The 72,089-nt window shown below is 34.7% G+C and overlaps 2 protein-coding genes across 2 annotated transcripts; both read left to right on the top strand.

The window, feature by feature from the left end:
* Positions 1-18,923: 18,923 nt before the first annotated feature.
* Positions 18,924-20,239, top strand: LOC129230438 (uncharacterized). Its single transcript, XM_054864837.1, has 3 exons — positions 18,924-19,076; positions 19,804-20,178; positions 20,228-20,239. The coding sequence occupies exons 1-3, from the start codon at positions 18,924-18,926 to the stop codon at positions 20,237-20,239; spliced, it is 540 nt and encodes a 179-aa protein (XP_054720812.1).
* A 605-nt stretch (positions 20,240-20,844) lies between these two features.
* LOC129230437 (uncharacterized) lies at positions 20,845-58,207 on the top strand. The gene is made up of 2 exons (XM_054864835.1): positions 20,845-22,311; positions 58,190-58,207. The coding sequence occupies exons 1-2, from the start codon at positions 20,845-20,847 to the stop codon at positions 58,205-58,207; spliced, it is 1,485 nt and encodes a 494-aa protein (XP_054720810.1).
* Positions 58,208-72,089: the final 13,882 nt, after the last annotated feature.

Here is a 72,089-nt window from a genome sequence, read left to right as displayed (position 1 = left end):
TGAAACGGGGGAATCAGAAGTTCGTATCCTTCGTGTGGACAGGTTTTGGTTGAATTGTACCACGGAGAAGAAATATTAAAATCCTGTTTTTTGTTGCAAAACAGATTGTACGAGAACCATCATAACCAACATACCTGTACCAACATTAAAAGGTACATAATCCGTTGGAAGATTCAAGATATATTTTGTATTTACTCAAATTTATGATATTTTGTAGTTTAGATGTTTAGTGAGGCTTGATTATTATAGATAACCTCGAGTTCTAAAATCTTCGAGTTTCATTCCCTCTTACAGTAAAGGCAGATTCAAGAAGAATTGTATGATAGTTAGGAAAGAAGAAACAATATACAGTATAAATTCGATTTAACGACACCCGATTTAACGATTTCCTCAATTTAATGATGCATTTCACTGGTCCGGATTAAACTGCATTGAATGTACATGCTTATCGATTTAACGATATCTTTGATTTAACGATAACTTTTTCTAGTCCCTTGACAATCGTTAAGTCGAGGTTATACTGTACTTCTGAAAGGAGTTCGTGCGTTTGCTAAACCGAGGCAGTTTCTAAACTTAACTAGCGGTTACTTCTAACAACTGTTAAACAGTTAGAGTTCAATATATATATATATATACATATATATATATATATATATATATATATATATATATATATATATATATATATATATATATATATATATATATATATATATATATATATATATATATATATGCGCAGATTTTTAGTTACCAGAACACGGGGATGGGTAATTGTAGTATGCTATAAGACTCTGTAAAGCTCGTATCTGCTATAATGTTTCAAAGACAGGAGTTTTAGGAATTAAAAAACTCACACAGCGGAAAAGGTGCAAGAAGAAAAATATGCTCAAAATGCGTGAAGTCAAAATAATGACGAACACCATAATTCTTTCAAGCGTCAACTACGAAAGCGACCAATCCGCATGCCCAAGAAAATGTTCATAAGATGAAAAATCATTTCAATTAATGAAAACAATTGCGTCCCGCGTTACCCACAAGTTTCTTATTTACTTATAAAAAATATTACGAATTTTTCTTCTCATGGCAGTTGTTCCAAACTTGGAAATTATTTTGCTCATTCGTTCATCAACTTACTGCTGCTTTAATTTAAATGTTAATTACTCTTGAGCTTCAAAATTTCTTACTCTCGTGTAGGATTTTTCAGAATCGGAATGTTGACAAGCTGCTTAACTGTTCAAGGAGAAACAACTTTTAACTTGGGTGTTACAAATTAACATCGATTTTGAAAAAGCTCAAATTTGCATAAAATTGCAGACTTGTGTTTCGGGTATTGCTCGCTTTCAATGCAAAAATATGTAAGCTTATGGATGTAAAGATTCGCCAAAGAGGCTCCTGTAATTTTTCTGCAAGTGTCTGTAATTTTTTTTTTTGCAAATTTGCGTTTTTTAACCTTGTTGTTTGCATTTCTTTCATTTTAGCACTAAAATTTTATGTATTTCTGATGCTATATAACTGTATATCCGGTTCATTTTGAATTTTGGATGTGGAGGATGGCTATAAATATTGCGGGAATGGAATTCATATTTTTTAAACCTTTCAAATTATGTCGATGAAATGCCATAAAAATACTTACATAACGGATTCCATTACCATCAATAAAACTGAAGGGAAAAGAATTAGTTCAATTGAATCTTTCCACATTTATTTAAATGTATGAAACTAAAAATTTCATGTTAAACTTAAAAAGTTTGGGATACATGAAATTTTTCCATGTTAATGAATAGTTAATGTCAATACCAAGAGGCAAGGACATCAAATTTGTAAAAAAGAAAAAAAGGATAAACTCATTAGACTATTCATTATTTTTCATAAAAATATATTCAACCAATACTCATGTTTTCTAAACGAAATTTAGTGCATTTTAAAAAGCAAATAATCTTATCGGTGAAAGCAAGGGCAAATGATTTCATGAAGCTGTGACCTAATTATTCTAATAAAATAAAAATTTAAGACCTGTTTTAAAATCATTCTAGATATGGCTACAATCTATGATTGACTACTTCTTGATAGTAGAAAAGATAGAGTTGCAATATTATATAACTAGATCCAGTCCAGCAAATGCATATATATTCTAAAAAAATATTTTTTATACAATTAAAATACTTCTTGTACTTGAATAACTTTCAACTTCTAAAATAATCGTGTTTTAAACTTCAAAGTTATTTTACAACCAGAGAATAAAGAGTGTTACTCATAATTCTATACAAACTAAAAAAAGAAGGTTATGCAAATAAATAAGGAATTATCAAAAAATAATGAGCATATAATAACCTTATAAGTAGTTCAGAAAAATATTATAAAACTTACTAAAAAAATCCGAAATAACTACATTGGAATAAGTGTGTCAATGATGGTAAGGCTCTAGAGACAAACTCGACTTCAAAAAGCAAAAATGCTTTTTTAGCCTTTTCATTAAACTTAACCTTTGCTTTAAAAAAAAAAAAATTTAAAGCAACTATTTTCGCTTTTCAGGAAGCGCTAATGAAGACCCTTAATTATCCCTTTTATTTCTTTCAATGTACTCTTTAGTCGATAATTTTGTTCGACCAAGCGTAAAGATTAAAAAAAAAAGAATTTTTCCGTGGATAAAATTTTTAGTACCTAAAAAAAAAAGGTTGGAATTGAAAAATAAATCACATTTTCTCTGAAACTGAAGGAGAAAAAAATGCTACTTTGGAATAAGCAGTTCGCTTAAAGTAAGAAATTGAATCTAAAATGGAATTCGGTGGAATAAAAGGCTGAAAAAATATTTCGCTTTGAACCCTTTTCGAGCAAATGAATTTCGCTTCCCATTAGGAAACAAAAGTGAAATTTTACAATATAAACTCTTACGAATTAACTTTCATTGCGTTTTAATTTAAATTAAAAGAAAATTTTTGCCTATCTGAATAAATATTATGGTAGTTTTTTTTTTGTAAATCTGTTTAAAAGCAACCCTTTGAAAGTTTAGAATAATTTAGTGTTAACTATTGGAAGGCTTTCAGCTAACTCTTATGACGAAGTTTGCAATTCAGTGCCTAATTTATGTATTAAAAAAAGGGGGGGGGTGTTAATTTTTTTTCGTATATTTTATTTGACTTCAATTTTATGTGTTGAATATTCAATATGTGTTGAATATTCCGTTTCTCAATACGTACCGTAGAATCTCAATACATACCGTAGAATCTCAATACATACAGTAGAATCTCAATACATACTGTATTGCTATTCTTTCTCAAAAATTTAATGAATCCATTTTAAAAATTTTCCCAAAATAACCTTTTGTCAGGGCTGCGGAGTCAAAGTAAGAGTCGTGAAGATCGAGTTTGACTGATTTTGGAGTAAATAATGTGATTATTTTTCAACTGTGCTAGGTCTACGGAGCCGTAGAGTCGAAGTCGTCTTGATTTTGGAATAAAAGAGTCAGAGTCGATCATTTATCATTCGACTCCACAGCCCTGCTTTTTATAAATTTCAGGGTTATCTACATTCTTTAAATGCATTAATAAATCAAGCTCGTTTAAAGCAAGTTGAAATTTCGTATGAAAATGGATTCAATGAAAGGAAAATTAGAAAAAGAGTGTGTTTCAAAAACAATGGCCTCATTTCAAACTTAAGTAACTGTTCAGATTTTCATCTATTTATGTACCGGTAAAAATAGAAAAATCAGCAGAGGTTTATGTAAATGAAGTCAAGTAGCACTGACGCTTTCTTTACACCCTAATCTTCTCTTTTTGTGAAGCTTGTTACAGAATAAAATTCGTTTAGTGTTCAACACTTTGCGAAGTGTGAATCAGTAATAATTAGGGATTGCAATACCGGTATTCGGTATACCGAATACCGGTATTTCGAGCTATTTTGCAATTTCATAATACCGGTATTTTCTGAGGAAATTACCGGTATTTTCGGTATTAGCTTAAAATAATGAATAGTTTTAATTCAAGAATTTTCTCAATTTAACTCATTAAATATCCACTTATATTTTAAATGTAGGGGAGACTGGGAATACTGCCGCCTGCCTTGTCTAGTGTAAAGCCCAGGGTGGTCATTCCAAACTACTTACGTTTCGACTTCGAGATTTCCCGTCACGTGATCGATGTTGTCGAAAAAATCTCGCAATGTTGAATTCTGAACAGCTCGCAGCTGTCTCTCGAAGAGGCGTCGATTTTTTCGATTAGTTTGGTCGGCGAGGAGGTACACGTGACTTCTTCCAACCAATGTCCTTTCAGTGCAGCTAGTTTTGTTTTGTTTAATTCTTGCACGGAAAAGCGCGAACTTTGACGACTGGCACGCTAATGGCTATTCTTCAAAGAATACGTTTTACGTTACAAAGAATCACACCAAAATAATTTTAGATTTTCTTGAAGCAAATCCAGATGTTCTTAAAAATTAATTCTCCGAGAATTTTAAAAAATAGTACACAAAGGAAAAATGGCAGAGGGCTCCGGTGCAAAAAGCTTAGTCGAATGGCAAAAAGTAAGTCGTATTTTTTGCATATTTCAATATTACAGTGTCTAAAACAAAAATCGAAGAGGTTAAAACAGCCAGTACATAAATTTGATAAAAATTATCCGTAAATTTTGTTGATTTACTATATAACACCATCTATATTAGTAAGAATGTCTTATATGAAATATATTTTTCCCAAGAAACTATAATCGAAATAATAATAATAACTTAAAAAAAATAATGATACTAAAAAAAAATCTTAACCGTCATAAATGCAGATGAAAAAATATAAATAGTTCGTAATCGTGGATTGAATATTATGTTGTTGCCGTGTCTAATGAAGTGCAGAGTGCGAAAGGCTTAGAGGCATCCAAAAGTCTTGATGAAAAAATCTGCTAATTGAATAAAAAAACACTAAAATGTAGGGGGGGGGGGGGTTAGGGAATGGCGCTGACTGCGCCATTGAAATTTTTAAAGGGGCTTGAGGGGTATTTTTTATTTGGGGGGCTCTTGCTTTTGGAGGGGGAGTCTTCCGGATATTCGGGGGGGGGAGGGGCACCCCTACAAAATGTAAAAGGTTTGTTGTGCTAATTGAGCTTTTGGGGATGGGGGCAGACATAACAGAATATATAATCCTTATATATTATTTCTGTAGCCTGTTTTTGGTTTCTACGCCAGATTTTCCTCAATTCTTGATCGATTTCTTTGATTTACACCTTATTTTAAAGCTTATGGTGCTGGCTACTGACGAAAAATAGACCCACGGTCTAAAAATTGTTTTTGAGCCGAAAAACCTGTTTTAAAGAACCAGAATGAGACTTTCGGTTAAACTTATAATATAACTTGCACTATGACCGACAGAGCTGAATAGCTTGATCGGCAGAGCGTTCTCCTCGTAACCAGGAGAATGCGTGTTCGGGCCCACGTCCGGACAAACTGCATCAAAAAATTAGAGAAATATCGTGCATTGCATGAATACTTAATTAAGTGAGTAACAATTATGAGGGAATAGAATGAATGAGCAGGAAACGCGCTTTGCTGGTATGAAAACTTGATGTGGTTTCGTGCTGAAGTACTTCTGAATTGTACGTTTTTTTTTTTTTTTTTAAATTTTTTTACGTTTTGGCTCTGGTAAGAAAATTAAAGCATAATGTACGTGAAAATATAAGTAACAGGTTTAAGATTTCAGACTACAATAGAATTGTTTTTTGTTCAGAAAAAAAATAATAAATTGTATATTGAAATATATATTCTTCTAATGAGTTTTTGACTCTCTGTACAAATAAAAAAATTACTACCTCAATTTGATGGGTAAAATACATATTTTTTCTTTTTTTTTTTTTGCAAAAAAAAATAGCTTATCACATTTTTACTACATTCGAAAAGCTACTCTTAAAAAAGAGCATAGTTCAATTAATTTTGTATTTTAACCGTGCAGTTGAATGGTGAACACGTGCTGCCATCTAAGTCATAACGGTTCAAGCAGCCTGCGGTAACAAATTGTAAAAATTTTCAAAAATAAAATCATTTCTCTTCAATATCTTGCCTTATACATTGTTCCCCTCTCATTTTAAAATTTATCAGGCTGGCTAACGACGAAAAATAGACTTACGGTCGAAAAATCAAGTTTTCGAAAACACCCCTTACTGTTTCAAAACCTTGATGCAGCCTGTAGTTCTTATGCATTTTTTTTTTTTTTTAAAGCGAAGTTCTAATGCAGTTTTCCAATTTTTTACGTCGCTTTCGGCAAAAAAAAAAAAAAAAGCCTGTGTGTGTGTGTGTGTGTTTATATATTAATAAAGTTTAAAATCACTGGACTTGGTTGTTCGGTTAAATTGATAAGTTTTTTTCGGTAGAGCGTTCGGCTATAAACTATCTGAACTTCGGGCAAGCTTGGGCTGTCCGACATAATATCAAGTTTATATTAGTATTACGCATTACATGTACTCATAACATACACACGTAATAAAATAAATGCAGTGGGAATGCTACTTGGTGTTTCGATTCCTTTATGCAGGCTACAGTTATCATTCGGACAAATTGACTGTTAATCAAAGGGTGTTCTTCCTTTTTTAAGCTTTGACTCCGTCCGGACCACTAAACATAATGTAAGCATGAAAAAGTATTAGATTTACCTCAAGGGAATCCTTTTTGTGCAGAAAAACATTTTCTTTGTACGCAGAAATGTAGATTTTTCTAATAGCAGTGTTCGACCTTTTATACAAATGAAAAAAGTTCTACGCCAAATTAAAACTCCGAGTTTCACCCCAAAAAATACATTTTGTCTACGTTCGAAAAATTACACTTAAAAAACGGACTCAGTTCAACTGGTTTTGGTTTTGAATTTTAAGTGTTCGATTAAAAGAGACACATGTGCGTACATTTAAGCCGTAACGGTTAAATCAACCTTCTATGTGAAATAGCTTAATATTCAAAGATAAAAACACTTATTTTCAATCTAATTCATTACTTCTCTAGAATGTTTATTTCTATCGCTACGTGAGATATTCGTCATTCTTTAATCAAATTCCATGCTTAACGAATAATTTTAAATCGTATCATGCTGGTCAATGACAAAATATAGAAGCATGATCTTCTTCTTCTTCTTCTTCTTCTTCTTATTATTATTATTATTATTATTATTTTTTTTTTGGCAAAAAGCTTTTTTGCTGTTTCTTACTACGCATTCCTTCAATGAATAGCTTTCGAAAAGGAAGGTGCAATTGCTAGGTTTGTTGTGGTGTCGGGCTGTTAATCAGAATGGCGCCAATTCGAATCCTTGACAATAAATATCTCTCTATTTTTTTTTTTTCCTGTCAGATGCTAACATGGGCAGGACTGTATTTGTCACAACCTGTTTTTTTTCACATGCACAATTATTGCTTTTTCACGAGTCATTACTCAGCCACTTTCAGTGATATTTATGTTTGCATTGAAAATATGTACGACCAAAAGGTTAGCGATGATCAAATTATCACAACGTTGTATTTAACGAGGTTTTGTTACTGATGTCTTTAAATTACATGCCTTCTCTTCTGCGCTTACTTTTTTTCGGTTCTTCTTCATAATGTTCTTTCTTTGAAATTTTTAAAGAGCGAAATGCCTTATGAAACGATTCGAAGCTCAGTGCGGAGTTCCGCACGGGTCGACTAGTCTTCCATATTAGGATTAGTAATGTGAAAACCAACTCTCCCTCCGCTCCAGTTGCAATTATAACAACAATTTCAGTTTCAAAGACATGTTCCAGATTTTTTTTTTCTCTTCTCCTTTAAAATTATAATTAAATAAGCATATGCTAAATAAAAAGTATTACTTCTTCAATATTCCGGTTTTCAAATTCCATTTTTTCTAGGTATTGTTTTCCAAGACCCAATCTTAAGATATCCTCAAAACAGTACTTTTCTAGATTTTTTTTTTCAAAACAAGCAACTTGTACCTATGATTACACAATTCCATCATTATTTTCAAGATTAAAAAGTCAAAACAGCAATCTTGGTTACAAGAGCAGTTTAAAATAAATAAATACTCTGCTTCTGTAAATGTATATTGAAAAATATTCGTAAAAGGAATAAATTTTTCAATCATTATTTCTCTTCAGCTGATAAAGAACTTTAAAGTTCAACCCAAAGGAAAGATCCTAAATTGAAGAAGAAAAGAAAAAAGGAGCATTTTGAAGCATTCTCTTTTCCTTGAAATGCATCATATTATATAGCAGCCAATTTACAAATGCTTACAGTATAATCGAATACAGTATTTATATAATATTGCTAATTTTGATGTTGGCGAAATGGAAAATCAAATTTTAGAAACAACTCCCCAGAAATTACCAGCCTTTCTACTGTTTTGTAATTAGTTAATCAATATCAAATTTCAATAAAGGAAAATAAATTTTCTTACAAATTGAATTCAATTGAAATTGAATATTGACAGTAGGTAATAAATAAAGAATTTAGGAAAAAAGGGGGGAGGTGGATTTTATAGCAAAAGAAGACAAAAAGAAAAAAAAAAGGAAAAAAAATTACCTACGTCAGTGGCGTACCTAGCATGGGTGACACCCGGGGCGGTAATTTGTGATGTCACCCCCCCCCCCCCCGCTAAAACGCAAAAAAAAAAAAAAAAAAAGGGATTGTATATTCTGTGTAAATTTGTAATTCATACAATTTTCAGAAACAACTAGTACTTTTGTGAAAAAACTAAATTTTAAGTGGGATAATGTACAAAAGAAAAATAAAATTTATAAACGCTTTTTACATAAAATTTGCCCTAGACGCATTTGTGCAGGCCGTCGAACGGTCAAAAAAATAAGAGGGAGTAGGAAATTCCTAGCCCCTTAATTATTTCAAATGCATTATATCTTGAAAATTTGGAGTGCCCCCGATTCCCCCCCCCCCCACACTTACCTTAATTCCTAAATGATGGGTTTGGTTACAAGAAAGTGGAATCAATGGAAGTTATCAACCGTAGCCGAATGCATTTTCATTCACAAACTAACATTTTTTACATTGAAAAAGAAGCTCTTAACACGTGTCTGCAATTTAATTCGGATGTTTGTGCATTATAATGTTGTTATTAGTTAAATTAAGCATTTTAAGCTTTGAAAACTTGTTGTAAAGCGAAAAATGTTGCATATATACCTATTTTATGTTTTCAGTTATAACCCCCCCCCCGCCCCCTGCACCATTTTTGGGGTTGGCCACATCCTAATTCGTTTTCCTCGTGCCAATACCTATCAGAAAAACCAACTACTGCCGTAATTTTATCACAAAAATTCCACGGACAACCACTCCCCCCCCCCCCCTTTCACTATGTTCAAGGTTCCTAACATTCTAATTTGTTTTCTGCTTGCCAATACTTTTCAGAAAAACTAACTCCCGTTTTTGTGTCACAAAATTTAACGGAAAACCACTTGCCCCCAGCGCAGTTTTAACCCTCCTCCCTCCCCTTCACAATGTTCAAGGTTTGTAACATTCTAATTTGTTTTCTGCTTGCCAATACCTTTCTGAAAAACTAACTCCCGTTTTTGTGTCACAAAAATTTAACGAAAAACCACTTGCCCCCCAGCGAAGTTTTAACAATCCTCCCTCCTCTTCACTATGTTCAAGGTTCGTAACATTCTAATTTGTTTTCTGCTTGCCAATACCTTTCAAAAAAACTAACTCCCATTTTTGTGTCACAAAAATTTAAAGGAAAACCACTTGCCCCCCCCCCCCCAGCGCAGTTTTAACCCCCCTCCCTCTCCTTCACTATGTTTAAGGTTCGTAACATTGTAATTTGTTTTCTGCTTGCCAATACCTTTCAGAAAAACTAACTCCCATTTTTGTATCACAAAAATTTAACGGAAAACCACTTGCCCCCCCCCCCCCCACTGCAGTTTTAATCCCCCCCTTGCCCCCTGCACCATCTCCAAGTTTGGCAACATCCAAATTCGTTTTCCTCGAGCCAATACCTTTCAGAAAGACTAACTCCCAAATTGTATCACAAAAATCGCACAATCTCACCTACTTTAGGTAGAGTCCCTATATGAAAACGTAGTTTTCAGAGTTGCGACAACGCGGTATCCTATTGGTCGAAGACCGCCTGAGGCAAGGTTTCTTCTTCTCCCGTAGGATTAACATGGAGCGTATGACAGTGCTGTAAAAAAACCCAGAATCTGAAAAATTAAAGGTGAGTCCAGGATTTTAATGCTCATATTACTGTTCTACAATGTTCAAATTATACGTGTGTAGCTTTACTTGAGCTAGTCCATTCCTATTTCTTTAACTATCACGTAATTATATCAAGAACATGTGTTCCGGTGTGCTAAAATTCCATCCTGACACTTTATTTGGGTCTTTTATAGTTATTTTTTCTGTTAAATCGATGATTCCAATCACAACGTTATTGAAAAACAACACTTTAAGACAAGGCAAAAGTTTAAATTGTGTGAATAAAATTTTTTTAGCGATAGATCTCTGTATTCGGTTTGGCGCGATCCATTTCGTGCTTGGCGACGAGTGGAAGTAAACAAAACATACATTTGTGATGTGAAGAGATCTTAACTTGTGGTTTGTATTATAAATGCTTTATGCTGCGGAAATTTTTATTTTAAATGAATGTGACTTGATATTAAAACCCATTTTAACTTATGTTTTAATGTTAAGAGGTTTATTTTTCCTGATCATTTCTTAGACAAAAATTGACTAATGTATCGTTTTTCATGTTCCTTCAAGCAATCTTCACTTTATGCAACGTAAGTATTTAGCGTCAAATTTTTGTTTTTTGAAAGGAGATGCAGAGGAAATAAAATGCTTATAAATTATAGGACTTTCAGTGCTTGCTGGCAGTATCTTTTAATAACATTTTGATTTATGGAAACGTTTTGTTATGATATTCTGCTAAATGTTGGTTAGTTAAAATTTGGTTAGTTGTAGTTCTTAAAGTTCAGCTCAACCCATTTGGATGTGTGCATTTTAACACATTCATTCTCATTTACTACACTTTTGTCAATTTTTCAGGAAAAATAGTGACTAAGCACGCTACCTTTTCGCTTTAGGAAACTTATTTCAAACTCTTGAATTCCAACTTAGCATTATATCCGCTATTGGGTCAACATAATGGGCAACTAACTTTTCTGATGTAAATCTAGCGATGGTAAAATATTTTTTTTTCATTCAAACAAGGATTTGACATCTATTTCAACTTGTTCAAGCACATTTGGCTGATCAAAATATAACTCATCAGTAGAGTTAGTTTATGTTTAGATGTTTGCGGTGTTATGTGGATTACAAGTGCGAACTGATATTTTTATTGTTTAGCATATTTACTGCAGTGATTATAGAAATCTATCAATCATGCTATGATAAATTTATTATGTTAATAGGGTTTCAATGTTTAAAGTTAATGTAAACTAAATAAACAACAGTTATATTGTTTTCAATGTGTTTATATTGTCATATGGATACTTAATTCCTGATCTCATGTATCCCTCTAAACGAAGGGATCAAGTATCCCTAGTATGCGATTTTTACAAACTTACTTGTTCTATTTTTAACATTCAATAGCAATTTACTAAAAATATGTCTCAACTATTAAAGGCTGTCTATACTTTAACATTACACTTCAGGTTTTTTTTTTTTTTTAAGTTGTATGTATTGGATAATGTAAACTTCAGAATGCTTTCCTAAAAAAAGCTTTCCTTGATACATTCAGACAATCATTTCTTGAGCTAAAACAAAATGGCTGAAAAAAAAAACAAAGTGCTGCCAGATTTTATGTACAAGTATACCTTTAACATAATACTCAGGTTTCAAATCTCTATTTAATGATTTTGGTACATTTTTGGCTATGGCATCATGTATCCCCAGGGATCAAGTATCCCCAGTCTCCCCTACATTTATTTTCCCATGATACTGAACCGAAATCAATCTATTGATGTAAAAATTTAGATTCAAAAGCATGAAGTAATAGAATATCATTAAACAAAAATATTTTGTGCACCATGTATTTATTTTTTTCCATTTTCCTGATCGCTCATTTTCCCTTTTGGAAAAGTAAATTTCGAGTGTAATTTTGAATGCCCCCTCCCTTTGTCCGATGAACAATTTATTCAAACCATCAATTGCCGGAATGCTTTATGATTTTTTTTCTTAAATATTTGTCTCAACTGTATTAAATTTTGACCAAAACTGTTCCTTGTTAGCATTACAAATGGCAATGTGTTGGCACCAGCATTGGTTTGTTGTGACGTCTCGCTATTTGTCTTCATACTTGGCAAGATAATATTTCGAAATTATATATTGCCTTGAAAATTTGCATAAAGGAAGAGCATAAATATGTTCTACGAATTCAAAGATACTTGCAGATATTCAAGTAATTAAAATTGCAAAGAATTTCGAAAAGGAAGCTAAAACGAATAAGAGAAACCAATAAGATCAAATGTAATCAAGTTTATCGTAAATTTCAATCCAGAGGGCTAATAAAAAGCAAACACAAACCTCTCTTACTCAAGAGAAAATGATGTTAATATTGGAAAAGTACCGCCTTTTGAAAAGAAATTACAACTAGCTTAAACAATGTTGCTTTTCTCGAATGACTTAACATTCCAAAGCGCACACTTCTTTGTGTTGGAGAAAGGGTTCCTCGAAACCCCGAAAAAACCGTATAATTCAATGCGTATTTGGGCTGTATTTACCTTGATTGCTACTTATAATTTCGGAGTTTTTCCTCCGTTTTATACCGAAAAATACAGTAAAACTATTTAAGAATGAGTAGCCAGCTAAAAATAGAAAAATTGTGGCTCAAAGTTAATCTAAAGCACTGGTGTCCAACCTTACGGTCCATGAAGCTGATCCATGCGAAGCCGTTCTGTTAAATATTACGAATTTAATACTATGTTCTGAAAACTTCCAAAACAACCAATCCCCTTCTTTCGGCATTAAAATTGGTTGCTACAAATTTCGAGCCCGATGATAAAAAAATTTTTTTTTCTAAAAGACAGATGTTAATTTTTTATTGATAAAAATAAGAACACAGTAATGATGGCAACAATTCTTAGTTTGTAATTTTACTTCTTTTGTAATCCTCTCCCATGTTATTTGGGGAGAAAAATCAAATACTTTTTTTTTTTTTTTTTTGCGTTCTGCCCTAGAGGGTCTTCTTAATATAAGGTGCGGCCCTGGGGTACAAAAAGTTGGGCATCACTGATCTAAATGATTTCACGTTAAATAAATATTTTTTGTTATTTCTTTTCGCTCTAAAAGACTGAGGGAATTTTTTTCTTCTATATTTTATTGCTTTAATTTTGCTCCCAAATTGTTTTTAATTTGGTAAATTCGTACTTCTTTTATTAGAAAGAACTAATAACTAAATTGTGTTTTCTGTGAGTGATTGCTACAATAAATAGCACTTATATGTCTGGTGCATTTTTTCAATGTGTGATCATGTAATCAAATAATCAAAAAGTTAATTTTCTTTGTAATCTGTTTTTAAAGTTTTTATGAATAAAATATTGCAGCCTCACAATTTGCTTATTAAGTTATCTAAACTAATTTCGATTACATTTGCTAAGATATTTTATTTTGTTCATGTAATCAAACAACAGGAAAAGCTCATAATATTCGTGTCTTTTATAAAAAGCTTTTATGAATAAAAAAGAAATGCCATTCTCAGAATCTAGTTCCCAAGTTTTCGGAACAACTAAAAACGGTATTCAGGCATTTTCTAAATAAAACAACTTTATTAGTACCTTTAAGTTTATGCGATGCAGACTAAATAATCCTGAACGTTTAATAAGAGAAAGTAAAATAAGCTGCTGTTAGAAAGGATTAAAAATCCCCATTATTGTTTTTTTAAAGTTATTTTAATAAAAACATTGCAAGTCAGTGTGTAAAATGAAAATTCAACAAGTGTTAAGAAATTTTCGTTCATTACATCTCTTGGCGATTTGGCCTTAAAATTTATACCATTTTCTCTTCCTTTCAAATTATTTAGAAATTTCCCAAACTGAAAAAGACGAAAAGTTTTAAAACATTTTACGCAGCGAAAGCGTTTATAAAGCGTCTCTTGCATTTGCTTCGAAGTAATTCAATTTTTGAATTTCGTTTGAAACTGGTAAATAGATTTGAAGCAAATTGACTCAGGACAATCAACTTAAAAACTTTTTTTTCTCATTGTTTGTTTTTCAGTAATTGAGATAACTCTATTAAAATAGCAGTATTATTCAATAGGTAAATAAGTACATAAAATAAGTTAATTTTTGTTGAGCATGTTGAGTAGTTTCTAAATATTTTGTGGTAATCAAGATTGCATTGTTTTTAAAATAAATAATTGGTTACAAATCCACATGAATATATGAAAGTTTTCCTGATACATTTGTAGGAATGAGACTCAAGATATACTCAGTGTTTGTTAAGTCTTGCAACGATAAAGAAATTCATTATATAAATAAATAAATAAACACTACTTCAGATTTAAACATTATTTTTTAAACATAATGGGGTTGTTTCCATCAGTCAAAAGTACTGCTTTTAGTCACTAATGTTGATAGAATGAGCAATATATATATATATATATATATATATATATACATAATAGTTTGAACTTTGACATCTTGAATTCAAATTACGTTTTTTGCAAACACGAGTGTGTGTGTATGAAGGCGTGTGAGTTTGTGTGTGTGTGGGGGGGGAGGCATGTGTATGTGTGGGTAGTTGTGTGTATGTGTAGGTGTGTGTGTGTGTAGGTGTCTGTATGTAAGCGTGTGTGCATGTGTTTGTGTGTGTAGGTGCATGTGTAAGAGTAGGCAAGTAAGAGTGATGCAACCTGGAGACGGTTTTCGGTAGAGGAGCTGCATCGTGAGGCGGCCGGCCGACGGTGGTGCTGCAGAGAGAGGCGGGGGAAAAATAAATCATAGGAATTCAAAACTTTCAAGTGAGAACAATAAGCAATCGTAATTGCTCAAAAAAATGGAGTGAGAAAAATCTTTTATTTTCAAAACGTTGTAATTTTTAATTAATTTTTTAAAATGTCCTATTTTTCAAACAAGGCGTTGTCTTTATGACGTCACAAGTGATGAACTTTGGCACGTATTCCACTGGCGAGCTGAATGCTTACGTTTGCTGTCTACCGCGTTTCCATGCTATGATAATTTAGAAGCGAATTAAATATTGCTCCCTACGCTTTTGCCATCAACCATATCGTTGCCAGTGCATGTGAGCAAAGCTGCGTATTAACTATTGCGCTCTGCGCTAATGGCATCAGTGAATGGCATTTCATCACTTGTGATGTCATGTGCAGAAGCATAAGAAATGAAATTGAATCTGCGCACCGATTAAAGTACTTTTTTAAAAATATTTGACTTTGTCAAAATATTTTAAAATTGGGCAGATCATACATTTTTAAGCATGCTCTTTCAGAAAAAAATACTTTTAAAATTTCAGATACGACCCCATTCTTAAAAAGTTGATTTCACAACGTTGATACATTTTTACGCATGCACTTTTCGTAGTTATGAGAAGAATTAGATGATTTTCAACTTCGCTCCAGGAACTAGCACAGCCACAATTTATCTTTTGGGGGTGAAGGTTTGGTCAAAACAGTCTTTACGTGAAATACACCGCCAGCTCAGTCATTTCCAGCCGAGGACTGCAGTTTCGTGCTTATTAGCACTCATCAGCCCGGCATAGGAAAGTGACTGAGCTGGAGATGGAAAACTTTGCTTCGGTCATTGCATTTCGGAATTGCTTCGGTCACTCGTCTGGTCTGCTAATTCTATATTAGCTACCAGTTTGTTTCGCACTCTTGGCTTCCTTATGAGGTTTTCCATCTCCAGCTCAGTCACTTTCCTATGCCGGACTGTAGAGTGCTAATAAGCACGAAACTGCAGTCCTCGGCTGGAAATGACTGAGCTGGCGGTGTATTTCACGTATTTCTGCTTTAGCCCTGGCTAATGGGCGGGTAATTTACTGAATAAAACAGTCTTTATTCTTATATATATATATAACACCGAATGATCGAGTAATGCTCCTGACGTCACCAACAATAAAACTCGCGCCACGGCAAGATAATTTGATAATATGTTTTGGTAACGCTTGACATGCAGGGATATACTTTATTTTGACAAGGCTGAACTGGATCCGGTAACTTAACTGTTTTAGTGGTAAGCGGAATTAAGATTCGAAAGAGAGGTCGAAATGAACGCTATCCACTGGAGTTTAGAGTTAATCCACTAGAGTGACGTTAAAGTTCCAACTATCAAAATATCACCAAACGGGCAATCGCTTCGTTCAAATTTAGAAGCAATTTTCACCCGTCATACCTTTACGGGAGTTTTTTTAATATTAATAATAAGCGTCATATTAGAATTAGTAGCACATGTGGAAACCAAAGATTCTTTCCGTAAGGTTCAGTATTTTTTTGTATATGTATTGAGCGGTTGTGGAGCCGAATTGTTCTTTAAATGCACATCATTAGACGATTTTTGAAAACGTAAACTATACATTAATTATTAATACAATTATGAAAGTATAAAACCCAGCATTAAAGTTTTAGTGCTAGTAACACTTAAATATCTGAAAATTGTGACTGCACAGAATTGCACCTCAAGGATTCAGCTGAATTATCCGCAAAGACATTTTTTCTGTTCTACCATGCATGCGAGTGAGAACGTGTTGATTCCAGTACATTTGCTATGAACGCGCAAAACCAATCACGCATTGTAAATAACAGGGTCGTTTCCGAAAATTTAAAAGTATTTTTCTGAAAGAGCATGCTAAAAACATAGGATTTGGCCATTAAAAAAATATTTGAAGAAGTTTACTATTTTTTAAAAAAATATTTAAATCGGTGCGCAAACTCGATATTATTTTTAACGCCTCTGCGCTTGACATCACAAATGATGAACTGCCATTCACTGTTGCCTTTAGCGCAGAGCGCAATAGTTAGTTCACCTGTTTACTCATATGTAGTGGCAACGATATGGTTGATAGCAAGCGTTGAGCGCAATATTTAATTCACTTCTGAATTATCGTAACCTGGAAATGCCGTTGAACATTCAGCAAACACATATGGCAGTTACGTACACATTACCATTTGCTTTATGTGAACACGGCAACACTAGCGTCCAGAAATATCCTCATCTGAAGAATTCGACGACTTTCCCCTACTTCGCAGGTTTATTAAAGCTTATCTAAGCTTCGCTCCAACAGTATTTACTAGTTTTCCATTTAAAAAACAGCAACTGAATTGAAAAGTAACGAACAGCAATTTGAAAAATCTAATTTTTTTATGAGTTAAATGAACTACAAATACAGTAAAACCACGATTTTACGTCCTACGAGTTTATGTTTTTCCTATATTTCAAGTTTTTCCGTAGTTTTTTCGTACACTAATAATGTTAATTTAACCCGGATAAAAAATTGTTATTTATGAATTTCCCGCATTTTACGTTTTCCTGGGAAGAAAAAACAATCTAAAATCTCTACATAGTATAAAATGAAGTGTCCAAAAAGCGTCTGTTTGTTTAAACTCGCAAAACTCGAGAACTACCCGGCCGATTTCGCTGAAATTTTCACAATTTGTTCCTTTAAGTCCTGAGAAGGTTTGCAGACCAGTTCGAAAACAATTCGATGAATAGTTCTTTTTTTATTCCAATTTAGGTCCAATTTTCACATAAATTTCCGAATATAGGGGTGAAAAATTACTCGCAATTAGTAATATTATATATCGTTGGAAAGGGAAGAATTTTCCGCGTTCTACCGTGGCCGTCGCTAGGGGAGGCCAGATTTCTGAACGAAAACCAGTTGTCTGAGTCATCACATTGAGGGAGACGAACGAAGCCCTCTTCTGCCGAAGAAGCACAGAAGGGAGAGCGTTAGCGTCGGTCGAAATGTCCTCGTGGTCAATAAGAAAGTTGGAATATAATCGTGGTTTTCGCATGAAATAATCGAATTTATGACAACAAAGAAGGTCTAAATCCACAAGGCAACAATTTAATTCAAGTTGAGTGAAAATGTTTTTTTCATTTTATCTTATGTTTATTTAAAATGCTAACGAAAAATCAATGTTAACGAACGTTTGCTACGATTGGTAATAAGCCTAATGGATTGCTCGTTGTCTTAAACTAACTTATTATTGTTTTTATTCTTGGTTTGAAATTTAACTGAGGTTAGAGCTTTTCATATATTAAATTCACGCACAATTTATTATTTTTCAATTAATTATTCGTTTTACAGGTTGTGTTTGTATAATAGAAACAAAACAACTTCTCACATCAATTTTTACTTTCAGTGCAGAAAAATAAAATCATATTTATGTTACAAATGTTTTTTTTTTTTTTTTAATGTAGTCAATTTTAAGTGTTTAAATTAGAATTTAGAAACACCTTCTCTCCGAAAGTAGATAAGTTATTTTAAAATGAGATCACATGAGACTTCTATGGTCGTGTATTAATTTACAAAAATTAAACGATAAGGTTGTGTAAATTAAATTTTGAATTTTTCCCACTCTTTGTTTTAATTATAACGCTTAGATTTTTCAATGTTTTTTTTTTCGTATTAAATTATTGTACATAGATATAGTATTATAACTCTTCTTTTGATATGATGCGATGACAGTAATTATCTATGGAAAGTTTTTTGAAACAGCATAACTTTTTAGTTAAAACTATTTGTATTGATTTTACATTCCAAAGCTCTACTCATGTATGCATATATTAATGTTATAAACAAACGAAATTTGAGATATTGTTTTGGGCATTCAATAATTTCCGTTCAAAATCATGTAGTTTACTTTGAAAAAACAAGAATAACTAAGTAAAATCATAGACATTTACATTCCATCTAAACTACGAAATTTGTTTAATTTAATTATTAAGTTGCATTTTAAAAATAGTTTCAACTTTTGATGTGGGTAAAGTACTTTTCTTCTATTAATAGTTTCATGTAATTTATTTCCAGATGCCAAACACTTGTTGCGTCCCTAAGTGTAAAGGGAACTATAATCAAGAAAACAGAGTGGTGGTCTTCAGTTTTCCAAAAAATGAGGAACTACTTCAAAAATTGATGAAAGCTATACCAAGAGAAAACCTTGTTGTGACAAAAAATACAAGGGTAAATAATTTTATTATGTATTTTAAAATTGTAGTTGAAAATACGATTTTAAGCTTTTACTCTTTAAATTGGCATTTTGTACAAACTAAGATATCTGAATATTTTTTAGCTTAGTTTCTTCTTTTAGGTTATTTGGTTTTAATATTGCATAATGTGAATAAATCGAAGGTCAAGTCTTATTATTCATAGAAACACAAACAACAATTAACGAGAAAAAAAAGTTCGTTGTTGCAAGGTTCAAACGGTGTGTTTATACATATATTAAACTGTCAGAACTTTTTAAAAATGGGCAGTAAAAACAGTATTAATGTTATTTGACAGCTCATGTCATTGGAAGTATAAAAAAAAGCAAGCAATTTATGAATATTTTAGGTCTTTTCTTTAAGCATAAATTGGTTTCTCAATCCATTAAAACAGTTTTAAAAATAAAAATATAATGTGTAGAAGAGAATTGAAGTTGATTTTTTTGATGTTTGAAAAAACAAAAATGATGCCGATATTGTTTTCTAGCTTTTAAAATATAAAACATAATAAATTACAACTCACTTATTTATCTGTGTTTATTGACAAAAAGTAGAACAGGGAAGAGGAAAATAAAGTTGGAATTTTGGAAATAATATATTTTGTTCAGAAGTTTGATAGAAAAATTATCACATGTATGTGTTGAGGAATTACCAATACCATGAAGCTTGGATGTCGTTTAGTGTAAATTTTTTTTTCTTTTTAGGTTTGCGAAAAACATTTTCAAAATGATGACATTGAACGACATACATCCTTTTACAAAGAGTCGAGTGGGGAAACCTTGACTGCCAAGTTAAAAAAGCCGCGACTGAAATATGGAGCCATTCCCTCAATATTTCCGAACTGTCCGAAGTATTTATCGTCAGTAAAAAATATTCGTGATGATCCAATTAAAAAGAAGAGGTATCTGGAAGAGAAACATATAAACAAGGCTTTGGAGGACAGCTTGCGAAGTAAAGAGGACTTTGATAAAAGGTTTGCATTTAGCAACTTCAATGAAATGAAAAAGTGCTTTCAATTAAACGAAGTACCATCATTTTGGTCTATAATTGAAAAAGATCAAAATTTAATCTTTTTAGCTGTAAATACAACTGAAAATGTACCTACTATAACATATATTATAAACATAGATTCAGAACTAAAACTGAATGCTTCATATAAAAGCCAGACTATTCAAAATTATAAGAAATCTAAGTTACCCTTAAAAGTCAATAATTTTAATGAAGTAGTCGAAATTTTAAATTTTTTTGAATCTAAACCAATGTTTAACAATTCTCTGACAGAAAATATAGATACCATTACGTTACTTTTAAAAAATTCCTTAAATCTTGTTGATGATAAATTTAAATATTTTTTAGAGTTTTTAATCGAACAAATTGATCTTTTGAAATGTAATCCATCAAGGTATCGTTACTCCACTGATATGTTAATTTTTTCATCATTGTTTTATCACATATCTCCTCAGGCATATAAATTTTTTCGTAATTCTAATAATTTAATATTACCTGCCCCGAGTACTATTCGGAAAGTTAGCTCAATGCTAAAAACAACTCCAATTTTTGAGCAACAAGATAAATACTTCCTTTTATATGCCAAACAAATATTGTCAAAATTAAATTGTAATGATCTAACTGTTTTTTTATTGCTGGATGAAATATATATTAAACCTTACATGGATTACAAAGGGGGCAATATTGTAGGTTGCTCACCAGATAGCACAGAATTAGCCACTAGTGCTCATGTGTTTATGGTGAGCAGTATTTCTTCTTCGATGAAAGATGTTGTACATATTTTTCCAGTAAGGCATATTGTTGCAGCCCAATTGTTTAGTTTAATAAAAAAGATAGTTTTGGGACTGGAAAACATTGGCTTTGATGTGTTAGGTGTTGTTACAGACAACAATTCAATCAATCGTAAAGCTATGTCTTCTTTCAGTGATCCTCCAAAATTTCAAGTTATGTATTCACATCCAGCTAACGACTCCAGATTTCTTTACTATCTTATTGATACAGTTCATTTAATGAAATCTATCCGAAACAATTGGTTTAATCAAAAGAATGGTAATTTTATGTATTATCCTCCATTTGAAGGTGGAGATAAATTTCAAACTGCTTCACTTGATGTGTTGAGGAAGATGTATGAAATTGAGTCCAAACAGTTACTGAAGTTTGGTTATGGTCTCACGCGAAAGGCTCTTTGGCCGACGAATTTAGAAAGGCAGAATGTTGGTCTTGCTTTAAAGATATTTAACAGAAATCTGGTTCAAGGAATATTACAGTTGGGAGAAAAATATAATCTACCACATTATCAAGAAACTGCAAACTTTATTGACATATTTTGTAATTGGTGGGACATTGTTAATGTCAAATCTTCTTTTAAAGGTAAATTTAAAAGAAACCCCATGTGTGAACCAATTACTAACTCTCCTGATGATGTAAAAAAAATATTTTTGAAAAAATTTATAAGTTGGTTAGACAAGTGGGAAGCAATGAATGCTGATAATGGGAGACTCAGTAGAGAAACACATTCAGCTTTACGTCACACAACACAGGCTTTTTTAAGTTTAACAGAATATTGCTCTAATCATCTAAATATGTCATATTTATTATTAGGGAAAATTCAGACCGATAAGCTAGAATCACGATTTGGCCAATACAGAAGCTTATCTGGTGATCAATATCATGTATCTATCCGTCAACTTTATGAAGCAGAAAATAAACTTCGCATAAGCAGGGAATTAAAGCTTACATCTCATACTTCTGGCAGTTTCAATGTAAATATATTTGATGACTCTGATTTCGATGAAACAGCAGACACCAAAGACAGTATTGAGGAGTTATTTGAAGAAATTGAAGTAATGGATTCTGATATAGATAAAGTAGCCGATTTGTTGCCTATTATTACATATTTAGCAGGCTATTGTGCACACGCTGTTCTTAAAAATATAAAATGCATAGACTGCAGAGAAAAAATGTTAACCGACAAGGAAATGAATGTTGACGTAAATTGCCAGTTTATAAGAAATTGCAATAGGGGTGGGTTACTTTATCCATCAGAATTCATTACCAATGTTGTCCTTCATGTTTATATAGTGACCCAAAATTTAATCAGTGAGAAGTATGAACTTCAATTTTTAAAAGTTATAAACCAACGAAACTTGGTGATGAAGATAGTGAAAAACATATTAATTGGTAAAGATATGTGGGATTTCCCAGTATGTAGCTGTGGCTATAATTTTGAACAAATCATTCTTAAAATAATGAGATCGTCCACAAATACATTCCTTAATAATTATTGTAAACTTAAAAATGATATGCACCAAGGGAAAAAAAACAAAGCCTCTAATAAGGTAACAGGTAAAGAAAACGCTGAAGAAAAAAGAAAACTAAAAACACTAACTGATAGTAACACTTCAAATTCTGATTCTCGTAAAAAATCAAAACTACAAGCTTAAACTCCTGCACTTTTCTAAAATTTTGTACTGTCATTTTTAATATAAATAACCATTGGTTTTCAAATTTATTAGTAACTACTTAGTTTACATAAAACATTCATAGAGGCATATCACAAAAAATATGTGGAACTTTTTTTTATGTCTGATTTTTATTTTTATTAATAGTAAAACTAACAGTTAGTACATTCTCTGTTTCAAAAAAAAAAAAAAAAAAAAATGAAGCTTCACTCAAAGAGGAAAGAAAAAATTAGGTAAATAAATTCATTTTCTTGAAACTTAAATTAATGGACGTCAATATATATTTCAATACTGTATATTTCAATATCAAGGGGAGGGGAGAGCATTGTGTTCAAGAAGTTTTTGTTCCAGCATACTTTGAAAAATTATCAATTTGTTTTTCCTCCAAATTTAAACTTACATTAATACTGTTGCTAAGCTGAAAGTAGTCCAAATCATGGAATTATAATGTTAAATAATTTGAAGTGCTGAAAAGTGTTAATTTGGTTGGTTTTCTTATCCTTTAAAGACAGATTGTATTTTGTAATTGTTTTGCAAAAATTATAATATAGAATCTAGATTCTGTTGAGCTTGATGTTTTGTTACTGATGTATTAGTTTTTATTTGAATAAAATGTTTTTCTCATTATCAAGTTTCTGTTTTTATTTATAGTTTAATTTCTGTAACACGATAAAATGAATCAATTTTTAAATATCCTATTTTATTGGTCCTGTCATGAAACAGAAAATATCCGAATGAGTATATGTATGTACTCACTGAAGTACATTATTTGACACTAATAAGTATATTATTTGGAAATAGCTATAAGACGTGATTATTAAAAACTATTTTTGGAATACATATATTTTTGAAAAGAACTGGAATATTTCATGAGGAGAAAAAAAAAAAAACACGAATTAAATGACTTTTTCCTCTATTCATCCATAAACTATGCTTCCAAGTTATCGATATTTGGGAAAGAAATTCATACAAAATCAAAGGTTTTATGAAAAAAATAAATAAATAAACTTATGATTGAATTCTGTACAATTTTTTTTAGACTACGCATATATTTTTGTTATTACTTTTTTTTTCTTTTTCTATTTTGTTAAATTTTACTGAAAGCACTTAATATATGTGTCTAAATATTCCTTTTGAAACTTCAAAGTTCCTAATGGGAAAAAAAGATTAATGAAGAAAGCTGAAAAAAGTGAAGATTTCAACAATGCCCTTAAGCTATTCTGACTATTTAAAAGTCATCCCATACGTGAAGTGTTTTTGCTTTTACAATGTTATTGCTATTATTTTAATGTATGTGTGAAATTCAAGTTACTTCTTTATCAATTCAAAAAGTCAGTTTTCTACTAGTTATTTGTTTGTCACTACATTTTAAATTTTTACAACAAGTTGAAAATAGGAAAATAATTGTTTACATTAAGTTTGCAACTACTGAAATGCATGAATCCAGATTCATGGAATTTATTTTGAGCATAAGAAGGGGGAAAAAAAAGTATTTAAAGCAGAGGGATTTTTTTTTTCTTTTTTAAAGCATTAAACGAAGTTGTGTATGCTATTTTTCTCTTTTAATTTAAATAAATAATAATAATAAACTAGTAGGTAGAAAAAAGCTTAGAAAAGGAAAAAAAAATCGCTTTTGTAAAAAATTTGAAATGATGAGATGATGATTCGCTTTGTCTCAATAAAAAATCTAAAATTAATAACATGTGCATTTCAAAATGTTTAAAGAGTAGCACGCTGTTTCAAATGCAAAAACATCTCGGATTCTACATCGCGTATTCAAGGAGGTCTGAACTTCTTCCCTCAAAGTCCCCCTAGCCAGCAGGCCTCCCCTAGCGACGGCCACGGCTTTAATCTTAGATTTCTTACGTAATGAAAGTTGAAGAACATACGGAACTCAGCCGATTTCTTTTTCTTTTTTTTTCTCCTTTTTTTTGGGGGGGGGGGGGGGAGGGATTTCGTCGCAAAAGTGAAAAAAATTGTGTTACTGACCTTTACCTGCGCACAGCAGTCCTATGTAATGCGAGTCAAAAAAAGAACTTTGCGACTGTTGGAATGCATTGCGAATGTTTTTGCTTCTGATCATTCACATATAATATGAACAAGAAGAAAAAAAGAACTTGTTAAACCGTAATATGGGAAGTGAAAAGTGACCTTAACCGCTATTTCAGCTATCAAAAGAAAATCATAAGCAATTGTATAAGAAGCTATTCTAAAGATAGCAGGCTCAACGTATAGTAGGACAGCAAGAAGCAAAAAAAAAAAAAAAAAATTAATTTGAATTTTGACATTTGGAATTCAAATTATGTTTTTAGCAATCACAAATGTGTGTGTATGTGTTTGTGTGCAGGCATGAATATGTGTGTGTGTAGGTGTGTGTTTGTAGGCGTGTGTGATTCTGTCTGTGTGTGCCGGCATGAGCTTGTGTGTGTAGGTGGGTGTGTGTGTAGAGTAGATGGGTGTGTGTGTATAGGTGTCTGTATGTATGCGTGTGTGTGTGTAGGGTATGGACGCAACCTGGAGATGGTTTTCGCTAGAGAAGCAGCATCGTGAGGTCGGTTGACGGTGGTGCTGCAGAGGGAGGCGGGGGAAAATAAAATCATAGGACGCCAAAACAGTCAACTGAGAACAATAAACAATGTGATTGCTCAAAAAATCCTCCTCTCCTAAGGCATAAATGCACTATAAACTAAACGCAGATATTAATGAAAAGAACGAAAGGAGAGATGAAACCTCGATTTCGACGAGCTTTTTTTTTCCTCCCCCAGAATTACGCGATGAAAGAAATTAAGTAGATGAAAGCGGATCACGTGTCACGTGATTACTGGACGCAATGAGATGAACGAATAACAAAAAAAAAAAAAAAAAGCATGTTAAATGGGGAAACTTCAGGTTTGCGTTTAAAGCCAAACTTGACAATTTCAGAAACAAAAATTGTTACAAAATTTTCTAAGGTCAATTTTTCAGAGTGCAAAAAAGAGCTTTTGCGAATGTTCGCTTGATCATATTTAGTAAAAATTTCAATGTCTATCGTGTGGTCAAAGTATTTTGTGTTTTGCATATCATTTTTAAAAATGTGTGCATAAAAATAAAATAAAAATACAATTTTCTAAGAGTCATGTGGTACATTTATTTAATTCAGCTGAATCATATTACGTTTAATTATTTTTTTGTTATGTTTCCTTTATAATTATCACTCTAAAATTACCTTGAGTATTGCTTAAAAGGAAATTTAGTTAAAAAAACATTCACGTCTTCACATAATATATTGCTTTCTAAATAATAAAACTAATAAATAATTTGAATAAATAAACAAATGCTTCAGAAGAACAAATTTTTGTTGAAGACACCTTAAAATGTCACTTTTTTTTCTTAGTTTTGAATTTTCAAATGATCATGGTAATATGATGCCATGAGGCACGAAAGTAAAACACGTCCCATTTTTGTTTGGAATAGGAAAAATTTTCAATCAAGTGCAAAAATATTTTGATTTATGGATGCTCTCAAAACCGTTACAAAACTCCAAAATTTATAATTTTTACCTTATTTATAATTTTTAGCAGAAGGCGTCTGAATTGAGCACCCCCCCCCCCTTCCTCCCAATCGAAGGAAGTCCAGCTTTTAATGGCGTTGTAACCAGATATGCAAATTATTGGCACGGCAGTTTTGGTGACGCTTATGGTCGTCAAGCCTTAACCTTTATTAGACGCAGCGGACGGAAAATAGTTTCCGGTTTTTCTAATCAGAACGCACCCTTTATCACAGAAAAGGATATGCACTCAGAAGAACTTGAGTCACAATGACGAAACTTGGCAAGAATGTAGACTTTTACAAGATATACAAATGATTTAAATTTCGACGCCACTGAGTCAAGGTTAAGCGCGCTATGCGCACATGAGATGCGCAGCTAGAAGAGGTTTAAAACGCGATTACTCGTGCTATCAAAAAAAAAAAACTTTATTGGGACTACAAGGCATTCAGGGAGAAGTGATTGCGGAAGTTAAAAAGCGAGTTCCTGTTAAGTATCAATATTTGCGACTTTCATGAATAACTCATTGGGTTGGCGATTCTGTTCATCAACATTTCGCTAATCTGTTTTTAATTTTACCAGTCTAGCATCAATCAGACAATCGCCAAGAGTCACGTTGCTTTGTTTACTTCCACTATCACTTCTCGCTGAATGCACTATAGAGGTGCCTCTGAATCGTGACCGGTGGCTATACGAGCAGTTGTTGGACTTTGAGAAGGGAGCATAGTACGCCTTAGAAAAGCAGATTGATTGAACAGGCATATTGGCTGCTACTTCAGTCAGAGCGATATGGTAGCTGAGGCGACAAAGAACCAGAGAAGGGATGATCTTTAGTCGCAAAGGGTAGGGACGTCCTACGAGCACAAATGAAGGAGAATGTCTCGCGATTGTAAGATTATCCGCTTCCGCACCAAACAACGTCGCTCCCACTGATTTGACGCCATTCGCCACACTTCTGGCAGCCGTCAATAACAATTACAGTATGGGACCCCAAATTCGGAATCCCGAAATTCAGAAAGCCCGAAATCCGGATATTGTTTCCTTAAATATAATTCTCCCCCCCCCCCCCTCAAGTTTATAAGCTCAAAATTGTAAACGTTTGGCAATTACTTGTTGAAAATACAGCATTTTCAGCAATTATTATGAAATTCATTTAGTGCGAACATTAGCGGAACCAGGAAAAACATGACAAATATCGCACAACAGGAGAATTTTCACTTTTTTTAAAGTCAGAATCCTAAGTCCTTAAAATTCCGAAATCCGAAAGGGTCGCGGTTCCGAGGATTTCGGATTTTAGGTCCTACACTGTATTAACATATTAGATTCAGCCAACTTGGTTGGAAAATTTTACTGATGACGAAACAGGATAAGTACATAAAAATTTTATGCTCTTTTCGAATATTTATCTTCTGTAAAGAGTTTTTTCCAGTTTAGTTTCTTCTTCAGAAAAAAGCCAACTTTAAGTAAAACTGCCTTTTTTGCGTCGCAATCAAAACGGATCAAAAATAAATAAATTCAGTGCTTAAAATCGTTTCGATTGCTGATTTAGGTTCATATGATCGGTATAATTCCTAAGCATAAAACTACATTTGGTTGCAAAATTTTTGTTAGTTTTTGATTATAATATGGGGATGTGATAGGGGGGATGAAACTGTTAAGTGGGTAAACCCTTGTTTCAATTTTTTTGCATATTATTTCTGTTACCGCAATTCTATTCACAGAATTTTACAAATATCATCATCTTTCTAAGACATGCACATAGTCCCCTAAGGTTTCAAAATTACCTTCACCCAATATGGTTTGACCCACTAAGCTCACTCTATTATGGTCTACTGATTAAAATAACCTCTGCTTTTGGATTGTCCGTCGAAAAATATTTGGCTGCCGGACAAAGTTATTCTCCGTGTCAAATCAAGTATGTCACGCGATGCGTGCACTGGTATGTGTCCGGTAATCCATCCATTTTCGAATGCACGTGTCATTCGAACAGACCAATCGAGTCTGAGTATCGGCAAAAAATCGATCGGCTGTTGTCAGGATGGGAAATTCCAGGAGCCATGTGGAATGGTGTGTGGGAAGGACGGGATGAATTTCTCGACGTAAAAGAAGGATCGAATATGTCTCATCAGTTAGTCACTTGCTTTATAATAGTTTAAAATATTTCATCCCATAATAAAGTATTTAATTTGAATAGTTGATAGTAAAATATTTAAATATGAAAGGATTAAAAATAGTTCACTTTGAAGTTATTTCATGGCTGATAAATCTTCAATTTTATTGATGCCGTTACCAAAACACTAACCCTTTTTACTTCCTTTTACAAAAAAAGGAGGTATTGTATTCGCGAAAAAATTTTCACTCAAAACTCGGCCTTAATTTCCATGTTTCTCACCCCCGAATGAATTTTGAGTTTTTTTTTTCGACCCGACCACACGTGGATATATGCCTAGAAACTTACAGACACCCGAAATATCCATTTTGATGATCCGAATTTTCTCGTGACGTCCGTATGTACGCATGTATGCGCGTATGTGTGTATGTATCTCGCATAACTCAAAAACGGTATGTCCTAGAAAGTTGAAATTTGGTACGTAGACTCCTAGTGGGGCCTAGTTGTGCACTTACCCTTTCAGTTGCATTCGGATGTTCCTAAGGGGGTCTTTTGCCCCTTTGTGGGGTGAAATCATTATTAATTTCGATGTAAACTCAAGTGGTGTTATAATTTGTCGGACACTTGGCGATATACCGCCAGTCTTTTGGTCGCCAAAATTTGTCGCCAACTTGGCGACAAATTTGGCGATTTTTTTTTATTTATTTATTTATTTTTTTTTTTTTTTAAATTTTAACTTTGGTTTCAATTCGGCCACTGTTGGTGATATTTAGCGAGTAAACAATCGAATCACATTAAAATTGCCAATAATGGGGAAATGACATTAAATTGGAGTAAAAGGAAGTCATGTGATGCACACATCAGCTCATTTTTTTAAAGTTTTTACTATACTACTTGTCTGTTTTGGTGTGTGGTTGAATGGGCCCCCGTATGCCTATCGCATTTTCCACAAAAAATGAACTATCCATATTTGGTAATAATTCGGAGAGCAGTGCTTCTCAGCTAGCGGCGTATACAAGGGGACGGTCATGGGAGGTCATGATCCCCCCCCCCCCCGCCCTGCCCTAAACTGTCGACAACAGTATTCGTCCACATTGTGTTCAAATACTTCATGCATAAAATGTAAACGACTACAGTATCTTTACAATTTATTGATTATTTTTGAAAGTAAATATTTCAACTACTACTTCGTTTAAATGAAAAATTATCATATAAGCATTGTGCTACAATATGATTAAGGTGAAAAAACAACGTAAATAAAGCACAAATATGGGAGAAAATACAGCATATAGCTATTTCAAGGCTACAATGGAGCCTCTTCATCAGTGCAAAAAGCTCACCAACACAACCAGAAGTTGCGAGAGAACTGGATAGCTATATGCTGTATTTTCTCCCATATGTGTGCTTTATTTACGTTGTTTTTTCACCTTAATCATACTACTTCGTTTCATTGCTTAATAAATTAATTTGCAACGTTTATCCCAATTAAGTGCCTTATTCCTAGCCGATTTGGTGTTTTTTATTGTTTCCAAAGCAGTTTTTGGAGTTTTTCGTACCCAAAGCCGTAGTTGTTCATGGGGGGGGGGGCATTCTTTAGCACGAATCCCCCCAAAATGGTTTTCTGTATCCGCCCCTGTACCCAGCGGCCATCAACGAAAAAGTTGCTGTGACGATTGATTCAAATAATTCAAATTAAATTGCTAATGGGTTAATTTCTACAGTTAAGTTCAGTGCTTAACCAACTGTCAGTTTCTCAGTTATAAATTTCTAATATCTCTGATAGATAGCCGTGATCACCGGACAGGTTTGAGTTCGTTTTTGGTCCATGTTAAAAGCGAGAAGGCTTTTAGTATTACGGTAGCGTTGGTGGGACAAGCTTTTTAACCGTTTCCAAAAACGAAAATGCATTGATAAAGTTAACAAAGCAAATTTATTTAAATGATCCTCGTCAATTAAATACTGAATGATTCTCATGCGATAAAGAAACAATTTAAAAAGAAACTGAAAACTGCACTTTTTACTCAGAGGGAGCATGACGTTTTGCACGAACTTCTATTTTAGCTTGACCACGAAGAGATGGCGAATAAACTGGAAGAGGAAACAGAACATTTCACTTTGTAGTGGGTAGGATCAGCGAAAACGCGCATGTAGCAAAATTTTCACTGTTCTGCTCACTCGATCTCGCTTTCTGCCTACTGCAAAATGAAGTGGTCCATTTTAGCTTCCAGATCACCAGAATTCTCTCCGTGATCAGGCTCAGAGAGCAGGAATTAGCAAATGGAGGCAGCAAATCGAATCATTGACTTAGTAAAAGCTGAGACCAGTACCCCAAGTCACGTGACTAAATAACAACGAATGCTTGACACGCTTCGCGTGAAACTAGCGAAAGAAACCTGGTTTCTTCCAATGCTTTGCTTTAAAACCTATCACATGACTTGGGGGGTCTTTGCTTCACGAATGAAAGTCTTCGGGATCTTCATTTTATCTCTTCTCAATTCTACCTGTGCGTCTTTGTTTTTCAATGAAGAAAACAACGGTAGCACTTCTAAAATCGATTTATCTAGAAGCGATAAAAAGTGTTCCTATAAAAAAAATAAAAAATATATAAATAAAAAAAAAAGAGCAAAGCACCCTGAAACAATAGTCTTATCTGATCTCAAAAACATTTTTCCCCCCTTCAGTTTTAAGAAGGAAAAGATGATTCCCGACGATTACGGAATCTTTCGAGGTAGAAAAACATAGGTTTTGCCAAATAAATTGCAGTGATATTTGTCCGTCTCCGCGAAATCTGAATGTGTTTAGTAATGATCCTGATTCAGTAATCCATCACTTGTACGTCACCTCTTTTAGGCGTATTTCTCTATTGTATGTCAATGTTGAAAAGTCTCAAACAATAGTATGTAAAAATTAGTGTAATTTAACTTTTATTTTTGCGTCACTGCTTCAGAGACATTTCTCAGTTTTTCATCGATATAATTTTAACGGGAGACTTTTTTTTTTGTCTCCTATTTCTTTCAAAACTTCTGTTCTTCAAAAACAATCTTATACAAAATGCAGATATGCTTGCTTCAAAGCACACACGTTCGAATGACTTTGAAAGAATTATTTAAAAAATGTAAAAAAACAAACTATGCTCGCTTTTTTAAAGTATACTTAAACAAGCAACTACAGTATATAAATTTGTTATTAACTTAACTTTTATTTCTGTTAACATTGTTTTTGACTGATAAAACAGTCGTTTAAGTTAAACTGTAGCTCTTTCTGAGTTTTTCTTCGTATTCGTTTGTATTTTGACTTTACTTGATCTAAAAGCAAGATGAATACCATGTATACGCCTCTTTCACGGATACTATTTTTTTGGTTCCTTGCGCCCACGTATAAATGAGAATTCCATATTCCATGTTTTTATTTGCTCACGTTTCGTGTTCTTATCCATTCCCCAATTTTTAACCTTTAAAATTCACCAGCTAATCAGAAATTATGCTTGAAAGACTTATGAGGGGACATAACCAATCCAGATTCGAACCTCTAACCGCAGGACTTATTTTCTACCCTGTTTTGCGTTTTCCAAAGCTATTTCTAGGTTTATTCCTTCCAAGGAAATTTCCCATTTTTCTTTTCGTTTTTATATTTTGGCCTTTTTGACTCATAAGATTTGAAGATCGCTCCCTTTGTTGAAAAACGTCAACAATAGTCCAGTAACCATATACATCACACTTTGCGTCAGATCCGGTAGTTCTGATTTTTTGCTGAGTTGTTCATGATATTGGCCCAATCATTGGCGCAGGGAAGGGGTATGCCTTCGGGGGTAAAAACCCTAGAGTAGGAATTAAAATGGAGGGAGCAAGTCCAATCTTTTGCTTAGCAAAAGCTGAACCAGAGACCCCAAGCCACGTGACTCGACAACGACGAATGGTTGGCACGTTTTGCGTGAAACAAGCGAAAGAAACCTGATTTCTTCCAATGCTTTGCTTTAAAATCTATCACGTGACTAAGGGTTTTGGTTTCATGAATGAAAGTTTTCTCTCCCTCCATTTTATCTCTTCTCAATGGTAAAAACACCTTTTAGCGGCCTTGGTTTTACACTATAACCAATCCTATTACTGTAGTACATACCAGGGCTGCGGAGTCGGACTGATTTTGGGGTAAAGGAGTCGCGGTCTGCAGTCGAAGGTTTAAAGTTCCAAGATTCGCCAAGTTTGGCGACATTAGGCGAGTTTTTGAAGTTTATGTGTCATTATTGCACGCAATAATCATAATCAAAGTCACGTGACGTCTGAAATGACGTCATCCACACAACAGACAATCAGAGATGATCTTAAGATGAACATCACGTACAGACATACATACAGTCGGGTTTTAATCAATTTTTTTTTTAACTGTGTTTTAAAAAGTGGCCAACTACTGGCGGACACTGGTCAACTTTTGGAGATAAGTGGTCAATTACTGGCGAAATCTCCCTTTTTAACTGATACTGAAAATAATTTGAAAAATAGCAGCTAAAGCAGAAAAATTACTAGAAATCGTCAATCCTGATAGTTTTATTGACATTGACACGTAAAAAATTTTCAATTTTTTTCCTGTGAAATTAAGTAGAACTTCTAGAAACGAGTTTCACTAAATGATCAACCACTGGCGAATCACCCTATATACAAGACAGTTTTGAATTTATTTGATTTTTGACTGATAAACACCTTTCTAAGGGGTACTGAATATTTTGTCTATTTTTGGATAACGTTAGTTATGTCCGTTAATGTGATGTCTGTCTGCAAACGATATTTTGTGGTCATTTTAACTTGAAACGTAATGCATAGAATCGGACGAGATTCGGTACACAAGTGTACCCCATGTGGATTGCTTCTGATTTGTGTTAGGAGGCATATGAGGAAAGAACGAGTTGAAAGAAAGATATTGTCCGTTTTTCACGGGAAGGCACTTCGCCACGCCCCCTTGAAAGCAGAGTTCCATTTTACGCGGGGGTGATCGGTATGCTCTTCTATACAGCGGACAACCAAACAGCCTTAATTTGGGCGTACATTTTAATGTTCAAAAAAGTCTTAGTGTCCTTTACATCACTTATCTGTTGTCAGTTTAGTTATTCTTACATTTTAAACTAGTATGTTGTGGCCATCACGAAACTTTCTTCTATATTTTTCTTTTTTCTTTTTTTTCTGATCCCTCCCCATGCTTGACGAGGAAGCAATATTTCCAACAAAAACAAAATTACTCATGCAAAAACTTGACGACTATCCCAGTGTCTGAATTATTGCAAAAGCAAAGCAGAGAGCGAAAATTGAAAGTTATTTTAAAAGCCTTGCTTGAATTAATTACAAATATTTTATTTGTTAACAAACATAAGATGGCAACAATTAAAAATTTTAAATCATTGAGATAATATTTCCTATCATTTCCATACAATTAAAATCACGAGAAATACGCAGACGACAATCTATTACGATTTATCTTTCTTATTGTTGCATTAATAAAGCTATTTTTATTCGCAAAAAAAAAAAAAAAAAATCAACACCTCTTGGAGCGATCGGCGTCAAAATTGATCCAAAGCCTGTTTACATATGGATTCACATATATTCCAAATTTCAACCAGAACGTAGCATTACTTCTTGAGATAGGGCACTCAAAATGGAAAAAAAGAACGGGTGATTGCGCTACCCATTTTTTAGCTGTTGACACAAAAATAAAATCAGTTCTTATACCCACTAAGGGCTACTTGCCGATAAATTTTTCTTTCATTCCGTTCATTATTTCTTGAGATAAAGCAGTCACAATTGACGACAAAAAACGTTCTATAGCTCAACCCCCGTTTGAGTTATTGACACCAAAATTGAATCACCACCTGTTCCTGTTAATACCAACATATGGACCAAATTTTGTTTGATTCCGCCAGTTACTTCCTGAGGAATAGCAAGCACGCGTAACTCGAAAAACGTCCCATTGCTTCACCCCCCCTTGGAGGAATTCGCGCCAAAAACTAATGGGCACAAGTTCACATAGGGGCACATATGTGTACTAAATTTCGTTCGATTTCATGCGGTAGTTTTTGTTGTAGAGCGGCCAAAAAAAACTGGTCACACACACACACACATACACACACACAGACAGACAGCCATTTTCCAAAAATAGTCGAAATGGACTCAGCACACCTCAAAACGTTCGAATCCTTCGAAATTCGAAAATTTGCACGAATCCAATACTTTCTTCTATATATTAGATATAGAAGAAAGTAAAAACACTGCTTTTACAACAAAATGCTATGATCCGAATATACCTTCTGTCTAAAACAGCGAAATAGAATCATCGGATACCACGTGACGAGGGAGGAGTCAAGTGCCTTCTTGTGAAAAACGGACAATACTTCCAGTGCAATGTTTAAAACCGTTTGCCGTTCAAAAGAGCGGCCGTTCATATCTTAGGATATCGCAATGTGCCGTTCATTTTAAGGAGTAGTGCCTTTTGACCCGTTCGTTCATGAAGGAAACATCCTTAGTTGGGACTCTTCTCCACAACACCCCACCTCTTAGCTTTCAGTCTTAAGTTTTCCCTGGTTGAGCCTGGTATAGAGTTGGAGCAAACTCAAAGCGTGAATCTACATTTGAATAGCAATAATAAAATCCCTTGTTGCAATTTGCTAACGGCAGGGATGCCGACCTCAGGGAGTCATGGCGCAGACTGCGCCATTGACATTTTTAGGGGGGGGGAGGTGAGAAGTATTTTTCTCATTTGGGGGGCGGCTTCGCGATATTTAGGGGGTGCGCCCTTGCTCTTGGGGGCGGAGGGCTCCCTGGCTAACGGTGACAGTTTTGTCAGAAGATGAAGCTCACTTTTCTTCTGTCGCACTCCCGACATGATCCTTAGTGAAAACTGCGACAGCCCTTCGAAACAGAGTCGCGCGTCTGACCTCCCCGAAATCGTCTGCCCGCACTGATGTGTTTATGACGAGAGCTGTTCTCTTCCGGCGAATCGTTTCGGGGGCTGACGCATGTAATCACTCCGCATTGCGTGGTGACACGCTTCGCTTGCTTGCCCCTTATCTCCGCTTCTTCTCTTTCCGTTCGCATTTCGCCACACGTGGAAATCTAATGTTCGTTTCCGATTCCTTCACCTCCCGATGCTCACGGGTAAGAAGACGGACTTGGAGAAACGTAACCGTTCCGATTATGATGAATCGTAATCAATAATCGTAATTAAAGTCATGGTCAGTGGCGCACACAAGGGAGGGGTTCAGGGGGTCCGGACCCCTCCCATAGCACTTGCATTTTTTCTTATTTCAACTGATTATGATTATATGTACTTTATACACAAAATATTTCCAAACAAAGAAAACAAGAATTTCAGTTCTAATAATAGGGAAAAAAAATCCTCTTGTTAAAAGATTTTTTAGAAAATGAGTACATTTCTTGTAACGAATTGCACAAGCGAGAGATCTTTCTCGACTTTGAGAAGGCTAAAAACATACTTAAATAGTACTATGTATAATGAACGTTTAATGTGCTCTTGTACTGCTGAATTCAAGCAATGTCACCATCACACACTGAGGAAGTTATAAATAAAATCAAAAAATGAACTAGAAAACTAAATTTTATTCTACGATGTTTTGTAAACCTATAGAGGCAGACTATGGGTGATTGTAAATGAAAACAGAGTAATAATTGTGTTTAGTTTTGTAATTACAGGTTAAAATGAGATTTTTCAACTCAGACTTGATGCTTCTTAATCTGTTTTCATTTATGAACAATGATAAAAGTAAATACATTGCATAAATTCGTTCACTTTCTGGTAATTTAAGTATCTGTTATTAATATTTTTTAATTAATTAGTGCTAATTATTTATTCAATAATTTATTTTTTACTATTTTTGTTCTCAAGAATCAATAAAATCTAGTCAATATGTTTGACGGCATATTGGTTTATGATATGAAAATGGGACTTTTAACTATGGACCCTCCCCTTGCAAAATTCCTGTGTGCGACACTGGTCATGGTGATATGAGGCAGTGGGAAGCAAAGGGATGCAAGTGGCAAAATTAAAAATTTGGAGATAACCAGCACACATGGTAGGTGAACCTTTCCTGTCTCGGAGCAGGAGATGGTACTAGTAGCCCTGGTAGGTGCTACTGTAGAGCATGATTTAGAAAAAAATTCAATGAAAACCTACCTAGGACGTAACCTTTATACGCGTTTTGCTCAAAACTTGAAAATGTCCACTTGCATCCCTTTGCTTCTCACTGCCTCATATGTTAAAAATATCATTCTGGAAGCGGAGGGTTAGTTGTAGTGAATGGAAATATGGGGTAAATGAAAGAATCATACTGGGGGTGATTTTTGAATTTGAACTATTGATAAATGAAAATTAGGTAATTAAGGGCAGACGTTCACAAAGTTCCGTGTGTTTCCAATCAACTGTGTAGGCTTCATCATTGGTTGATAACATTTTAAAAGTTATTTGATTTTACATTTTCCTCTCCAGTAGAATTTTTTTTTAAGTTGAGATTTTAATAAATGTCCTCCTAAGTTGTTTGTACTTATCTGCCGTGGGCAGGTAAACGGCAGTATCTGCAGAAATGAGCTACGTGAGCTTATGTAAAAAGAAAAAAGAAAAAAACCCTCTGGTTGGAGGAACATCTCTGCTCTTTACAAACGAGAGAACATTGCTCCTCTGGGCTCTAGGGATAAGATTGCTCCAAAAAGCATAAAAGATTTTTCGGTCTCGAATGGGGTTGTTTCCTTCAGTCAAAAATACAACTTTTAGTCACTGAAATTGATAGAATAAGCAAAAAAAAAAAAAAAAAATTAATAATAATAACATGGACCCCCAAAAAAACTTTCATTTTCCCAACAGTTATTTTTTATTAATTTTTTTAAATGTCCGATTTTTCAAACAATGCGTGGTCTTTATGACGTCATAAATGATGTACTTTGCCGCATCTTTCTACGCGTTTCCACGTTATGATAATCAAGAAGCGAATGAAATATTGCGTTCTACACTTGCCAGCAACCGTATCGTTGCGAATACACGTGAGTAAAGATGCGAATTAAACATTTTGCTCTGTCAATGGCAACACTAAATGGCATTTCACTATTTGTGATGTCATCGGCAGAAGCGTAAATAGTGAAAGCGTAATGATTTAAGTAATTTTTTAAAAATATTAAACTTAAACAAATTATTTAAAAGATGATCAGATCCTATGTTTTTAAACATACTCTTTCAGAAAAAAATTCTTAAAATTTTGGAAACGATCCCATTGGCAACTTGCCCACCTGTTTACTGTTATCTTTTACCTAGTTGAAAGAAATTCCGCATTGTCAACCATTTCGTCATTGAAGTCCTCAAAAATCAGCAAAAACTTTTTGGAGCAATGTTATCCCTAGAGAAGCAATGTTCCCCCCGTTTTACGATACTATTACATAAGCTCAGCAATATTGTTCCAACTATTTATTATTGCACTGAGTGTTGAAGAAAAATTGAAAGAACCAATAAAATCACACTTCACATCAACTTTTGAGGAATGACGTGGTTTCTGCGTGTACTCGTGGGGTCGTGTCTCAGATGCAGTGTTGCCAGATTGGGGGAAATTTCAACATTTTGGGGAAATCTGGTGCTCTCTGGGGAAATTTTGGGGAAATGGGTTTTGAGGGGAATTCTTTGGGGAAAAAATTTTTTCCTTGGGGAAAACCTGTGGAAAAAAAAAACCTCGGGGAAAAAATATTTTTTTTTTTTCGTATTTAAATTCGCGTCAAGAAGTAGTGGGAACATTGTATCAAACAGCGTTGGGTTAGCTTTGCTCAACTTTATGGAATTCGCATTTCGCATTATGTGGAACATTATGCTATGGAATTCGCATTAATGTTCTGCATGAGTAACTAAGTAACTAGTTGTTACGTGAAACAGGTAAAAATAAGTGTGATGAAGAGTTGTTCTTGGATAAATATATACAAAAATCATAGTTTAAATGTACATACAGAAGCAGAGTAGTAAATGCGAGTAGAAAAAAAATATTTGGTTATTTCTTATCTCTCGGTCAGACGCTTGTATTTATGACTAGTGGCATTCGCACGGCTTTGCCCGTAGTAGAAAATTAAAAGGTCTTTTGGTCCCCCTGTATATTTACAAATAATGCATGATGAATTTATCGCCAATTGGCTTGCCTACGTTAAGTTCCACGCTATGATAACTTGGTAATTTACTCGTTCATCTTATGATAATTTTTCTCGGGAAAATGTTCTTAAACTTGGAATAGAAAAAGAACAAAATCAAATTTTCAAAAAATCGCTTAAAGGTGCACACCCCCATGCTACAAACTAATTCTTTGCCAAATTTCTTGAAAATCAGCCGAACGGTTTTGGCACTGATGCGTGTTAGAGATCCTGACAGACAGAAAGAGATCTGGACAGAGAGATATCCAAACAGAGAGACTTTCAGCTTTATTATTAGTAAAGATAAAGAACGATAAAGATAAAGAAGACAAAAAAAAAGAAAGAAAAGAAAAAGAAAAAAAGCGAAAATGTGAATAAAAAAAAGTTGGTGAATTTTATAAGAAAATTTGGCTATTTGGGGAAAAAAAATTTTTCAAGAGACAAAAATATTAGAAGAAGTCGATTCCTTTTATGAAAATATTAGTGGAAAAATAATTTTTGCATTTGGGGAATTTTGGTAGAAAACATCGCTTTTTGGGAAAAGTTGGAAGGGAATTGGGGAAATCTGGATTTGTCCATCTGGCAACACTGCTCAGATGTGACAGTGATGGGAAATCCATGCACCGAAAAGTGGGTTTCAACATCTCATGTCTAGCACCTTTTAACATCTACTAGACGTTAAAAGGTGCTAGATATGAGGTGCCACTGTGATTTTGTACTAAACCCAGATTACTCTAATGCTTTTAACTGAAAGAATCGCAGCACAGGAGCAAGGGCGTTCATCCGCAGAATTTTAAGGGGGGGGGGGGCTCAAAAATTTTCCCCATGGTTCAGCAGAATATTTTTCCAATGGAAACCAATTTCAGAACATATTAGAGACATTAAAATTTGGCATTTTTAAGAACTTATTCATTAATAGCTGGAAAAGAAATTTTCATACATTTTTGCAAAGAAAAAAGCACTAAAAGCAAAGAATTTCTCATTTCCAGGGGGGGCTTGAATCCCCCTTGCCCCCCTATATGGGCGCCCTTGCACAGGAGGTCAGTTCATTGCGTCTCGTATTATCACGTGTTAATTCATGGCAAAGACGATTTATCGTGAATCGCATTCGCCGCATCCCAAATTAACCTATTCATTGCGTAAATGTTAATAACCACCTGCTTTTTGAAGAACATGATTGTTTATTCAAGGGCCGTAGGGTGGGTTTTTAGATCTCAAACCCCTTCCTAAATTTTTCAACACTATTCCAAAAAACGCTTTTTATTATGCTTTTTTCTTGAAAAAATTTTCATTACTCTTATTTATTTACTTATTTATTTTCAGTTGAAAATGTAATTATTGAATAATTGTAGAAACTCTGGCATTTTGAATACCTGACGCACACAAAAGCACCAAAGATCTTTGATTTTAAAAGTGCCAAACTCGATCTTTAACATATTTTGTAAGTGTCAAAAAAAAAAAGTATGAATTTTTGAAGAATTACTTTGAAAGCACGTGTATGAGTACGCACAACTATGCTCATGGGTTATAAAAAAGACTTACACCATTAAAATTATATCATGGGTTATAAAAAAGACTCACACCATTACTTCACCTCTGTTTTGCGTTCAAAACAGAGGTGAAGTAATGGTGTGAACACATCAGATTTTTTTTCTTCATTTAATAGATGGACGTCATATTTTAAATTTGTTCATGTTAATACCTTTAAAGTTTTCTCTCACTCCACTCTTGTTCTTTCTGCGCCTGACTCAGACCTATTCACAAAAAAATTGTATATTTTAATGAAGAAAATAAATAGACTAAAAATAACGAGAAGACTAAACAACACTCGAAATCCGCTTTTTAGTTGCTACCAAAATCAATGAAATATATTAGTAATTATAAAGTTAATTTTGTTAGTAGAATTAAAAAATTTCAAGGCTGAACTTAAATCAAGGTGGAGTACACTTTAAACTGATGACTTGACTTGAATTATAAGCATGCTTACTTGCAGCTTTGAAATTAATTTGTTAAAATTAACAAAACTGACTTTTATTATTTGTCATTGTTTTGGCAATATTTAAAAAGCGGGGGTATTTTAACTTTATAATTGCAATTATTTTTCATTGTTTTTGGAAACAAGTTCAAACAAAATTAATTTGAATTCTGAAATTTTGAATTCAAATTATGTGTTTCGCAATCGCGAGTTGCGACAGGACCCTACTCATTGGAGTTATTGTTTCTAAAAACGGCTCCTGCCCCCCCCCCCCAAGCCTGCCTCTCCTCCTGGGCAGTTACGCGTGTACAGGTGTGTGTGTGTATGGGCATAGACCTGTGTGTATGCACCATGTAGGTGTGTGTATGTGTGTGAAGGCGTGTGTGTGTTTATAAGCGTGCGTGTGTGTAGGATATGGATGCCACCGACCAGGAGAAGCACAATCTGGGGGACAGTGCTCAGGACCGGAGGAGCCACGCCTGCAGAGGACGGTGGACGGTGGTGCTGCAGAAGCCCTTGGTCCAAGCTGAAAAAGGCACGGACACCAAAGACGGTCAAGTGAGAACAATGAGCAATCGTGATTGCTCAAAAAACTACTTCCGCCACACACACAAAAAGTCTACGATTAGAATTTCAAAATTTTCCCACAAAAGTTTCACTTCAAAAAATGGAAGTTGCGATAAAAGAGAGCAAAAAACGAGTTGGCTGTTTTTCGCACAAAAAGTAATTAGACTAGTGAAGCCTTTATCATAATGGAAGAAATCGAAAGTATCAGCTATAATCAAGCGATTCGAGGAAGTTTCAGAACGGTGTGAACGGATCTTCTTTTATGTCGAATTTTCCCCTACATAAACGAAATCTGGATAATTTAGGTGTTAGAAAAACTCTCCCATCATCCCTCGGTCGACTGACAATGGGGTGTCCCGGACTTTCTGGCACAAAAACGTGACGTTCACATTAGAAGAGTCATTTGTTTCGAAAGACGTTTCCAAATTGTCTCCACAATCCATTGTCTCCATTTCTTACCGAAGCCGGCTATTTTGTCGGCTTGTGCAGAGAAATCACACTCCGTTTCACGGGTCAGAGCAGCACGTTAATTATTGCAACTGCAAATTCATGCGCAGTAAACTATAAGGTGTCCAAATGTAGTGGAAATTCTTACTTTTTCACTCTGCTTCGCAGAAATTTTCATGAGTTTTGTCGTTTTTTGTCTACACTTTTAATTTTTCTCAATGAAGAATTTTACCCCGATGAGAGGTTACTGCGACCTTTTGAAAAATTCTTTATTCAGCAAATTTTGTCTGACGATTCAGCAAATTTGGAGACTGCATTGCAAAATTACAATTAAAAAAAATACAATTATGCTGTGATTATATTGTATCATTCGGTAAAATTCGGAGTTTCATTCGGAAAATTTAAAATTTCTCCCCTCCCAAAAATTTAAGTTCGGTGCGTTCCTGAACATATTGTAACAAGTTTTTCAATAAACTTTTCATTTTAACTTTTGCTAACAGTACCTCAGCTCCATGTCCATAAATAATTGTCCTTTTTAAGGAAAATGTTTCAAAAATACAGCAATACAATTAAAAACAAGAAATTTGCGAAGAACAAAAAGAAACTTTCAAGTAAAAGCTCTTACAACCAGAGACCGACAAAAAAAATATAACATCTTAGGAGCGAGGAAATTATTTTAGGCCACAGACAAATTATTTCTCAGAGTTGACAAGACAATTCAGGTGTCTCATAGGTTTGACAGATTTGTTCAGAAAGAAATATTAGACGAGTTTTTAAGCTACGGGGGAAACTGGACGCCCGGGTTTTTATCGTTGAACCTTGGCTACGAAAAATAATACCGTTCTGGCTATTCTTGATCTCACTTGGCTAGAAAAAAAAAATCAAAAGCATCAGCCAAAACGGTCTACATTTCGCTGCCTATTTATCATATACTAAACATGATCAATACTAAGAAATGTGAAGTTTATTGATCAGAAGCTCTAAAAAGAATATTAGCAATAACTTAAGAAATACGCTTAGAAAAATTTTAGAGCATTTAAATCTAGAATCAATGTCTCGCACATAAAGACTCAAGAAATATCTTATAAGTATTTTAGTATGGGACCTGTAGGTTGACTATTTTTGGCTAGTTTCACCAAGCAGATAGGCTATTTTCCTAAATTTTCATCTGGCAGCCTTGATTCCGAGTATGCTTAAATTTGATAACAGCGCTGATGAGATCACTATCATTTGTGATTGATTGTGTGAAACTTTTTTTGCATTGTGATGGGTAGACAGCGAGTCACAACTTCCACTGCAGTTGCGTACTGAATGAAATTCATGAAAGCTGAATTATTAACGGAAAAACTGCATCTCAAGAAAAAACATAATCGCCTGCTTTTTTGCATGTATTAATGAAATACTTATTTTTATAATTTTATTTTATTTCTTTCTCTCCTCTCCTCCCTTCCGGTAATTTCTTTAGATTGGAATCGTTTGTGCTTGTGAATAATAGTGTTGTTTCCATCAGTCAAAAGTACTACTTTTAGTCACTGAAGTTGAGAGAATGAGCAAAAAAAAACATGGAGAGGAAGTTGGTCTGTTTTCAAAACGTTTACTTTTTTATTAATTTTTAAAAAAGACGTGGTCTTTATGACGTCATCGCGTGCACTCCACTGGCCCGCTGAATGTTTACGTTTGCTGTCTACCGCGTTTCCAGGTTATGATAATTCAGAAGTGAATTAAATATTGCCCTCTGCGCTAATGGCATCAGGCAATGGCGCATTTCATCACTTGCGATGTCATGTGCAAAATCGTAAAAAAGGAAATTGAATCTGCGCACTAATCAAAATATTTTTCTAAAAATATTAAACTTTGTCAAATTATTTTTTAAATGATTAAATCCTATGTTTTTAAGCATGCTCTTTGGGGAAAAAAATACTTATTGAAAATTTTGGTAACCACCATTGAGAAGGAATACTAATGGAGGGAGCCATAGCAAATGTCTCAGTGAAGTAAGCTTGGGACCCAATGTTTCCCAGGTCAGGTGACTTGTTTGGCTGGGAAGTTGTCGCGTTTTGGCACGCAATCGCTCTTTTGGCATTAAATATTTTTCAGACGACGCGACGGCGCTTATTATGAAGTCGGGGCTACAAATCAGAGCAACTCTGGCTGCAACTCCTTTACCGCATAATAATAAATAAATAAATAAATAACGGATACAAATACAGGCCTATCATTCAAACTCCCTCTCCCCAATTCTTTCCGGATTTTAAAATATAATGTAACAGCATTTTTCATGTATTTTGATGTTTATTTCCTGAAATGACGGGCATGTACAAATAGTTTAAAGTGTTCTGTTATTGACTGAAAATTAATGGATTCATATGTATTGTAATCAATGTTTTGAAATGATTTTATACGCAGGCATACTAGTATTTAAATTGAAGCATAAAAATAGCAAATCTTTATTCTTGCGCATCTGCTGTTCACAGGAGCTTGGCGAGAAGCTACTCGCCAACAAAACAAATGTACACAAAATGCTTAAGAGCCGTTAAAATAATTACTAGTTAAGTAAAAAGTAATTTTATGGAACTAAAATGTTATTTGCACTCACGATATACAATGTTTTATAACTTTTATAGGTAAAATAAGTACAAAAATTTAAAAATTATAGGCAACTGTGGAATATGTACTCGTTGAATGCATATAAATGTTATTTTTTCTTTATTTAGAAGTAAAAAAACATTCGTGCATGCTAGGAAAAAGTTACTGAACCTCATAGTGTGGCTTTTTCCTCACAAGTTTACAATGCTAGAATACTGAACTATTACTATAAATCTAATTTTTCCTTTCTACAGTTAAAGGTGGTTATCAAGCATGGCTTCAGCTAATGAAAACTTCTTGAGCGGTTACGGTCAACTCGAAATTGCTCCCCAGGTCACATGGTACTGTTGCCGTATCGGGATAGTAAGTTTGCACTCTCTCCCTCTATTCCTTCTCAATGGTAACCACCCCAATCTGCATGCGTCAAAAATGTGGTCTTAAAGTTTCTTGGGCTGCTTAGAGTGCAAAATTTTAGTTGTGTCAATCTCAATGATATTGCTTGGTCATAAAAATCAAGACTAAGTATTTCCTAAAGGTGAATAGTTTCAAATACTGGGCGGAAAATGTACGGAAAAGGGCTAAGTGCAGCACCTGCTGTTTCAGGACCAAATTTTAGGTGTGGCATTTTAACTAAGTTAAACTAGCAATTTCAATATGCGCTTAGTTATGAACATATCGCATACACCCTTTCTTCATCGTTCTATTCAAACTTCTATGCCTTGTTGACGCATTTAGATAGGCTGCAGACTCATGGTAAAGAAAAAAAGATTAAAAAATCTTATTGATAGAAATCCGACTGGTTTCCTCCCAGGTGAACTGACATTTTTACAACGAATCCTGAGTCACTGAACATAAAAGAATAACGTCCGTTTGTGAAACTTTTCTCTTTGTTAGATATCTTACCTAGAAAGGAGTTTCCTAAGCAGGTTAATTAGAGGATAAAGAAAAGTACGCAATGCTGAGCCATGGACGCAGGAAACAAGTTTCATCTCCGTGCCCCCCACAAACACGATTTCATTGCTTATTTTAATAAAAAAATGAAGTTGCGTAAAATCCAAATCATTAATTCGGCGATATCACGTAATCTCTACTTAAAAAAGTCAATGTCTGTCTGTCTTTGCGTGTGTGTGTGTGCGCGCGCGATGTTCTGATGAATCTGTAGCATTTACAGACGGTATATAGGTATATTTAAATTCGGTATACAGACAGTTTGAAATCTCGAATGATGCATCTCGAAGCGTTTTTTTTTTTTTTGAGCAATCACGATTGCTCATTGCTTTCATTTGACTGTTTTTGGCGTGCTATCATTTTATTTCCCGCCGGCGCCACCCTCTGCCAGCACCACCCGTCGGCCGGTCTCACGATGCTGATCCTCTAGCGAAAGCCATCTCCAGGTTGCGTCCATGTCCTACACACACGCGCATACATACACGCACGTACACACATACATTCACCTACAAACACATACACACACATACAGACACCTACACATACACACACCTACACACACCCACACACTCATGCCTGCACACAGACACAAACACATATGCATACACACACATACACATTCCCCCCACACACAAACACTCATACACACAATTACCTACACACTCATACCTGCACACGGACACAAACACACGTGCCTACACACATACACATACCCCCCACACACACATAAACACACGCGCCTACATACACACATACACTCGTGATTGCGAAAAACATAATTTGAATTCAAGAGGTCAAAATTCAAATTATTATTTTTTTCTTTTTTTAAAAATATTTGTTCTAGAAAACTTTAATTCCAAATGTTTATGTACTTAATCAGAATGCCATTGCGCAAAAATAGGAGTGACAGCTACAACGGATAAGGTATGGTCACTCAGGGCACTGATGTCCGACTCTTGGTTCGTGGGTCGCATGCGGCTATTCTATTTATTTTGTTGATCCTTGTGGAAAAATATTTGAGTTTAACATATAGAAAACAATCGTTTATAATTCTCCTTGCTTTAGTTTTTAAAGTAATACTACTTGAGGATTTTAAAAGTGTACGTCAGCAACACCCAAGGGCACCCCGATGGTGGGTCACTGGGACCTCCCCAAAATTTCTTTATTCGACAAATTTTATCTGAAGATTCGATGAAATTATCATCATTCATCAAGTTTTGTCTCACGATTCCGCAAATTTATCTTGATTCGGAAAAATTTGTAGTTTCTTTCAACCGGGACCAACGGAATGACCCCCCCCCCTCCCCCCAGCGTCGAAAGTATTAAGAAGGGTACGTACACACCCCTTGCTAATTTTTAGAATGTAATTCATTCTTAATGCTATGAATAAAGAGTTATTAATTAGGAGCCTAAACCAGGGGTATTTAAAAATGACACAAGCAGTTAAATTAAACATTTTATTTCATTTGATTACATTTTTAAATATTTATAAGTTGTACTTTAGTAAAACAAAACACTTTGAATGAGGAATAAAAGTTTGAACAATGTATTTCATTCACTGGGACTTTTTTTAAGTCTTTTTGGTTTGAAGCTTGTAAAAATACTCGAAAGCTAATCCGATATTGATTTTACAAGCCAATGTTTCAAATAAGAAAGTAATTTTCCTAAATGGATGCCTCACTTGCCGAATCGATTAACTTCATAAAACAAAAAGTCGAGAAAAGTGATGAAAAAGATAGTGATATCTATAGGAGGCCCTCGTGTTACATTTTCTGCCATCACATGGTCAGAAATGTACTGAACCAAAAGTTTAATATAAGTTCACATGAAGCATTGATTGAGGACTATTAAAGCAGAAATGGTGATTTTTCTAAAAGGTGGAGTTAATCGATTTGGCAACTGAGGCATCCAAATAATCCTTCACATTAAAATACTTTCAGATTTTTTTGATTATCTATAATCAAATTAATCTTCTACCGGGACATGAAGTAAACCAGCCGGGACACCGGGATTTTGTCTGATAACCGGGACTGCCCTGCTGTTCAAACCGAGACGTCTGGCAAGCTTAGTTAATACCAAATCCAAACTACATTGGACACTACATGAAATACACCGCCAGCTCAGTCAATTCCAGCCGAAGACTGCAGTTTCGTGCTTATTAGCACTCATCAGCCCGGCATAGGAGTGACTGAGCTGGAGGTGGAAAACCACTTAAGGAAGCCAAGCCTTGCCTTTAATATTCGAGTTGAACCGAACCATTGCTTCGGTCACTTGTCCGGTCAGTGCTAATTATGCATTAGCTACCAGTTTGTTTGGCAGTCACTCCCATGCCGGGCTGATGAGTGCTACTAAGCACGAAACTGCAGTCCTCGGCTGGAATTGACTGAGCTGGCGGTGTATTTCATATATTTCTGCCTTAGCCCTGGCTATAGGGCGGTAACTTACTGAATACATTGGACACTTTTTTGTTTCAATTACTTCAAAAGATCCTCGGCACCTTGCCACAGAATGGCTGTTCTAGAGAATATAATTCTTCCCCTAACATTCTTTTTCTCCGCATTTCTTGACTTGTTTTCCGGAGGCAAGCTACCGAAAACAATCAGATGGGATATTTAGGGAACCGGCGGAGCACACAGATGTCATGCGTGCTTTTAATCTCGTAGACGAAACAAATCATACACATCGTTATTCATTCGTGACTTTTATATTCCGCATTCCGATGAGAGGCGTCAGCGAAAGTTCGGAATTCCGACCAAAACCGAAATTCGAAACTCTTCCAGCGGGTTCAGCGTCCCCCCACTGCCTTCTAAACTCTTGAATGGAAAGAGTTTTTTTTTTTTTTTTTCGCTTGACGTTTGTTGGTTTGGCTGTTTTGGCTCAGAGCGATCGTTTGCCGAGTGCGTTCGGCCTATTTTCCACGCTCCAGTGGAGTTGTGTTCTTTCGGCACAAGACGTTGGGGGATGTGGACAGAGAGCCCGTTCCGGAAAATCTTTTCAACTCTTCAAAAACTTTCCAGTGTTGGAAATTAAGCTCTTCTACCTGGTTTAGAGCTACTGTAGAGCAGAGTTCCGGGGCGCCCTGGGAGACTGGAGGGTTATATATGACCTCCCAAAAATATCCTTATTTGGCAAATTGTGCCGATGATTCTGCAAATTCGGAGTCAAAATGGCAACATTTATGCTCTTTTTCCGTTTTTGAATTATTTTTTAATGTTTCCTAATGTTCCTTCTTATTTGATGTAATGTATGAATGATATGTGTACATGTTCTAATTTTATCATCCGGTAAAATTGGGCTTTCATTCGGCAAATTGAGAATTTTTCCCCTCTGAAAACTTTTACTAAAGGGAACCCGTGGCAAAGTTTCTCAACCGTTTTCGTCTGAGAACCGACAAAAGTAGAAAATAAAAAACCGCAAACCACTATTTTTTTTTTCAGGCATATAGTTTTACTGTGTGGTTAATTTCATTCGTTATTGCAACTGCAGTGGATCATGTGATTCGCTATCTACCAATAACAACACGACAACAAAGAGCAAACAGGGGCGGATCCAGAAAATTTTGTTAGGGAGTCGAGTTTTAATCGCCAATGTTTTCCTCCGAAATAAAAAAAAAGTATCAGTCAAGCAGGTATGACCACCCCCCAAGGAGGTCGGCGCATCCTCATATGCTACAGAGCACCGTCCCCCAAATGAGATCAAAACTCTTTCAATTTATCAGCCTCCCCTAAATTTTTCAATGACACAGCCTCCCCTCATTCCCTTAAATGTTCATCAAAACTCATATTTCTTCACGCAAACAGGCTGGTCACGTTACCGTAAGCTTTGACTATATAAGATTACAGCTGTAAAACAGATGAAAAAAGCACAAACGGCATGTGGCTTGAGGTGGAAGAGAACCTTGAAAAAACGTTAAACTCATTATAGGTAATTGTTTTTTTTTTTTTTTTTTGTTTTTTTTTTTTGAAAATGAACAAAAAAACTCAAAATAGCAACAGCCCAGCAAACCAACCAAGTCAATCTTTTGAATTATGACGCACTGAGAAGAAATACCTTGTTTAACCAAGCAAAGTAAGGTTAATATTGGTTCTATGTACTATTTTCCGGTTCTAAAAAAAATTGAAATTTAATAAGAATCATAGTAAAATTGTTGTCGCAAGGGGTCAGCTGAGCCATTGACCCTCCCCTGAGAGCAAACGCCGGGCAAGTTTCAAGTTCAAGCAATCCAGGATACTAATTTAATTTCACTGCTTCTGAATCAGCGCGTCCTATTAAAATGAGAAGCGACCCTCGGATGAAAGAATGATGGGTAACCGCTGTTTCAGAGGAGAACAGCGACGAGATCTACAGTATTTCCCTAAAACCTTATTATCAAACTTTTTAAAAATCTCTAACTTTAATTTGAATGGGGTCGTTTCCAAAATTTTAAAAGTATTTTTTTCTGGAAGAGCATGCTTAAAAATATAGGATCTGACCATTTTTTAAATATTTTTTTCAAGTTTAATATTTTTTAAAAATTACTTAAATTGGTACGTTTTCATTGTTTACGTTTCTGTCATGTGACATCACAAATGATGAAATGCCATTCAGTGTTGCCAATCACAGAGCAAGTATTTAATTCGCATCTTTACTCACGTGTATTGGCAACGTTAGGGTTGATAGAAAGAGTAGAACGCAATATTTAATTCGCTTCTTGATTATAGGGCCGTGGTAGCCTGATCGGTAGAGTGTCGGATTCGGGGCCGGAGGGTCCTGAGTTCGAACCTCGATGGTCGAAGACCCACCGTCGTCATTAAAGGGGACTGGGCGACGTTAAACATGCTCGTGGTCTCAATGTCCTCCAAGTGAAACGATACCTCTGGGGGTGCTAGCACCAGGTAGCTATTAGCTCCTGGACTAGTTCTAAATTCTCATTAACTGTTCGATCCGGTGATGGTGCTGCCATCTACCGGTATAAAAAATAATGGAGGCAAGGCACTTAGTATGCAGTCCTCGTCATAAATACAGTTGTAGTCAGTTGTGACTCGGAATCGAATTTCTTGATTATCATAACGTGGAAACGCGGAGGAAAGCTGCGCCTAATAGCATCGTTTGTGACGTCATTAAGGCCACTCCCTGTTTGAAAAATCGGACATTTTAAAAAATTAATTAAAAAATAACTGTTGGGAAAATGAAAGTATTTTCTGGGTCCATGTTATTTTTTTTTACTCATTCTATCAATTTCAGTGACTAAAAGTAGTACTTTTGACTGAAGGAAACAACCCCATTATCTGTCCTTCTTTGTTACGCTTAATAAGAGCAAAATACAACACTTACATAACAAAGAACTAAAAAGGAACAAATGAGAGAAACCCCGCGAAAGCATGTCATAGGTATTTTATCAGAAACTGAAAAAAAAAAAAAAAAAAAAGATTCACAACAGTTCGTTCAAAATGTACGATAAGAACATCTATTAGCGCAATGATTCAATCCTCGCAAAACTCCCGGTTATCAGATAAATTTCTGCTCAGTAAAAATTGAAGGATCTTACAACCGGTGGTTGTATAAATTTATGTGATCAAACGCGCGTTTTTGAAGATGATATGCAAGTGATATTTTCGAGGAAAAAAAGCGATCATCCTTTGTCGTTTCTATGTTTATCTATTGAGAAGGATGTTGCAATCCTTGGTACACAGTCGGGATATTAAGATTTGAAAGAGCAGTTGGGATTTCGATCTATTTGCTTATAGTACAGGTGATCCTTATTTCATATGCAATACCAGAAATTTTTTTTTATCGTAAGTGTTCGTATGTGCGGAAAGTCAATTAACTGCTACTTTTTTGAAAAGTAATCAGATGAAGGGGAAAAAAATCACCGTTTCACAAATTATTAAATAGGTGATTAATCATAATATATAAAGCAAATGCTTGAATATTAAATTTTACAACATTTTAATTTTTGAAGTTTTACACCTTATGAAACAGTGAACAGTGTTTGAAAACACTCCAGTAATTAAACAAATCATTGTAATCGAAGTTGAATACTAATGGTAAATTATGGTGTTGGAACATTGAGAGGTTCTACAAGATTTTTCATTTATCACATCACATGATAGAATCTTTCTTCACCAACAAATCAGAAAGATCATTTCTATTGTCTAGGAATGGCTCAACATTTTCAGTGTGAACGTTTTTGGTTGTGCGTCACCGACGTCGGTATCCTCGTTGGTTTTGGCCTCCTTTGTCACTCTTAAAACTCTTCTTCCAATGAGTTCTGAACTGTTTGAGTTTAATAACTTTACTTCTGGAAAGAGCTCTGGAACCAATAGCATAAAATGTCTCCAGTGGCCCAAGTTCGATTATTAGCACGCCAAAATGCAGTTGATTACGTGTAATCTGCAATCTTTAGATTTTGAAAAGAGGGGAAAATTTTATCTGTTTACATTGCCGCATCCGCGTAAAACCGAAACTCATCCGCGTGAAATAAAGTAAAGGTGTCAAATCTTAAACCGCGCATAATCGAAACCGCGTAAAACGAGGGTCTACTGTAGTTCCACACAATTTCACTGCCAGCTTATGTCAAATGCACAGCAATTTAGTTACAATGTTTACAAGAGAAACTTAACGACACATAAAACAAGAAACGTCATTTTCCAAAAAGCGCGACTCTTTTCCTAAAGAGAATCTCATTAAAGCCACTCCGTCCAATTCTCGCTAATCCGGCGAAATAAGGCCATTATCGAAAGTTGGCTTTCCTGGTAAATTGCGACTCTGTAAATAAGTCGAGGCAGGAAGCAAGGGTGGCTCTTAATCATCCTTATCGATCTGACAGATTGGGTGCCGATCACAAGTGTCGGTCGCCGGTAGGAAATCTTCGGAGGAAGTTTTTAAGCTGTTCCAGGCTGCACAAATGAGGATATTTTGTCTTTGTTGACTACGATCTGCATATTGATACTGTACTGTACGTACAATGAGTTAATATTAGGAAATGTACTTGATTATAAAAAGTAATGCGTTTTATTTAACATACAATTTTTTTATATCTCTCTAACTAGCCATTTTCATACTTTCCACCTTAATCTACATCTGTTGCCACTCATCAATATTATTATTTAGCACGTTATGGTTATTATTATGACAGTGACCAGGGGTGCTCCCCCCTCGCTTGGGTGCTTGGCGCAAATCCTCCCTCCCCCATTTTTATCAACCTTCTTTCCCTTTTCTATTTTTTTATTTTTTAGCTCCTTTTTTATTTTATTTACTTTTACAAAATATTTTTATTTATTTATTTTTAATTGCTATTATTATTTTATTAGAAAAGTTATGTTCTACGCCAATGACATACACACGCACACAAACTAAATAAATAAATGAAATAAAATATAAGCAGAATAAAATAAACTAAACAATTTTCATTACAAATAAATCAATAAATAAATTTAAATAAATTTTTTTTAAAAAATTCATCCCAACCCACTTTTTTTTTTTGATGGCGAAACTAAAGCTGTAATCACCTTCCCTTCTCCCCCGTGGGCACCCCCGCTTGTGACGGGTCTGAATTGAATTTTTCGTGCCACACAAAGTCAAGATTTGCTATGATGCAATAAATAGTGTTTCCCCACATGGGGCTCAAGCGCCGCACAGATTTTTATTTGCTGCTGCTGCTTTTTTTTTTTTTTTTTTTTTGTCTACAAGAATGAGTTATTAATTGTTTTGAATTTCAGTGATTTCTTTTGTCTACAAGAATAAGTTATTAATTGTTTTGAATTTCAGTGATTTCTTTTTTTTTTCATGACAAACCCTTTTTTTTTACATGGTGTTTGTGTGTTCCAAAGATAACGGTCCATTTTTACGATCAGCATTCAGCATGCTTAAGGGCGAACACATGTGTAGAACAAGGAATACATATACATTAGGAATTTATTTAAGTTCAACATGTTAACCCTACGTACTTGTAATTTGCTAACAGAAAATTTTAAATTATTATTTATGCAAATATAAAATCTAAAAAAAAACTGCAAAATATGATCCGTAATAATCTAGAGATATGGATCAACGAGAGCCGAATAAATGAGGCTTTAATGTATTTTGAAACCAAAGTGTTTCATATACTAAGACTCACATTGTTTTCGTACTTGTACAAAAACTAATTTGGAATAATTTTGATCGGTTAAAATCTAAAATTTTCATTACGTTAAAATCTAAAACTTTCATTACGTTAAAATCTAAAACGGTATTTGGAGCAAGAACGAGATAGCTTCAATGAAATACACCATGGTCAACATTACATTTAAAAAAAATGTCATTAAAATTAGTTTCATAGTGGCAGATTCTAACGTAATATTAAAAAGAAAGGCAACATTTTTAAGAACGAATTTCTAACGTGGAACTGCTCCCTTCCTGCACCGAGGTTTTTGAATCGATCATCGCCAGGGCTTCCGAGTCTGACTGCTTTTGGGGTAAAAAAGTCGGAGTCGAAAGTTTAGAATTCCAACAGTCAGAATCTGTTATTTTTTTCTCGAGACCGCAGCTCTCCCAGAGCTTGCGGAGTAGGAGTCGGAGTGGGACTGATTTTGGGGTAAGGAATTCGGAATCGAATTCTCTAAACTTCCCGTAGTAAGAGTCGGTCCTTTTCATTCCGACTTCGCAGCCCTGGTCTTCGCTGCATTGTATTGGTGTTCAACGATTTAAGTGGAACAGGATTTGTCCATAGCAAATTCATAGCAAATGATAAAGGAATTTTCATTTTACTTTGCTAACACGATCAAACTCACGATTATGAAAAAGTCCGTTTAGTTTTGGTTTTGTTGGGGAATTATGTTCTCCATTGCGACCCGATCTTTTATCCGTTTTAAACTCCATTGCAGACAGGCCAGTCATTTCGAATTTTTTAAAGGGGGGCAAAGGATGTATACCCCATGCATCAAGAGATAACAAAAATCATGCCCACTTGAATGTAAAAACATTAACTTTTCGAAGCTGGGAGGGGGGAGCAATTGATCCCCCCAAATGACGGACCAGATTGCAGGTGTCGTTCTAGTTGTGTTATTTAACTCGGTGAGAAAAAGCCAGTTAGGGCATTTGAGCCATTAAAGATCCATTGATTTTTCTCTCTACTTCACACAAAACTTGTCTTCAAAACTCCCATAAAAACGTTCTCATTCGTTGCAGATAAGCATTTTACACAAAATCTTTGATATCAGCCCAGTTTTCTATCATGTTCATAAAGCACCGCGAAAAAACCGCACCAAAACATTTCGACTCCCCCAGGACATCATGAAACACTAAAAATAGCAACTGATTGGAAAATTTTTCGCCAATTCCCTCAATAAGTGAGCCAAATAAGCCCATTAACGAAACCCCAGCACGAAAATTGACTCTCCTCGGCTTATCCCAGCCCGCACCTAAACATGCATCTAGACTAGACGGCAGTAAGTGTCGCACTTCATCATTTCCAAGCTCTCTTTTATCGATCGGGCATATTTGCTGCCGATAGCGTCGACGAAGGAGAGGTCGGCCGGAAACTTTGATGCCTGCTTCCCGACTTCTCTGTATATCTGAGGATGATAAGATTATTAATTTGGCTCTAGGGGCAAAAATAGGGATCTTGTTGTGAGGATAAGATAACCTTGGAGGACTGTGCGGGCGTGGATACCAAGGGGAATGTTAACAGCTTTAGACAGTTGATGTTGATAGCATAGAAAACTAAACTCAGGGGCGCAACAACGCATAGGGTCCAAGAACCAGGGTCTGATTACTGAATAGGGCAAATAGGCCCTGGCCTAGCGCCCCCAATTGACTGAAACTGTTTTAGCTAATGACTAAAATAGGGAAGTTGCAACCTATTAAATGTTCATATTTTGGTTATTGGATATTGTTAATTGACCCCCAAAACTAAAAAATTCACCATCGCCGAATTTTAAAACACCGTGGTTGATTTTTAATGAATTTTTAAAAATCCACGCGCAAAAGTGCGCCCTTCTGAAACGTCACGAGCTTACGTCACAGGGCGCGAATGGGCAGCCTTCCGCCGAAGATCCCTTGTTTTCGCTAGGGACATTTTGAGCGCGCTGATATTTATATTTTTTAGAAATTCAATAATCCTTTTGAACACACTATGGAGACCGGATTCGTTAAAGCACAATCTAAATAATCTTCCTCATGTAACATCAATGATGATATTCGAATATTTCCGAGAGGATGAGAGGTTTAATGTTCCAGAAACACAAGGAGTTAAATGCGAGGAGCCTTTTACGTTTCGTCTCCGAAGTCGAATGCGTGACCTTCGGCTTCTCCCCTATCGGAAGAGCGCATGACGTCACTTCCTATGCCATTTGACGTCACAAGCGCTTTAACTTTAAAAATTAATTTAAAAAACTACTTATCGTATCGCAAAAATTTTTCACCTATGATGTTCATACATGTTATACTCTATGATATAAAAATAAAACTTAAAAATTGAAAACTTTCCTATTGTAAAACTTGACTGCAGAGGGGCCCCAAAAAAGTGTTTGGCCTAGGACCCCTTAAGATTTCAATCGGGCTCTGTCAAGGCCTACTTGTGCCCATCGCATTTTAGTGACCGAGGGCTTAGAGGTGCAAAGGTCGGTTAGGTGGTCAGCCGTACGCGGAGCCCCCAGTGTTTATTTTCCAAGCACGCTAGGTACTCATTTTATCGACCCACTGACGGGATAAATGGTTAAGTCGACCTTACGCAACCCAGGGGCAGAGCATAGTTGATACTCACATTAATATTTTTTTTAAAATAAGAGAAAAATTTTCAATCTTAATAAATGCAAGAAATTATACAAAATAGGAGTCAATTCCTAATGAAACATGGGCCAGTTTCGTCATTTATTTACATCAGTGATGGGCAGCAGTTTTAAGGAGTGAGTTAAACGAAAAAGAAAGAAAATTGGCACAGGCACGATCATTCATCACAAAATTCAGTAAGAACACCTACTATTTTGCATGAAACATATATAATTTATAAATTATTTTATAAATTACTGATTTATAATTTATAAAATAGTTTAATTATGAAGCATATATCTTTTGCAGATTTCTTAGAAAAGGAAATCACATGCGAAGGAAATCTTGAAGATACGTAAAAAAAAAAAAATTGAAACAGGGATCAACGTATAACTGATGAAAATAACAGTAAAAGCTACCAAATTTACAATGCTTTTAAATTTTAGGACTTTACCCAGTATTTACTGCGTCATCAGAAATTACCTGATTTCTTTCCTAACAAAATCTTAAATTCCTCCCCCCCCCCCCCTTTTTTTCCTCTTTGACTTTCCCACCTTCCAAAATTATCTTAGTTATACTTAGAAATATTTCAGCAGTAACTTTGTAACATAGATAAAATTTTGTCCGGTAGCAGTCGTATCCTATATCGATTATTGCGGTTTGATATTTGTGATTATGATAACCCTCATATGTCAAAAAACGATGCGGGCGCAGGCGAAAGAAATGTACTCCGCAGGTGAAAATACTTTTGATCTTTACAGGTGGAAACACATCATCATCACAATCGAACAGACACCCTAATGTGGGCCATTGACTCTTCCTTTGAATATATTTTTCCGCAATAACTTCTTCTCGGCTTTCAATCTCCAGTCCTCATCAATAGTGCAACGAATCGTATAAACTTCTAAATCACACAGAAGCATTAGAAAAATATAAATAGGGACATTCTAAATCGTGTTAAAAATGGAAACCTTTCTATTTCTTGTTCAAATTGAGTTCATCGAGTTCAGAAAAAAAAAAGGCTCTTTCGAATGACATAGAATGTTAAGGGGTGTGGAAAACCTTTCATGCCTTAATATGCACTTCATGTGAAATTTTAGCTTGAAAAATAATTACAAAAAAATTAATTCGAAATTAAAAAAAAAAAAAAAAAAAACGCTCTGAGGTGTTAACCCAGATCCGGATCTGCATACCCGCAGTGCGAGGAGGAGGGGCATTTAGAAGGCCTAACGGTCCAAGAAATTGAAAGAAAAAAATTGGAAAAAAAAGACTTATTAACGTTGCAAATACAAACTGCTAGCCTCTAGGGAGGGGCCTAACAGATTTTGTTACAGGGGGGGGGGCCAAAATTTATAGAGCCGGGCCTGTGCCTCCGGGGTTCGATGTAACTTTACCAAATTTCAAGGCTGTAGGTGAGAAGGGGTTTCCTGGACATGGGGACAAAATCACAGACATAATTTTACAATTTCTTTGACAAAACCTTTTTTTTTTTTTAGTATGCAGATACACTGCAAACTTCAATATTCTACTGCATAGCTTATGGTCCTCAAAGCTACTACCTGTGCGTTGGGAGAACTCAACTGGCGAAGTTAATGGTGGTCCTTCAGTCAGAGCGCCCCAAAGTTAATTTTTTGGGAGGGCAGAAATTCTGAATTTGCCGAAAGGAACTCCACATTTTGGCAAATTGTCAGACAAAATTTTCCGAATGATGATAGTTTTGATGGTTGGAATTTCAACTTTTGCGGAATTATGAGTTTTGCCGAGTGGGACTCTAAATTTTGACGAATCGTCAGAGAAAAATTGCCGAACGGAACTCCAAATTTAGCCGAATTTATGATAATTCTTCCGAATGGAACTCCAAATTTAGTCGAATTTATGATAATTCTGCCGAACGGAACTCCAAATTTAGCCGAATGATGATAATTCTGCCGAATATAACTCCAAATTCTACCGAATCGTCAGACGAAATTTGCAGAATAAGGAAATTCTTGGGAGGTCACAATGACTTCTCATTGGATAGCTCCTGCCTTCAGCTTCAGTGCAAAAGGTTGCTCCATACGAGACGTATGACAGAACGTGCCACACGCGAGAAGAGCCATTCATTGTAGTAAATAGTAAATAGGTAACAACTGCCGATCGATGGCTATCGCTTTTAATTAACCCTCTCAGCTGTATACCATTAGCTGTCAAACGGGTCTTCTCCGCGACACGAACAATGCCGAGAGTTGCCGAAGACACCCGAAGGCCGTGACCTCGCACCTGGAATGGGGAGGCCGATTGCATAATAGGCTCCGAAGGGTGAATTATTTGTGTGCCGAGCTCCAATCGATTATCTCGTTTTTTTGACGCGTGGCTGATATGGAGATTGTGTTCGTTTTTTTTTTTCCTCTTTGTAAAATGTTACGCAGAGGTTGAGCTCGGAGTCAGGGGCGGATGCAGGCTATCATCTTAAGGGGGGGGGGGGGGCACACTGTAGAGGTTTTGAGTTTTGGGTACGAAACTCCTACTGATGTATTTCATGCCAATCTCACCGAGATTCTAGATTGCTTAAAATTTATATGTATTTGGTTCTTTGATTTCAGGTGTTCTGTTCTGGATGAGAATATGTTCAAAATAAAAGTTATGCGTAAAACAACAAAATTTGTTTTCGCAAAAGTTATCTATGCTTGTATTTAATAACTGGCTTCAGCAATCCCAATTAGCTTGTTTCAAATTTTGATAGTTTACTTGTATTGATCGCATATTGTGGTCTGATGAGGGGGGGCAGGGGCTCCCACAGGGGGGGGGATTTGGCGCAAGTTGAACCATCAATTTTTTTTTGAGGGCGGGAATTTTAAAATTTATTTATTTAATTTTTTTTATTTATGTTCGATTTAAATTATTTATTTTATTTTTTTTATGTTTATATTTTGTTTTATTTATTTATTTAGTTTGTGTGTGTGTGTGTGTTTGTCGTAGCACAGAACTTTTCTTACAAATTAATAGTAATAATATGAATTAAAAAATAATTAATTTATTAATGCATCAAAAATAGTAAATAAAATAAAAAAGAGCTAAAAATATAAAAAAGAAAGAGTGTTGAGTTGGTTTTCTTGGGGGGGGGGGGTATTTGCACCATTGAACTTGGGGGCGGGGTGAGCACCCCTGGTTGGGCCGCATAGCCTCGAATGATAAAAACCACTACTCTAAACACTAAAGAGCTTTGCAAGAACGTAAAGGAAAAAAAAAACATTATACTCCATCGTGATAGAAATATCTATCAAGTGTATCCTTCTGATAACCTTAGAACGGAGGAAGCATTGACAGAATGAATTGTGATGACAAAAAATGGTCGTTCGGCAGTCTCACCACTCTGTAGAATTGATTTCAAGTGATTAAGGACGACGACAAGATAATGTTCGACGCACCCTGCCGGGGAGGAGAGGAGCCGCAGAGCGTGGGTGCGGTCGCGAATATCGTCAGAAGAGCAGACGATTTGAGTCACCGAGCGCACCGAGGAGTGGGAGTACAAGACGCTGCATACACCCTTTGCGGTGGTTCGCACCCCAACAAGTTCATCGTCCGTTTTCGTAAACTTGCTTCTAAAAGTTCGAGGTGGAGTGACAGAAGCGTTTTGAGGGGTTGAGAGGTCGAGGGGTGGGTTTTTAATAGAGAGGGATTGAGTCTTGAATTAAAGTTACGGAGGAAGAAATGAATTTGCTTTACTCACCGAATATATATATTAGCCTGGAAAGTATTGCAATCAACGAAGAAAAGAAAGACAAACAATGGCGATCTTTTATATAAGAAAACGGCAAAATTCATAGCAAAAAAAAAAAAAAAAAAAAAAAGATCGTTAAAATTTTTGTTATTTTAGCCATGGACGAAGCCAGGGGCTGATACAAACTGCGTTTTAGGGGGGGAGGGACGTGCTAAATATATATATATAGAGAGAGAGAGTTTTGGTACAAAAAAAAAATCTTTAAATATTTGGGTGTCAATAAAAAACACCAAATCGGCCGAAAATACCACAAAATAGGCCATATACTTTTCAGAGGCATTGAAAGGAAGCATTATTTCAAATTTATACGTATGTAAATATTTTTTAATAAAAAATATTACTCCAAACACTTACCATTATATTCATAAAGTATTTTAACACAATGTGTCAAAATATATTTTCATGATAGTCTATATGCAATCCTTAAGTTATGATTATATACAACAATGATGGATGGGTAACATTATTGACGGTTTAATGAGAAAATCATGATCTCCATTATCCCCCCCCCTTGTATCCGCCCCTGGATGAAGCTTTAACTGCGTCTCTAGTTCGAACCAAGATGTATTTCGGATGATCAAGTTTTGTTTTTCTGTAGTGTCGTACTATAAAATTGATTTAGTGTGTTTTCATACATTTTTTTTTTCTTTCTTTTCCATACTTGTTTAGGCTTGTTTCAATTTTTAATCTGCAAATCTTTTATATCAATTTCAATGGGCTGTTAACTTTACTTTTTCTCGCAAACTACATTTTCCTGATTAATAAAAACGGCATTTAAGTACTTTTTAGCACTAAAATCGAAATCTTCTGTATTTTTACTTTCAAATCTCCAGCGAGCCGAATGAATCCTTAAAGAGGCCAGGAATTCACACTTCACTGATTGACATCACTGTTTCAATCACAGAGTTTATTCAGTGGTTTCAGTTCCCTGTTATTCAGTTGATTTGATGCCACGGATGGATATAAATAATATTTTCGTCGATACTGTGCATTTATGCAACTTGGGCATATTCCTCAGTTAATACATTGTATTGCTCAGTTAATGCATTCTGAATTCACTAGATTATATCTTTTCCACCTTGCACCAAATTCGAAAATCATTTAGCTTGAGAGATCATCTTGAAATTGAATTGAACTCGCAACTGGAGGGGCACGTCCATATACTACATAGATGACATACGCTAGGAGCAAAATTTCAAAAGGATCGTTCTTTGAAACTTTCATTTACAGTTTTTCATTTTATTTCTAAATTTGGTTCATTAAATCATATTTTTGTTTTTGCCTTTTTCATAATTATTGTTTTTGTTGTTATTTTATATACGCTGACGTCATGTGAAAAGGTAGAAGGAGAAAAGTACCATTTGCAATAAAAAACAAGACACGATTTGGTTAAAGAAGACTCTTCGATTAACATAAAATGCCATTTTTAACCCCTCCCCCCCCCCCTTCTCTCTCTCTTTTTTTTTTTTTTTTTTTTTAAAGAATGGGAACAATAAGCAACATGTTGCAAATTATCCAAAATAATGAGCATAACTTTTTTTTTTCTTTCCTTTATAACCATAACTTTTTTCCTTTTTTTTCAGCATTTTAATTTATAGTTCATTTCAAACGCTGCAAAATATATTAATAAGAAACTTTAAAAAAAAAAAGAGGAAAATGTATCAGTCTGTAATTAAAGGGTAATTGTTGTCAATATAAAAGAAATGATCCTGATGTATCAATATACAGAGATACGGCGACAAAAACTTTCTTGTTCAGCTTGGCATAAAAGCATATTATGATTACTTGTTTATTGTGACTACTAATTAGGAAAAATACAAAGTATACGAAATCACATTTTATAAGGTTCAACTTTTCTCCTTCTTTAAAATTTGTTTTCGTATTATGTCACAAAAAATATTCTTAAAAGTTATTTCTGCTGAAGAATAAGGCTCGTCTTATATTTTGACATGCATCTAATGTATGTAGTTCACTTCGGTTTAAATTAATTGCCCATATTTCTATTGAAAACGAATAGCATGTCTTTTCGCTCCTTAAAAATTTAAAAATCAAAAAGCAATAATAATACGCAGCAACGAGCAAAAATAACTCATTTGAACGGTAAAAATTTAATACACTTCTGTTCAAGTAAGGAACTAAAATACTCAACTCAGCTTTGGGGAATTTTATACATGCAGACGATGACGCATAAAATAACATTGTACTTCTTTAACACAATTCTGCAGATGATAGATAAGATTTGAGGAATGACGTTACGGTCTGTTTTACAGACAGTGATAAATACAAATTTATTTTCCCTTGTAAGATGATAAACAGCTCAAGAAGATAACTGTGTTTGGAAAATTTAAATGAAAAGAAATTCGATCTATCAAATAAGTCTTTGGGGTAAATAAAAAACACGCTGAAGTAAATGGGAACAGGATTTCATTTGCTAACAAATAACTCTCTACCTCCTATGGGGTCGTTCATTAATGATGTCAGGCTTTGAGGCGGGGAGAGAGGGGGAGGTAAAACGGGAGGTTTAAGATTTTTATATCTTTATCCGTATTGTCAGGAAAATATATCGGTGTGTCAAGTAATTAATTTCGATTTAATAGTTGCAGTGTTTATTTATTTTACAGATCTTTTTAAATCGAACCTTTTTATGTATTCACTCATGTCAGCCGACAGAGTGGTGTAGTGGTTAAACGTTGGTCTCCCGCAAAGGCACAGGTTCGAACCTTGCTCCAGTAAGTGGAATTTAAAGATGCAGAAAATCTACAGCGTTCATGTCGTATGACTATGCGGCATGAAAAAGATCCCCCGAGTACTAGTTTGGCTTAGAGTGCTTTTGGCAAAATTAAATTCCTAGTGCAGTTTCGCATCGATGTGAGTGCAACTGTCTCCATCTAGTGGGAAAACTGGGCGTCAAAATTCTCGTCGTAAAAACATCCGCCGATAATGGTGCCACATGAAAGAATGGATGCTATATGGAGGGATGCACTAGGTTTGCAAAAGGTTGTACCTTTAACACAGCCTCATTAGAAAGGGGGGAACAATGTATTCACACTAACTGCGCGAAAAGTAATTCGTTTTATGCAGTTAAAAAAATGGATACTGAACTAAAACGGAAGGAGTTTGTTGAAGATGCAAATTATATTACTAAACACTAGGGTGCCAATGATATAAATCAGTTTTTACAGTGACCACTTGTTATATCGCTCCTCATTATATTGCTAATTCGGATAAATCGCGTTATCCTAGTTCCCAGAAAAATGAAAAGTAATAAAATTCTATATCACTTAAGAAGTAAAATGCTTGTATTTCCCAGGAAAAGTCTTTACCTTCCCTTTTAAGCGAATAAATAAAACGGGAATGCATTCAATTCTTCTGAATTTGATGCATTTTCAGAGGAAATATTTTGAACTCATATTTCACCAAAAAAACATAGTCTATTTTTAATTGTTTTTTATGCTATTTTTTAAGCAATTTTCAAGATAATTTTCTTTGATTTTATTCAAAAAATCGTCTTAATTTAAGAATGAACTATGTTTATGGTAGATGGTCGTATCTGCTTCTTGAATGTTAGTTCAACCGTTATTTTTTACGAATTCGGTTGTATCGGGTTTTCGAAATTATCGCGCTTTCTTTTTTTTTTTTTTTTTTTTCTTTTTGAGCAATCACGATTGCTTATTGCTTTCATTTGACTGTTTTGAGGTCCTATCATTTTATTTTTCCACCAGCACCCTCTGCAGCATCACCGTCGACCGACCGCCTCACGATGCTGCTCCTCTAGCGAAAGCCATCTCCAGGGTTGAGCCCATATCCTACACTTATGCGCATACATACACGCACGTACACACACACACACATACATACGCCTACACACACACAAACACATACACGCACGCACGCATGCATACAGACACGTATACATACACACACACATACACACAACTACCCACACACTCATGCCTGCACACAGACACAAACACATATGCCTACACACACATACACATCCCCCACACACACAAACAAACACTTATACACAGACACAACTACCCACACACTCATGCCTACACACACATACACATACCCTCCTACACACAAACACACATACCCCCACACACACATACACTCGTGATTGCGCAAAACATAATTTGAATTCAAGAGGTCAAAATTCTTTTTTTTTTTTTTTTTTTGTCTCCCGACAAGTGAGATGTAACGAATATTTCAATATTTTATTAAATGATTTCTTTTCCTTCAAATCATTGGTTTAAATCATTTTATAACTTAATCTCGCGACTCTGAAAAAATCGAAGATCCGGCAGTGCCTGCTAGTAGACCTTCTACCAATGTGTTCTTTCTTATCATCTGCTGTTTTTACATGCTTGTCGTGTTTATGCAAGCAGTTCTTCAATGGTACGGAACGTTTCCTTGGCTGAGAGCTAATAAATAGTAGATACCATCGTTGCAGGGCACGTTCCCTAATCGGCCGACACAGTTCACTTCCCGGTACTCTCGCTTTCAACGGTCGTCACGAGATTGCGTCATCGAAGGGGGTGCACCCGCCCCTCTACTTCCGTTGGAACAGATGCGGGAGACGGGGATCTGTTGTCATCAGTCAGCTGGACGGTTGGGTTTATTATGTCATAGCTGCCCAATATTATATAGCGCTGATGTTTGTCCTGGTAGATTTTAACTGTAAGGGCTGTAGCAGGTGTGATGATTGGACAGAAATGTCAACTGAAAACAATGCAATAAATTTGTCTAATACAAGGAGAAGATCTTGGTTCTTGATTGAATTAAAACTGCGCAATTGTTCTATTTCAAATTCCTCAGATCCGGGGGAAAACCCATGTTAAAGAATTATTTATTGTCGTCTTGTGCCTCGAAAACATAAAAATAATTGACGGAAAACATTCGGTATTTTGACTAAAAATGATGCACCATTATTAGAACTTAAAAAGGGGGCAAAAAAAAGTACATGAATTTATTTCAGCGGTATTTCGATGTTTCAAAGCGAAATCGCGTTGAATCAAGTTATCTGTTTCTCGAAGATTTATAGTCTTTTTAAATGGTTTAAATATTGAAACAATATTTTTTATTCTAACAATTATTTAAAGGTTCTTGGATTAAAACACACATACAGACCTTGATAAATAATGCTTTTTAATTTTTTTTTCCTGGACGAGTGCCTTAAAAATGTCGCTGAGCACAACCAAAGGTGCCCCATGGGGGGTCACAGGAGGTCACTGTGACCTGCCAAAAATTTTCTTATTCGACAAATTTTGTCTGACAATTCTGCAAACTTATCATCATTCGGTGAAATTTGTGGTTCCATTCCGCAAAATTATCATCATTCGGCTAAATTTGGAATTCCATTCGGCAAAATTATCATCATTTGGCGAAATTTGTAGTTCCATTCGACAAAATTATCATCGTTCGGCCAAATTTATACTTCCATTTGGCAAAATTATCATTATTCGGCGACATTTGTAGTTCCATTCGACAAAATTATCATCATTCGGCGAAATTTGTAGATCCATTCGGCAAAATCATCATCAACAATCATATCATCAGGCAAATTGAAAATTTTCGCCTCCCAAAAATTTAAGTTCGGGGGGGCCTCTGGGTACAACTTCCTCACTGTGATAATTACCCCCACTTGATCCAACATTAAGAAAACAAAGTACTAACCCGTCACATGATTTAGACAGAGTTAACGGTGACACAAAGCAATCCCGTCAGCATCCGATTTGGCAGGGGATAGTAATGGGTTCTTTCAAATTTTAACCCCACTCTCTCACCGAAATAGCATCCCAACACTTGCACAGCTCCTCGCTCGTTAAAGAGCACTTTCTTTCAGATCCTGAGCAGGTGTAAGGGAAATTCTTAAATTTTACAGTCTCAACAGACATTTCAATAAAACGTCGCCCGTTTGTTTAAATATATAAATAAAATAAATAAACAGGAACCTCCTGTTCGATGTTACGAAAACCTTCTTTCCGTATAAACACGATTTTCCATATGTGAGTGAAGATAGTGTTGAAAGAAAGCTGATATTTATTTGCTTTGGATTCAAGAGAGTTAAAGTATAGGCTCAGAGTAGGGATTCTTTACATTCTCAGCGTCCGTGGTCCGGTACCTCTCCGCGGAAAAATTTGATCGGGTCCTTATTTTTATTGTTTAAAATTTGTACCTGTTCAAATTAAAACATTTCCCCCATTCAAAAAAAATGATGTAGTTTTATACAATATTTTTAATTTTAATTTGATTGCTTTTCATGTGATTTTTCTCAATTTAAGTTCATTTGCTAATACCTCTTAATTACAATAACAGTTCCTTAATGCCTAGTAATTTTACGTTCCTCCCCCCCCCCTCTCCTTTTGTGAAGAAAAAGAAAAAAAAAACACTGGTCTACGAAAGTTGACATGAATTCTAGCACCTTGTGGGTCAAATCACTTGAGAAACGCTTATTTAGAGTACTTCCAGTTTCTAATGCTTAGAGACGTTTTGAGAAATAAAAATATGTTTAGTTCATTAACATCAAGAAGTTTGAATCCAAATAAAATAAAATAACACTATTTTGAATGTTTATTGATATTTAACTATCCAAGGTAAAAAGTAGTGAACAATGAGAAAAAGCAGCAAAATTAAGTAAATTTGCAAACGCAGCAAAAAGAAGAAAAAAAAAAGATAAAATCAATTCTATTACGGAAATTTTGTAGCTTAGTAACGTTGATTTTAAATATGACTTATTCATTCCATTTTTCACAAACGTAAGAGTTTTATTTTTCTAAGGAACCACTTTTTAGTGCCTTTTAAAAACTGTCAAGAAAGTTAAGGACTAAGACCCTACCTTTTTCAAAAATAAAACCACAAAAAAAAAAAAAAAAAAAAAAAAAAAAAAAAAAAAAAAAAGAGAAAGAAAGAAAGAAAAGAAGAGAAAAAGAAAAGAAAAAAAAACACGTTCAGCAACACATATGAAGGAGTAAAAAGGACTTAGTGACGACTTTTGGAAGCGTGACAAGTTATTTCATATTCGAAACCTCCAGTGTTCTTCTCGACTGAGTTTAGTTGTTTTAACATACTTTAGGCAGCATGTTTGAAATGAACTTGAATGTTTGATAAATTGAGTGTTTTATTTAGAATAACATAGCTGTCTATAACAGGATCTGCACACGGCGTACTATTTATATAAATATTTCCTGCAATGAATAGATGCTTTTTCTCTTTCTCTCATTTTTCTAATGCACGGGAAAAAAAAAACTGTAGTTTTTTTTTTTCTACAATTTTATAATAGACGGGTATGTCTAGCAAGTGAGCTTATGGATGATACATAAAAGAGAGAATCTTTTGCTATTTATTGCGTTTGGATTGAAAGACGTATTCCTTATAACTCAATATATTTGTCTGCGGTTTCTTTCCCCTTTGCTATCTGTGCATTTTGAACGTTGTTATAATGCTCCGATTTATTTTTGAAACACAAGAATCGAACTCTATTTATTTATTATTACTATTCTTTTTTTTTTATGGGCTGTTTTATATAACATTATCCATAAATCCAAATCGAAAATATATTATTTAATTACAAATTAATTACATTCACAATTTTATATGAATTAAATTAAAAAGTACACATGTGCTGTGTCATACAATAAGGTTCACGACAGAAGCTCAATAAATGTTATACTTATCCCAAAACATGCATGATATTTTTCGAACATATATAAAATTATTTTTTTCGTAAACGCCACAACACACTCAAACCCGGAACTCTTTTAATTTCAGGTTGTTCAAATATCCTTTAAAAATTGAAATCCTCGGGTTTGGAGAATATAAGGAGGACGTAGATGTTATTTAACAGTCAATTTTATTTCGAACTAGTAGCTATTTGAAACAATCCTAAAATATACTTTTGAAATATATCATAGCTTTCTCCCAGTAAAAAAAAAATGAATGCCACAAAAATGCACGCAGTTATTTATAACTGTACGAAATGAAAAAAAAAAAAAAATATTTTAAGCCCTTTGTGAATTCAAAATTAACTCCAAAAGATGAGCAAATCAGCTCGTTCTCAAACACATAAAATTAATCAAAAAAAAAAAAAAAAAATTCAAATAATAATAATAACTTAATAAATAAAAATAATTGAAGAATAAGTCATTAATTAAATAACATGCAGGTAAAAAATGAATTAAGTTTGGGCAATAAAATAATTGCCTGTTATCAGGAAAAACTACTGCAAACAAATTTTGACTTATTATATCATTTCTACCATATTTCGCTATGCCTAAAACGTGTCCTACAACATAGTATAAATTATTCAAGAATTACAAAGCAGTTGAAAGAATCAGGAACGACTATTCTAAGGAAAAATTACTAGAGCGCAAATATCATGCAATCATTCGATTTTTCAAAACAGAGAAGACACAGCACTGGTTTCGGTGAGAAGCATTGTAAGCAAGCCCAATTTAAAACATCTGTTGCCATTCAATTTATTTCTGCACAAACGGTTTTAGGTTTCGGTATCCGAAAATCTTATCCATTATTGAATCTTAATTTAGGTTCATCGCATTACTTTTGAAAATGGACAAATGTAAAATATTAATAAAGTAGGATTTAGCAGAAAAATTTCACATCGCTCAAAACAGAGAGAAATGTTTCCGTTATAAAATCGTCTGCAACGCATGTCAGACGCTGACCGCTACTTTTACGCAGGTGCGAAAGAATCGACATTCTATTTGATTGAAAAGAAAAAAAAATCAGTGAGATATTGAGATACATTCATGAAAAAATTGCATAGATTGTGTGCAATATTTTAAAAATAACCCATCACTGCAAAATAATAAATACATTTAAAAATAAAACAGACATGCTCCCTATTTTGTCCGCAAACAGTAATTTTATAGCGATACAAAATTCACTTGCATGCAATCCAAAATTCCGAATCATGTATGAAGAATAAATCAGGAAATAAATGCAATAAATTTGCCATTAATATATCCATTCAGTCGTATCCATTGAAGTGTATTCCATTTGAAGCTACAAAATTCTCGAGCCTAAGTACTCACCCAAACAAATCCGAATTCCATTGGAACAGAAATTTCCATAGCGGTACAGGATTCTAACAGACAAAGAGCACAAACACAGATAATATCCTTAGAATCGTTTTCTTTGCCATAAACCGCGAGAGAACTGCACGATGTCACAGACGCAGGCCGCCATATTAGACGACTGCAATAACTGCAGCAGCCGAGACGAAACCGCAGGGAAAAGATGGCATGCTGGTTGTCGCGCCATCTCTCGGCGGTGATTGGAAATATTTCTCCCCTCGAGTGCGACCTTCTCCAAATCTTTGCACATCTAAAATAAGACCGAGGCGATTGCTTTGTGCGTTCGCTGACATCTTACTAAAAATAAAATCAAAACCTCATAAAGATACGAAGAAAGAGATATTGCACTCAACCGCATCGACGTTTTGATGCAAATTTAAGTTTTAAAAAAATATTATTATTATTTTTGTAAAATATTTTGAGGGCGGACATTGTTGCAACTGCATTTTTTGAACTTCTTCCAAAAGTTGAAGGCGTTTCATTGCATAATGTGTCAATTCAAGCAACTCAACTTTGAAAGAAATCTTCCTTCGAATTTTTTGGATGCAAACCACAAAATGTGTTCAAGAGAAATATATTTCTGTGCACAGTGGCGAATCCAGGATTTTGTTCTGGGGGCGGCTGCGGTTATTAAAGTTTTATATCTCTTTGTCATCACCAAAGTTCATTGATGTAAACGTAAACGAAGGCGTTTTTCCTCATTATATGATATCTAGGGGTGTTAACAACTAATTAAACTTTGTGAGTCACACGTGAAATTATCTTAAATTTGATATTTCCTGTTAAAATTTTAACGTTGGTGCGTATCAAAAATCAAAATATTGCATTTTAGATACCATTGATAAGCAATTTGATGGCAAAAATGTCAATTCTTGTTAAGGATGAAAAAAAAAAAAAAGACTAAAATATACCATAGTAATTGCAGGTGATGGTGTAAACGAAATAGATGAAAAAAAAAAAAGCTGAAAACTGGTAAACTAATTGTTAAAAACAGCGAGAAAAGAGACAAAAATTTTAAGATTTAATACTAAACCTGCTATTTAAAGAGAGAGAAATAAAGAAAAGAAGGAAGACAAGTATAGTTATGAGGTCTGGGGCACTTTTTTTCGCGCTTCCTTTCTTTTAGAGAGTAAATAAAGAAATCTTTGGAACAGGTAGGGCAAAATTTCTGAAATTCAAAGAGGAATTTCAGAAAACTTTCATCCCCGTTACTATCGCAAATTCGTGTATCAACCGAAGAGCGAAATTAAATTAAATGAAGGGCGCGAATGTGCAGCCTTCCGCCGAAGATCCCTTGTTTTCGCTAGGGACATTTTGAGCGCGCTGATATTCTTATTTTTTAGAAATTCACTAATCCTTTTGAACACACTATAGAGGCCGGATTCGTTAAAGCACAATCTAAATAATCTTCCTCAAATAATATCAATGATGATATTCGAATATTTCCGAGAGGATGAGAGGTTTAATGTTCCAGAAACGCGAGGAGTTAAATGCGAGGAGGTAAGCCTTTTACGTTTCGTCTTCGAAGTCGAATGCACGTTCTTCGGTTTCTCCCATGACATGGGAACCGGTTCGCTAGCGTTTCTCTCCTATCGGAAGAGCGCATGACGTCACTTCCTATGCCATTTGACGTCACAAGGGCTTGAACTTTAAAAATTAATTTAAAAAAAAAACTACTTATCGTATCGCAAAAATTTTTTCACCTATGATGTTCATACATGTTACTCTATCATATAAAAATAAAATTTAAAAATCGAAAACTTCCCTATTTTTTCGCCAATGCTCCTGAAAGAAACCTGATTGGGAAGTGTGGGGCAAAGTGAAATAGTGAGGAAATATTTACTCCGCTTTTAGTGCCACTTACCTATATTTTAACTATGTATTAAAATATTTAGTCTAGTCCAGTCAAGAAAAAACTACCTCTGAAAATCAAATCATAAGATAATGAAGCAATTTTCAAAAGCTGATACTTCAAATTGTAATATTTTGCTGTAAGTCAAAAATTATTTTGACATTATCAAACAAAAAGTTCTTGTTATTATCATTTTAAATAATAATAGGGTCCTTCTAATATTCGGCGCAGCATTTATTTAGTTAATATTTGGCTTATATTTGTATTTTTAATATTTTTCACAACTAGTCATGCATGTGAGGCAAAGTGAAATAGTTAATTGTGTTTACTCATTCAATCATTTACTAAATCACTTGCGTATTTATTTATTAACTAATTTATTTACTTTCCTTCAGTTAATAATTCACTTATTCATTAATTCTTTCACTTATTCTCTTAGTCATTCACTATTTTATTCACTCATTTTCCCCCTCATGTATCAATTAACAAATCCATTAATTTATTAGTTTATTGTTTCATTACGCCTTCATTTATTAAATTATCCTTTTATTTGCTCGTTATTTTTTTTTTCAAAAATATTTTTCACAATCGAATAGAAAATATTTCATTCGAAAAACATTTCATTTTTCACTTTACCCCATGAAAAAAAAAGTGAAAAATTTCCTCTTTTTTTTTTTTTTTTTTTTGAAGGAATAATTTTTTTGCCAAAATTAATGCTTCAATGCAAGTTTTGTTATAAAATACAATGTTTTTTTCTTTATATACTGTAAGTTTCGAAACAAATTTCCAATTTGTTCATTTTGGAAAAGCTCAGTCATTTTAACTATTTCACTTTGCCTTACACTCCTCTACTTCTTTCTCGTTAATGATATCCGTATATTATCTTTGAAAAATAATTTTTGAAAAACTCATGTCCCAGGTAGGTACCAGAAACTTCAAATCAGAACTTTTTGCATGGGAGTTCGCGACTCAAGAGAGGTCATCTCAGTAGCGTAGCGAGAAATTTTTCACGGAAGGGGAAGGAGACAATGAAATTTCCGAAATTAAAGGTCGAAAAGCGCAATTTTAGGCCCTTGAATGAGTAACAGGAATAACAGGTTCGTTCATACATTAAATTTTATTGTTGCTTCTTGGGGGAAGGGTATGATCCTCATATCCCCCCTTGGTTACGCCGCTGAGTTATCTTCCAGACATCTTTTTAATTTCAGGTGGAATTTTGAACTCCGTATAAAACAGGCAAAATTCCCTGTTTTATACGGAGTTCAGGCTATTTACGAAAGAAAATAAGTTTTTAATACTATAGGGATCCAGCTGCTCTTTTGTTAGAAGTTATGGCTGGCTGCAAGTAGAGAAGATCTATTGCTCCCATTCGTTAACAGTAATGCATTGTTATTTCTTTTTCAATTCTGTTCTCTCCAAGGGTGGATACAGAAAACGTTCTTGGAGGCAGTAGCGCAACTAGGGGTTTGCAGGAGTGGCTCTCGCCAGGGGCGCAACAGCCAGGAGGGCGGCATTTTGACTAATTTAAAAAAAAATTAAGTGTTTTTTTTAAATCATAGACTTTGAAAAAAATGCTTTAAAAAATTTCGAATCTCAAGAAAAAGAGCTAGAGGGGGTATTTCTATATATACACATACATAACATCTACTGAGAAGGAACATTGGGCATCATTGAAAATAATTCTAAAAAAGAAAATAAGACAAAAAAATTACAATGCTGCCTCCTATTTGTCGAATCAATTAATCAAAATATTTCAAAAAAAAAAAAAATTG

Source organism: Uloborus diversus, chromosome 9 (genome assembly GCF_026930045.1).
Source record: "Uloborus diversus isolate 005 chromosome 9, Udiv.v.3.1, whole genome shotgun sequence".
Taxonomy (NCBI): Eukaryota; Metazoa; Arthropoda; class Arachnida; order Araneae; family Uloboridae; genus Uloborus; species Uloborus diversus.
Note: the sequence above shows the minus strand (reverse complement) of the source record. Positions and strands in the feature narration are given on the sequence as shown.

Bases quoted from the DNA above. Each gene is read 5' to 3' on its own strand.
- LOC129230438 (XM_054864837.1), top strand. From the start codon at position 18,924: ATGCCAAACACTTGTTGCGTCCCTAAGTGTAAAGGGAACTATAATCAA. The intron at 19,077-19,803 runs GTAAATAATTTT...TTTTCTTTTTAG, and splicing joins TTGTGACAAAAAATACAAGG to GTTTGCGAAAAACATTTTCA.
- LOC129230437 (XM_054864835.1), top strand. From the start codon at position 20,845: ATGGTGAGCAGTATTTCTTCTTCGATGAAAGATGTTGTACATATTTTT.